At 41.5% G+C, this 60948-nt stretch overlaps 2 protein-coding genes across 4 annotated transcripts; one reads left to right on the top strand and one right to left on the bottom strand.

Annotated features, from left to right (window-relative positions):
* Window positions 1-21911: 21911 nt before the first annotated feature.
* znf281b (zinc finger protein 281b) lies at window positions 21912-28709 on the bottom strand. Of its 3 annotated transcripts, none has more exons than XM_026163054.2 (7): window positions 28564-28709; window positions 25983-26504; window positions 25560-25673; window positions 25276-25399; window positions 24371-24454; window positions 24139-24257; window positions 21912-23802 (listed from the first exon to the last, which is right to left on the bottom strand). In XM_026163054.2, exons 2-7 carry the CDS (start codon window positions 26433-26435, stop codon window positions 22180-22182), a joined length of 2517 nt encoding a protein of 838 aa, XP_026018839.1. In that variant the 5' UTR covers window positions 26436-26504; window positions 28564-28709; the 3' UTR covers window positions 21912-22179. The 3 variants fall into 3 exon arrangements, with proteins under 3 accessions (XP_026018839.1, XP_080161614.1, XP_080161615.1); XM_080305488.1 differs by having other exon boundaries at window positions 24371-24464; window positions 25277-25399; XM_080305489.1 differs by lacking the exon at window positions 28564-28709 and adding an exon at window positions 28247-28420 and having other exon boundaries at window positions 24371-24464; window positions 25277-25399.
* Window positions 28710-42480: 13771 nt separating this feature from the next.
* Window positions 42481-59947, top strand: LOC113019376 (G protein-activated inward rectifier potassium channel 1-like). Its single transcript, XM_026163055.2, has 3 exons — window positions 42481-43376; window positions 58556-58772; window positions 59182-59947. The coding sequence occupies exons 1-3, from the start codon at window positions 42708-42710 to the stop codon at window positions 59853-59855; spliced, it is 1560 nt and encodes a 519-aa protein (XP_026018840.2). The 5' UTR covers window positions 42481-42707; the 3' UTR covers window positions 59856-59947.
* The last annotated feature ends 1001 nt before the right edge of the window (window positions 59948-60948 follow it).

Genomic DNA, 60948 nt, shown 5'->3' with positions numbered 1-60948 from the left:
ATTAACCACTCTTTTCTTGTTTAGCCGCACATTTTTACATGTTGATTTTTTTAAGTCTCTTTACTTTGCATAGTTCTCTGAAGTAAGAGTGTGTTTAAGTAATGTTCTTTAAATCTAAGGCTTACTTGAAATTGCATGGTTCCTTCTATGGTTAGGCCATATATAACTATAAATTAAACCTTTCCTCATTCTAACTTAAAAATCCCTTTTCAAAACTATACATGATCTAGATTCATTAATCACTAGTCGGGTAAGGAATATGTGTATATCAAATTATATCGAAACTCTAATCCCAGAACTGAAATGTGGAAAATCTACTTAATAAATAAAGAGGGAGCTTTAGAAGTTATTACAATTGTACACGGTAAAACACATCACACTAACTATAAGGGATGTCACATTGTTCAACTGTACATGGCCAATAAAACAGGGTGGGGAGAAAGATAACATGAACTTTGATTTGTAGACATCACAAGATATGTGATAAGATGATCTATGTGCAAACAGCTGAGAAAATAGAAAAAACTATTTTAAAAAGACTTTTAAAAAGTTTTCCCATTAAGATCCAAAGTACCTTAAGTTGACCTTTATCACAACTGCAAATCTGAATCAAGTTGTGTACACCACTTCACCATTACCATGAATGTCAATGCTAAAACATAGCCTAAAGATAAAAATACATAGTACTGTGCAAAAATCTTGAGCCAGTCCTCATTTCGTTATATTAAAGAAAATTTGGAAATAGCTGCAGTCATTTTCTGAAACGTGCAAACATACATGGAAATTAAGCATAGAAGCCAAAAATAGCTTCAACAATACCTTCAAGCATGAAAGTCAATATTTGGCACAACCACCTTTATTCTTCTACAATACCTGTATTAGAACAACAAACAAAAACTATTATCAAAGTACATGAAACGCTTTCCCAAGATTAGCAACAGATTGTGATTATGTGCTGGCTATAACAGCTCTGGATGGTGAGCAGTTAGAGCCTGTGGTGAGACTCGATGCGCTTGGTACTCCTGATACTAGTGGTGTGCGATACTGCATATTTTGGTATCGATCCGATACCAAGTAAATTCGGGCCAGTATCGCCAATACCAATACTGATACGATGATTTTCAGTAAATAAGGTGGATGCCTCATTGAATTGCTAAATCGCAATTAATTTTCATGACCTTAAGTGTCTTTTGTGATGTTTCCTTTGGTATTATTAATTAGTTAAAACCCAGGACATAATTAGGAGAAATAATTTATTTATAATTAAATAAAAAAATGTTTTATTATTGTGGTGGCTCCTGGTCTGCGATGCCGCTGCAGGTGAGATGGACTCACCTTCACTGCATCTACAATGATGCCTCGCCGGCTTAAAACCTGTGCGCTGCTTGTGCTGTTGTTATTTTTGGTGTTGATGTGTACAGCTGGCAGCAGGAGGGCTGCAGCCATTGAATGTAGGCTACTGTTACAGCAACCGTGTGGACAGTGCGCGGCTCGGGGTGAGCCGGAGGCTGGCGCGCCAGCGGGACCTGTCAAGCTGGAGACGAAGGTCGAGGTGCGCGGGGGTCCTGTCACACCTGAGGGCGGCGCGCTGTCCACTTCGGCACGCAGGCTGCATGGTCCTGCGTGCCGGCCGTCTGCCCAGCTGCCTATGAGCCCCAGCTCACTTCCACGCCTGCTGCGTCGCCGCTGCTGCTTGCCATACGGGTGGCCATCAGGCCAGCTCCTGGGCTTCCGCTGGAGGCGCGGGCGACCGCCAGAGTGGACACTTCCCCGTCGCTGGGCTGGGGCATGGGGTGCCGATGGTCCAGGCCGATTCCCTCGCCTGCTCGCGGGGTGAGGTGAAGCGAGCGATGGGGGTATGTGGTAGGGCATGTTCTGCGATGCCGCTGCAGGTTTGGTGGTGGTGATGTGTACGGCTGCCAGCGGGAGAGCTGAAGCCATTGAATGTACTGTTACAGCAACCGTGTGATTATTGTAAGAATAAATGATGCTGCAAAGCATGAAAATGCCATCGGGTCTGCTGTGGTGGCACTTTTTTTTTCTTTTTTAAATCTTAAGTGCACACAAACCAGTAAACAAATTAAAACAAATACTGTTGATAAACGAATACAAAAATTACAATTAAAATTCTCAACAACAAAAACAAAAAAATATAATAAACATGTAAACAACTTCACAACCCCCAAAGTGTCTAAATTACGTGACATGTCAGTGCAACACCGAAACATAAGAGTGGGGGAGATGGAGCAAAGTGTGCCTGCTCTCCGCTGACAAAGGAGCGGTGAGTCCAGCGACCTGGTTGTTTCGTTTTTGCCGAAAGCACAGCATTGTAAATGAGCAGAACTCAAAGTAAAGAATCGATCTAGCCAGGCTAGTATCAATCCGATATCGATTCCGACTTGGGATCGATCCGCCCACCACTACCTGATACGATATATGACACAGAGTCATTGTATTGCAAGGGAATCCGCACGTATGGCATGGAGAGCTATGTGGAAGTAAGATTTTTTCAGTGTAATTGCTGGAAATGGCTCCATCATCTGTAATTATTATTAAAGAAATCTTCAGGACTAGTCCTCTAATTTTCATGAATATCTTTTTTGGATGTTGGCTGACTTTTGCTTCATTCTCTGTCAGCATGATCCCACACTGCTTCAATAATGTTGAGCTTCAAACCATAGAGCCTTCTTTAATTCATTTTAGTGTCAGTTGATTTCCAGGGTTTATTTTTTTATTTCACTTTAGTTTTTACAATATATTTTTATTATATTGTATTGTTTTATTGTTGGATTGTTTTATTGTTTGCTACTCTCTGTTTCCATAAGGTTTAGTGTTAGGTTTGGTCTTTTTAATGAATATTTTAAACTGTTGTATTTCATGGCATCTGTCTGTATTTGGGAAAATCAGTAAAGATATTGCAATAAAAACACAGAACTTCTTGAAAACAGTTGACTACTGTTTTGTAGGCATCCAAAGTTTAAATAAACACATCTCCCAAAGCCTCGTCAGGTAAGTTGTAATACAGTTTTGTAGTAAAGATAAGGTAGATCTTTAGAGTTATAATACAATTTTAAAACTAAGGATATTTCATCTCTATTTTTTACATTTTAGTTAGTTTTCCAAGTTCACCAAAGTGTTTTAGTTTCTTTGTTTTTTCAAAAGTCTAATTTTTCTTTTTAATTCAGTTGATTAAAATGTTTTTTTTTTTACGTGTTATAATTATTGTAAACTAGAATGATCTTGGTAAATTCTAACTATTGCACATCAGTCCTGGCATCCTCTTTATGTGCAGAAGACCTTTTCAGTCCAGTTCTTTTGTAATTTGTCAAACAGTAAATGGATCAGCTGACGAGCCAGGTGAATCACTCAGATCTTGAGTAATGTCTTTCCTGGATTTTTTCCCTACTTCTTAAGGACATGACATTCAGGTACTATTCATCTGCAGTATTTTTTCTCTCTCGTTTATTATCCATGTGACCAGTTTCCTTAGATTTTTTTTAGAACATACTGTACACCATATTGAGATACAGTGGTGTGAAAAGTGTTTGCCTCATTTCCTAGTCTTCTGTATGTTCGTCACACTTAAATGTTTCAGATCATTAAGCAAATTAAAATATTAGACAAAGATAACACACATAAACACGAAATGCAGTTTTTCTAAATGAAGATCTTTATGATTAAGGGGAAAGAAAACCAAATCCAAACCTACAGTGCCTTGTATGAAAAAGTGATTGCCCCCTAAACATAATGACTGGTTACGCCATCCTTAGCAGCCACAACTGCAATCAAGCCTTTGCGATAACTGGCAATGAGTCTTTTACAGTGCTGTGGAGGAATTTTGGCCCACTTATCTTATCTTTGCAGAATTGTTGTAATTCAGCCACACCGGAGCGTTTTTGACCATGAATCGCCTTTTTAACGTCAGGCTACAACATCTCAATCAGATTCAGATTGAATCAGATCAGGTCAATTGAGCTATTTGTATATATTAGAGCTATTTCTTATATTTTGTGAACTTTCTAATTGTCAAGAGATGTATTCTAAAGACACTTCTTCAGCTGAGAGTCCGAGAGTGGAGACACACACACACTGCAGATTTTACTTGCAAGGGCGGTCACAGAGCGCTCACGCAAGAGTGGGGGCCCTGTGATGTGCGCTCTGAGATAGCTCCTGTCTTTATTATATATACAAGGGTAATACAATAGTGAATACGTCTGTTCGTAGACAGAGGAATGTTGATGCGTATGTAGGTGTATGTGTGAGATTCTGTAGGAAGCAGCCCCTCTTCTTGTTAGGGAGTGAAGATAAGAGTGTTCAGGTCTCCTCTTCCTGGTAGGGAGTGAAACTGCTTGTCCAGCTCTTATTATCGCTGTGGGAAGAAACTTATAAAAGAGAACAGAACAAGTCTTGTAGTGAACAACAGTCTAAGTCATCAAAAGGTCATCATGCAGTATTCTATCATATGTAAACGTATATCATTAAAAGTTTATACTCACTACTAAGTACAATTTTCTAATGACATTCCCTCCTGTTTGTCACGTATAACTTTTGAGTGAGATATCAGTATGTAACATCTTGTTGTACATTTTCTGTCACATCATCATTAATCACACAAAGTCTTCATGTTCCAACAGGTCGGGGTCATCGTCATCATCATCATTTTTCACGGCTATGTATGCAGCAACAGTGGAAATACAGTGGGGCAAAAAAGTATTTAGTCAGCCACCGATTGTGCAAGTTCCCCCACTTAAAATGATGACAGAGGTCAGTAATTTGCACCAGAGGTACACTGCAACTGTGAGAGACAGAATGTGAAAAAAAAATCCATGAATCCACATGGTATGATTTGTAAAGAATTTATTCGTAAATCAGGGTGGAAAATAAGTATTTGGTCAATAACAAAAATACAACTCAATACTTTGTAACATAACCTTTGTTGGCAATAACAGAGGTCAAACGTTTACTATAGGTCTTTATCAGGTTTGCACACACAGTAGCTGGTATTTTGGCCCATTCCTCCATGCAGATCTTCTCGAGAGCAGTGATGTTTTGGGGCTGTCGCCGAGCAACACGGACTTTCAACTCCCGCCACAGATTTTCTATGGGGTTGAGGTCTGGAGACTGGCTAGGCCACTCCAGGACTTTCAAATGCTTCTTACGGAGCCACTCCTTTGTTGCCCGGGCGGTGTGTTTTGGATCATTGTCATGTTGGAAGACCCAGCCTCGTTTCATCTTCAAAGTTCTCACTGATGGAAGGAGGTTTTGGCTCAAAATCTCACGATACATGGCCCCATTCATTCTGTCCTTAACACGGATCAGTCGTCCTGTCCCCTTGGCAGAAAAACAGCCCCATAGCAATATGTTTCCACCCCCATGCTTCACAGTAGGTATGGTGTTCTTGGGATGCAACTCAGTATTCTTCTTCCTCCAAACACGACGAGTTGAGTTTATACCAAAAAGTTCTACTTTGGTTTCATCTGACCACATGACATTCTCCCAATCCTCTGCTGTATCATCCATGTGCTCTCTGGCAAACTTCAGATGGGCCTGGACATGCACTGGCTTCAGCAGCGGAACACGTCTGGCACTGCGGGATTTGATTCCCTGCCGTTGTAGTGTGTTACTGATGGTGACCTTTGTTACTTTGGTCCCAGCTCTCTGCAGGTCATTCACCAGGTCCCCCCGTGTGGTTCTGGGATCTTTGCTCACCGTTCTCATGATCATTTTGACCCCACGGGATGAGATCTTGCGTGGAGCCCCAGATCGAGGGAGATTATCAGTGGTCTTGTATGTCTTCCATTTTCTGATGATTGCTCCCACAGTTGATTTTTTCACACCAAGCTCCTAGCCTATTGTAGATTCACTCTTCCCAGTCTGGTGCAAGTCTACAATACTTTTCCTGGTGTCCTTCGAAAGCTCTTTGGTCTTGGCCATGGCGGAGTTTGGAGTCTGACTGTTTGAGGCTGTGGACAGGTGTCTTTTATACAGATGATGAGTTCAAACAGGTGCCATTCATACAGGTAACAAGTGGGGGACAGAAAAGCTTCTTACAGAAGACGTTACAGGTCTGTGAGAGCCAGAGATTTTCCTTGTTTGAGGTGACCAAATACTTATTTTCCACCCTAATTTACGAATAAATTCTTTACAAATCCTACCATGTGAATTCATGGATTTTCTTTTCACATTCTGTCTCTCACAGTTGCAGTGTACCTCTGGTGCAAATTACTGACCTCTGTCATCATTTTAAGTGGGGGAACTTGCACAATCGGTGGCTGACTAAATACTTTTTTGCCCCACTGTAATTATGCGGTTAATCATGAGTTTTAGACATGGCAGTATACATGTTACAAAAACACAAAATAAAAGTAAAAATACTCCAACTCCAATGAGTAGTCTTAGCACCTGTAGCCAGGAACCAGTGTAAAGCCAAGAAAACCGGTCACTTGTATCGCTTACATAGTCCTGATTTTGGGCCTGTTGGATCTGTCTCAAGGCGTTCAGGGCGTCAGTCATGTTTGATGAGTGTACATTGTCTGGTATGTAAGTGCAGCAGATGTTGTTGAAGAGGACGCAAAGTCCCCCTTTCTCTGCTAGTATCATGTCCAGAGCTACTGCGATCCGTAATGGATCAATTTCCTGGTTCTGTTGTTTGTTGATCTTGCACGAAGCATCCAGGAAAAGTCCAAAACGGTAGTCCAGAGTTTCAATCCTCAGCATGTTTTATCCGGTTCCCACCCAGGGGAACAATGTATGGAGTACTTTCTGTCCGGTAGTCCACATTTTGAATTCCTTGGGTACATCGCTCCCCCATATTGGGTCATGTGGCTGAATTTTGGGGATCTTCTTTTCCAGCGTACTGTAGAAGTGGTGTTTACTGCGTTCATCCTGAAAGTGTGGTCTGACAGGAATATGGGAGCACATGTTCCTGTCCAGCCTGGGGGCAGTATGAAATACGCCCGTTGTCCACATAGCCAGGCCATTCCTTGCACCCAGTACGTGCCATTAGATGGTCCAGTCGTGTTCACAGGGGCACCTTCTCCTCCTCCAGCGGTCCGGTTGCAGTTAGTGGTGTTTCCAAGCAGCCTGTTACCTTTGTTTTGTTTATAGCACATGGAGTGGTTCTTCCCTGGGGTTTGGTCCAAGAACACTGGGAAATGGATGGATGTATACCGGTTTGTCACATTGAAGTTGATCCAGAAAAGTTGATCACATGCTCCTTTATCAAGTCCAACGTCTTCAGTGGTGATTTTCTTGTATTGTAACCCTCCTAGAAGGTTGACGTGAAGTGTGTAAATAATAGATGGGTTTGTCGCGTCGATGGTGATTTGGCTGTGTTGGAATCCAACCTGCACCCCCACCTTTGTTGGAAGCAGAAAAACAGGGAGCCAAGGTCATAAGTCAGGCTCACTGAGAGTTAGAAAGAATGTGAATGCTTAGTTTGTGGCTGTGGCACATTTTGTATGGCTTCTTTTCTCTTGTTTAGTAGCTTTCTGCCTTCACCTGAGAGGGTGTGCCCTAAGTGTGTGACTTCAGGTCTCCATAATTGGAGTTTATTTAAAGATACCTTGTGGCCTTGCTCAGCCAAGTGACGTAACACAGCCATAGTATTTTGCTTACACCCTTCCTCTGTGTGGCCAGTCACTAAAATGTCATCTACGTAGAGTAGAAACTGTCTCTGTCTCTCAAAAGTGAAGCCAAACAGGTGTTGTGAATCGGGGTGTAAAGGCACTGAGAAAAAAAGCGTCTATCACTGAGAACCATTGTTCTTTTGGAGTGACTTGATTCAGTATAGTGCGGGGATTTGCAACTACTGGTGGCATCATTTCAGTGATTTCATTTACTGCTATCAGATCATGCATTAGATGGTATTTTGCAGTATTAGCTTTCTTCACCACTTAAACAAAACATCACTCTTTGTTTGTTTTATTATTTTTTAAATTCTCCTTTCTCAAAAACAGAAAATGAAATTGTAGTTGTTGGCTGAGAAAAACAAAACCCATTCTCTCTTTTTTTTTCAAGACAAGAAAGTAAGTTTTAACTTTTCTGCCTTATCGCCTAAAACAAAGCAGACAACCCAGCTCTCAGCTGGCTCTAAACTTATCATCATCAAGGTCGCATGATGAGAGCCACTTCAGAAGTCACAGTACTCCTCACTCAAGCAACATTTTAAAAAACAAAAAGCAAAAACTCAGCACACTACACAGAGAACAACAGCCAAGACACAACTGAAGATGCTGTTCTTCTTTGTTTTCCTTGAACTTTAGAATAAACTTCATCTGTATTAGTAAATCATATGCCTAATCATTATATGTCACTGTTATCCACAAGTGTGATCACAAATTTATTTATTTTTCAACCCAACAAAACAAAAAAAACAAAACAAAAAACAAGTTGCTGATGGCATGAACGCTTTACACACATGAGTCAGGATGCAAAAAAGGCATGCAGCTCCTGCTCTAAAAAACATGTTACTTGCTCATCAGCTTAGCAGTGACCACATATTTAATTCAGCTTCTCAATTTTGTAGCTTTAGCCGTTGTATACAGGGTTTAGCTTATTAGTTGTTAGTATAGGTGTGCTCTATATTTCAGTAATGTCTCATCTAGGATGACAGGTTTTCAAGCAGGTCAAATTCGTCTATGCACTTAATTATTTTAGATATTTTCTTTATTTTCTTCATCTCATATGTAATTGTACTGAATTTGAGCAAACCTTAAGCTTGATGCAGACTACTTTTAGCAATTATCCACCTCACATCATAACTGACTAAGGTGCCCCTTCATATTAATATTATTTCATTATTAATGCTATTATCTTTTATATAACAGCAATAGTATATTACAATATTTTATTTATATTTTATTTTGTATCCACCAAGGGCTGCAGGTGATCTGCAGTTCCACCCTTTCTCAAGCTGGAGACATTTTCCTTTTCACACAGTTTCCTTGGCTGAACGATGACACAACCTTAATATAACGTATGCATCTCTCGATTTCATTTAATATGTGTTTGTGTGAATTATGTATTTTCTTTCATTCTATTTATTCTGGGCATGGTCCTCATCCCAACTATGTTTCATTGTTAATACCAGTTTACAGGTTGCCATCCTTGCTGTTATCAGTTTGAATACATTACAGTTAAGCTCTAATTTAATTTAGCCTTTTGTTTATTTTACTTTATTCCTCTTGTATTTATATTTATTCAGTCGGGTCTGTTTCCAACCCTTTTTAAACTTCAGTCGGCTGATAATACAACCCAGTTTCTGTGATCTCTACTTTGATCTCTTATTTTTCAGTTCTCCCTTCAGTTTCGATTTCCCATGCTTGGAAAAGTCTATACTCTTCCTTACGTTTTAATTTTTTTTCTTTGGGTCTTTTGTTAATGTAATTTCTTGTTTCAGGGCAGCTCTCAGCTGAGTAATGGCTGAGGGATTGCACTTCCCTTTACAGCTGCGGTTTTTAGCTTTCTTTTAGCTTTTCTTCACCTAGTTGCACTTATTATTCCCCATTTTCAAAGATTTTGCTGGGCTGTCTCTGGCACGCCAGACTCCGGAATGGTTTGCTGATACGCCCTTCTACTCCACTCTAAAAAGTGAAGCGGTATCAGTTTTATGAGACTAAACTCAACCGTTCTCCTTTGTCACCAGTACGTGAGCCTCAAGCAAAGAAAACAAAGCAGCGTATTGTGCTGTAAAATCAACTTACTTCTGGACACATACACACTAGGGCTGGGTATCGTCACTGATTTCTAGAATCGATTCAATTCCGATTCACAAGGTCCCGAATCGATTCGATCCACGATTCGATTTAATTCGATTTAATTCGATTTAATTCAATTCGATTCGATTTAAATCTGGGAAATTTTGACAGTCAGAAATGTTATAATTCAGATCAGTACATTTACATATTTTTGTATCAATAAAAAGGAAGCTGACACTCGCAAGACTTTATCAAAGGTGTGAGCGTCACAGCAGATGCTTTTGTGTCAAAGTAGCTGAAGATAAAACACAGAAAAACATGAAGGTGATTTTCCTGGCCTGGGATTTTATAAAAATATTCTGCAGTACATCAAAAACGAAAGAAAACCATTAATCAACATATGAACATTACCTCTGAAGTTACAGCGGTTTTATTAGAGACACGGTTAAGCGTTTTGCATTTTGAATAATTTTAAAAAGTTTAAATTTATTCAGTATTGAACAGCAGAAATGAGGTTTTCTTTTCGGAAGAATGTAAAAGGGAAAAAAACAGCGGCTGACAGCGCTGTAAACAACAGTAGACTTGTGCGTAACAAGCAAGCGAATAATGAAGAAAGGGAAACTGTTCTTGAAGTACAGAGAGAGAGAGGGAGAGAGAGAGAGAGAGAGAGAGAGAGGGAGAGAGAGAGAGCTGTGCATCGCGGTGGAGGCAAAACAGTAAAAGTCAGAGTGAATTCATGACGATGTTTATGTGAAGCGTTTGGATCTTCTTTTGCTGCTGGTTCGGTCAATATTGTTTGGAGAGAGATCAAACTAACAGCTTTAGAATCGGCTCATAAAGGGCGTGAACACAAAGCGCGGACCCGCCGACAGATCAGAATCAGCGAGCTGTCGGCTTTCAGCCCCGACCGTGAGAAAGGCGACAGCTCACTGATTCTGATCCGCGGGTCGCGCTGTGTGTTTAAGTCTATGTGCAGAATCCGTGTACCTGCTCTCATTTACTGTCTTAACTGTTTGGTGGTTCTTGAAATTTTGTGAGATGTCACCAGAGATTCTGGCATTTCGGGCAAAATAAATTTATATTAAAAAAATCGATTCAGGATTTTAATGAATCGATTTTACGTTATCCAAGCCAGAATCGATTTTAATCGATGAATCAATTATAAAAACCCACCCCTAATACACACATAGACATTTGCAGGCTAATTTGTCACGAAGTACTTTCGGCTACCTCTAAAAGCAGTCTAAACACAGTTCCTTTTGGCGAACTTAAACCTTTTTTACTTTGTCTAAACGTATTTTAATTTGTCACGAAGTAATTTTGGCTACTTCTAAAATATTTTACGTTTCTTTAAACCTTTGCGGCGGTTTTATATATCAAAATAGTGTTTCTCACCCTCAGATGTCTCACTGGTGGTTCGGATCGTCAGACTGAATCCCACCACCATGGACCAGACTATAGACACCGGCCCGGACCCAAATTCACGTCCCGGGGCTTTCTTCCTCGTCTAAGAGGGCTGTCGACAGACTTTGGCACGGCATCAGGAATCAGTGCACCAGATCCTGGATCAGAGTCACAGATAACAGTTCTGATATTTCTGATCCGGCTCGGAGGACCAAACTAAATGTCAAGAAATGTATTCTAAAGACACTTCTTCAGCTGAGAGTCCGAGAGTGGAGACACACACACACTGCAGATTTTGCTTGCAAGGGCGGCCACAGAGCGCTCACACGAGAGTGGGGGGCCCTGTGATGTGCGCTCTGAGATGGCTCCTGTCTTTATTTATATACAAGGGTAATACAATAGTGAATACGTCTGTTCGTAGACAGAGGAATGTTAATGCGTATGTAGGTGTATGTGTGTGAGATTCTGAAGGAAGCGGCCCCTCTTCTTGTTAGGGAGTGAAGATAAGAGTGTTCAGGTCTCCTCTTCCTGGTAGGGAGTGAAACTGCTTGTTCAGCTCTTATTATTGCTGTGGGAAGAAACTTATAAAAGAGAACAGAACAAGTCTTGTAGTAAACAACAGTCTAAGTCAGGGGTGGGCAATCTCAGTCCATGAGGGCCGGTGTCCCTGCAGGTTTTAGATGTGTCCTCGAACCAACACAGCTGATTTAAATGGCTAAATTAGCTCCTCAACATGTCTTGAAGTTCTCCAGAGGCCTGGTAACAAACTAATCATGTGATTCAGGTGTGTTGACCCAAGGTGAGATCTAAAACCTGCAGGGACACCGGCCAAGTCGTGGACTGAGATTGCCCACCCTGGTCTAAGTCATCAAAGGGTCATCATGCAGTATTCTATCATATGCAAACTTATATCATTATAAGTTTATACTGACTACAAAGTACAATTTTCTAATGACACTAATATATTGTATAATTTAATTAGTTCAGTCTGTTACTCTTATTAGTCCCCTTCAGCTTGAGGTCATAAAGAGATGGCTGGACATTCTCCATCAGGAAGAATTTATCATTGCATTTACCACAGCAAGCCTTCCAGGTCCTGAGGCAGCAAAACAGCCCCAACCATCACACTACCACCAGGGGCGTCACTAGGTTTTAAGGACAGGGGGGGCTTAACCCCCAAGAGATGTACACGACATGAACGAACGTAGTGAATGAGCACAAAATTTCACAAACAGAAAACAAAGACTGAGTAATTGTTTTCCTACTTTTTTGGACAGATTAAACATCCTAGGCCACCAATAGATCTATTGTTTTATTTCAGTCTGCTTTATAATACAGTACAACAAAAAAACAGAGGAAATGTGTTTGCCGCATCAATAACAAGAAAAAAAACTGAAAATAAAAAAGTACATTTTTCTGGCTGCAATCACCAGTTACTTGGTGGGTGGAAGCATCAAAGAATGACGTCTGTTTTTAAGAGTGGCAAATCGGTCAATCACTCTGTTGTGACTCAGATGCTGAATCGTGTCTTTTTCAATAGACATGACTGCAAGACTGTGAAGTCTTTTCTGACCCATTGTTTGACGCAGCCAGGAGTGCAGCCGACGCAGTGCACTAAAGGACCGTTCGCACGAGCAGCTGCTGACAGGCACTGTTAGGGCAACTTGGATGGTTGCCTTCAGAGAGGGAAACATGTCTGAATCAAGGAGGTTGTACACAGACAACATATTTTTGGGTGGACATCCAGCCTCTGTTTTCCGGGTAAGAAAGTTTCTGGCCACCAGAACCTCCTCTTTTTTCAGGTCAAGTCTGTAGTGCTTTGCAAGTTCATTCAAGTGTGGTTCACTCAAGAAGTTCTCAGATTCAGGACTACATGCCTGGACACCTTTTAGCAGCCCTGCATCTACACTGCAAAATCTTTGATCAAGCTCGCCAACGATCCGATCCACACAAGGGAAAAGTAACTCTCTTTTCAATGTGTCTGAGTTGTTCAATTCAGTGCGTGAACCCACAGTTGCCTCCAGGACAAAATCCTCCATTTTCCTCTGTTTGTGCCTTGTCTTGGCACCTGGTTCAGGGATACTGTGGGTGTTACACAGGGCCTTGGTTTTCTCATACAGCTCTGTAGCAAATGCATCTGAGTGTTTTCCCTTAATTGTGTCACACACAGCTTGTTTGCAGATAAACGCTTCTGCCAGGTCTAAAGTCTCTTTCTGCAGGAATTTGTGGAGTCCTTCGATTACAGACAGAATCGACTAAAACATCAGTAGTGCATAGACTGCTGAGAACTTGTAGAGCTTTGCTCTGAGACCAACAGCTATGGGGGATCCAATTGCAGATAGGCACTCCAAAATGGCAGGCAATGTCTCAAGAACTGCACTGATTGATCGCAACTGACATGCCCAGCGAGTGTTTGAAAGTTGCACAAGCTCAGTTTTTGTCAATCCAAGCTTTGCCTGAGTCTCCATGAACTTATGATGATTGACTAGGGAGGTGCTGAAGAAAGAATACACACACTCCAACAAGCTGAAAAGCTCCACAGCCTCTGGGACAGCCTTGCAAGTATTGCACAAAACCAGGTTGAGTTGATGAGCATAACAATGCACATAGATAGCCTCAGGATGAAGCCTTCTAAAATGTGCTTGTACACCTCCAATCATGTCATTCTGGGATGTTGGTGAGATATACTGTGCATTTGATGGGGGATTATGTTTTTGAAGAAAAGCATCAAACTCCTTCAAAAGCTCCATGCACGCAAGAAAATTCCCTCTGTTTGGGCTGTCTTCACCTTCATCATGGCCACAAAAAGGGAGTCCCTGTCTCCCTAACATAGAGGTGACTGCAACAATTCGTCTGAGATACTCTCTTCTTTCGACTATCTCACTCACATTTGCAGTTGCTATCACCTGTGCAACGTTTCCCTGTTTGCTAGTTCCCTGGTAGCTTTTCCATGTAACAACACTGTCCTTATGTGTTTGTGCCATCTCATGCTTGCCAAAGATGACTAAAGCTTTCTTCCAGTTCTTGCAACCGTTACTGACCAAACTATCATGTTTGATGTTTTTGCCAAACACTCTACATGGGAAGCAGAAAGCTGCATTCTGGTTGACTGAATATTCTAACCAGTTGTGCTTTTCAAACCAGCTGTGGTTAAATGCCCGCTTCTGTGTACCAAAAGTATCAGCTGGATAGCTCTTCAGCTTCACCTGTCTGGGCCTTGTGTCTTTGTCACCTAAATCAAACCCTGTAGTAGAATGAGTTGCTGCAGCTGCTTCATCATTTTCCCTCTCTTGGCCTGTTTGCTCTCCTCTCTCTGTAATAACTTGATCTTCCTCTGCCTCTCGATCCATTTGCTGCAGCTCCTCTGTCTCTCCTTGCTCTCTCTGACTTGAACTTGCCTGTTGACCTTTTTCTCCCTCAGCCTCCCCTTCTGCCTCACCCTTCAAGATACATTAAAACATACTGAATTGTAATGTAAATTGCTAATATCATGACTTCTGTTGCTTCCAAATATTTTGAAGTTACAAACATTATATTTTGAGCACGCATGTGACTAAAATGGTTGCAATTTAAAGCCCTGAAAAATATTACTAAATTACTTGAATTGAAGTAATATTAAAATAGAACTCTCAAAAATATGTGAGTCAGGCTAATTTGACTTATATATATATATATCTCTTTGCTCTCTCCACTTTCTAACCTTGACTCTCCTAAATAAAAGCTCAAGTTAAACAGGTCTTATATGTTGTACCGTGACTGAAATGTTTCATATTTCATATCCATATTGAGTCCCATAAAATTCTAATCAGACTGTCTGCATCACAAATGACTCCATCCTTTGACTCACCTCTCCAGCAGACGTCTCTCCCCTCTGCCTCTCTGTGCTCCTCTGCCCTGACTCCTACAGGTTAATGGGGATGGAGTGATTATTATTATTTCCACTGATGATAACCATACCACAGCTCGATTTTTCAGAGCTAAAACGAGTGACAGAAATTAACATTATGCTAAGAATTTAACTTAGTGCGCTAGCCAGGTTTTTATTTATCAAAATGGGGAGCACCTGGTTCATTATTTACATGGGACTCCGCTGTTAGCTGGAGCTAACTAATTGTTACTACCAGCCAGTGATGAAGACTTACTTTCTTGAAAAACTTGCGTATATCCATGATTTCTTGCCGTTTGCCACATGTACGCTAGTGTGTCCGCAGGTGTATACGAGCGGAGTGTAAAGTAGCAGTGAAAACGAGGACTGGATTTTCAGTCATGTGGATGTCCCCTGTGAACAACTGGAACGGATTGGATAACGAAGCACTGACGCTACCTTAACAATGTAAAGCGAAAGGGACCAACCGAGTTATGATCATATTTGTGTGAATAGCGACAGGTTTATATTATTATTTCTTTAGACTCATATTCCTGCATCTTTATATTGAATTTGTCTGCAAGTTCTGTAAAAAAACAAAAATCGAATAAGTTTTTAAAAAAAAACAAAAAAACCCGCGCCAAATTATTTAGGGGGGCTTAAGAATATTTTAGGGAGGCTTCAGCACCCCTAAAATAGGCCTAACGACGCCACTGACTACCACCATTGTATTTTACTGTTGGTATGAAATTCCTTTTCTGAAATGCTGTGTTAATTTTACACCAGATGCAATGGGACACAAACCTTTCAAAACATTTAACTTGTGTCTCATCAATCCACAGGTATTTTTTGAGTATTTTCCCAAAAGTCTTGGATATCATAAAGACCGCTTTTTTCACACAGGGCCATGTAGGTTAGGATTTTTTATTTTATTTTTTTACCTTTAATAATTAATACCTTTTGTGTTTACTTGTGTTCTCATTGTCAAATATTTTGAATTAATTGATGATCTGAAACACTTTAGTGTGAAAAACATACAAAACAATAACAACTCAGGAAACACTTTTTCACACCGCTGTATTTTGGACTCACCTTGTTGGTACAAAAAAACTAAGTGGAGTTTATGGGAATAAATGTTTTGTTTTTAAGACAGGCTGAAACACCTAATGAATCCAAGGTCCACTACTGATGATGTGTCCTAAAGTTTTAATATTAAAATCTAGATCAGTTTTCTAATCCCAAAACCTAACCAGGGAAGTTAAAAAGAAACTAAAAATGGCATTATAGCTTGTGATACAAGACCGAAACACCCTGTGGAGTTGAGGCACACAGCGATGTGTCCCATTGGTAAAGTTTCCAGGCTGCCTTTTCTCATAGTAGCCATTCCTCAAGACCATTTTTTTAAATGTATTTATTTCTGCAAGTTTCAAAATTTTTACACATTCACAAACAGCGGGACAGAGGAACACAGACAATAAAGACAACAACAAAAAAAAATCAAAAACAAAAAAAAGGAACAAACAAACAAACAAAACAAAAACAACAACAAAAAAAACAGAGCAACAAACCCCACAACAGGGTACACGGCCAGCACTTATTAAGAACAGCAGAGAAGAAAAAAAGCAACTGGTATACATGTCAAACAACTCACAATCCAGTGAGTCCAATCCACAAGATCAAATCCACAAGATCAAATCCAAAGATTGATAGGAGGAGCCGATAACAATTATGCAATATGTCTGTTTTGCAATAACAGTTATGGGCAACAGCTCAGAATGAAAGCAGTTAAAACAACGTGGTCAGGACCCAGGGCGTGAACTGTCCTTCTTAATGTGGTCTATAAAGGGCCCCCATATCTTCCTGAACTTCTCCATGGAATCAGATGTAGAGAACCGAATTTCTTCCAAGTATAAACAGGAGACCATCTCCTCGAGCCACCTCTTGAAGCAGGGAGGGGAGGCAGATTTCCACTCCCCCAGAATCAGACGTTTGGCAATCACAATACCAAACACGAGGGCCTGTTGAACAGCAAAGGGAAGTGCCAAGGAGTCACTGGGGCAGCCCAGGATCACCATAAGACAGTCAGGATACAGTTGCCTGTTGTAAACAATGCTATAGAAACTAAAAATACTAGTCCAAAAGGCTGTAAGCGTAGAACAGGACCAAAAAAGATGGCCAAGAGTACCGTCCACAAGTTTACATTCATCACATTAGGGGGAAGACTTTCTCCATTTGAAGCGATGCATTATCAGGGATTGTAACATCTAGTCCTTTTGTTGAATAAAAAATATAGTGGCTAAAGACATAATTTAAAATGGGTTCTTTGCTAAGTTGTCTGTTATGTGTAGACACAACACTTGCTTTTTTGATGTTTAAATAATCCATAAATTAGTTTTAAGTGACAAAACAAACAAAAAGATTCCTCTGAAATGTTCGGATACAACAACTGGAAATGAGTGAAAAATCAGCCAACGTCCAAATGAATCAAGAGGTGGCTCGAGACTTTTGCATGTTACTGAATGTGTCCATTTGCAAAATCTTTACTACAAACATAGATAAATCTGACTAATGCAAACAGAAATGTTATATTAATGAATAATGTTACTACTTGTTTCTTGAGTGAGTCTTTAGTCATGAACTACAGAATTATATGAACTGTTTATTGTCTCTTTATTGTCTGATTAGTGTGCGTGCAAATGCAGATATCTACCTGCATTTGCACGCTACGTAGGTGCGTGTTTTGCCAGCTACGTGTTTTGCCAGAATGTTTTGTAGACATGCCATGACTACGCGGCAATAACAGCAAAACCTCTTGCAAAATCTAAGTCCAAAGTCACCTATAACTCTGCGCATCTGTATCCCCACCCAAGGTGTTTCTCCTGACAGTGACACATATCCCACCTATGATGACTGTGATTAAGAACATGATTTTCATGAAAGGGAAGGAGGGTGATAACAGCTTGGCACAAAAAGACAGCGCTAATCATTATCTTGAAGAACCCTTGTCCTTGAAGGCTCCTCAACTGATTGGTTTGATTTTTTTTTCCGCCAGCCAATAATGCAGCATCACAGTTCATGGCTCAAATAATATCACATAAGTCACCATTAAAATAGCTTTACTGCTTCTTGACGTAGGCTTGCAAATCTGGAAGTATGATGTGTCAAAGATCATTCTTCCAAACATCCATTGACACAGAGTATAGCTCCAAACATGAGTCAGTCACTGCACACGTCCTGTGTTAAAATTTACCCTTCATTTGAACAGGTGTTCAGTCTATTTCAGTCTCAGGAGTGTGTTGAATCTCTTGACCATGTTAGTGTTTTATGCACTGATATGATAAATGGGTTGGGTTGCTATGCAGTTAATTCTGGTAGCTGATTGATCAACAAATCAGTGCTCAGGTTTTGGTTACTGAAATTCTAGTATTTTGTTTCCATATAAGGACTAATTGGCAGGCATTTGTGTCTGTGCAATGTGTCAATGCCGTCTACACATAACTGTATTCTGACCTCTAAACACCAATGTAGCAGAAACTGTGAACTTAAACCTGAGGCTTTAAAACTGGAGGCCACAAACCTGTGTGCTGCATCGTATCTTATGTCATATCTGGTTCCAACATTTGGAGAGCCATGATGTGTTAGTCCAGAGTCCTCTGTGATTGTAATTAGGTGATGAGCTTGACATAATTTTCACACTATAAGTGATCCTCCATCATTCGCTTACAAGCTTTTTGACAACTCCCCATTCATCATTCAGGTATTTACATAATACTGGCCTTTTGAGACTGAAAGCCATTATTTTCCATCAATTATCATTGGGTATATTTATGACAACTCTTTGCAACCTATTACCAGGCAAGAACATAGCTCTGAAAAATTTTGGATTGCATGTCAGAAAATTATTTACTTTATATTTCTCACCACCGCTCACTATTCAGAGAAGTGGCGAGACCTAGAATCACCTGGTAATGCTCATACATCCGATACAGATAACAGTTTACGGGCATGGGAATTAGCATATGTGGCACGAAGGCTATATGGAAGCAAACATGGGAATATATCAACGAGATTATAACTCGCCCCCATCGTCTGGCAGCAGAGCCTCTTGTCAAATAATACTGTAATAAAAAATTTAATCGTATCCGGGAGGGATCGCATCAGAGACTGTAAACTGTATTTACAAACCCAGTTCCTTGTTTGCCGAAATGGAAGCTTCTAGTGCGTTATTTAATGTCGGTAAGTGCTAATATATTTGCTCCTATTTAAATTCAGTAGACATGGACTACATAAGAAGGCCAATAGCTGTTATTATGCCACCAGAATCTGAATAGTTAAAAGCACCCAGTTATATTTATGTGAATACAGTAGCCTGCTTTGATATAGTACTGATATCTGAAGTTAAATTCTTCTAGTCCATGTACTGATCCATATCAATAAGCATTTCTAATCAACAGTATTGAGGAATCTTTTGGATTTTGATACTTCTGGGAGACATAACGACAAATGCGCTATTTTTTGTAACAAAAAGTTTTTATTGGCTTCTCTAATCCGTTCATCATCTCAATAACAGGTACAGCCTGGGAAATCGTATCACATGGGGTCTAGAACAAATAAGACAAAGGAACGGGGAGGCCTCTGCTACAAAATTTGGTATTGAGGTGACAGTCAGAAAAAAAGCCATACAAAAAAAAATGTCTTTATCATGCATACTGATTAAAAAAAAAAAAAAAAAAATGAACACACGTTTTTAGTGTTTTTGTACATTTTTGTAAACAATATCCTTCTAGAGATCATATCAAAACACATTATGGCAAGTAGCAAAAATAAGGGATATAACATGAGAAAAATGAATGTCCTATGAGGCATCTATAATGCAACACTGCTTGGCGTGGATGTTTTTTTACAGAAAAAAAGAAGAAAGAAATACATTTGCATTTTGATGAGTCATTTGCTCTATTATTGTAAACACAGGCAGTGTTAAATGATTATACAATATGTCGAAACTATACTACAAATATTCCCACTACATACATGAAACGCGTGTCCCTGCTTTTTTTTTTCTTTTTTTATGCTTTAGTGATATGAGGTATATTTAGGTCAATCTTTTTGTCTTTTTCCCCCCCTCCATTTCACCCACTCTTTTTTTCTTTTATTCCCCTCTACTTTAAAAGCATAGTGTGTGTTTGGAGTGAAGTGGCTGGTCAGTCAGTCTTTGTTCCCTGTGATCTGAGCAGCTTCAAAGTCTCTTGGCTGTGGAGCTCACAGACATAGGAAAAGGAAAGAGGAGTGGGGGCTACAGCTCACAGGAAATCAACTAAATTAAATATCAACCCTGGCTGCCGGGACAAAATGGCTTTAGCCACGGAAGACAAAGAAGGCCATTGTTTATTCTTGCGAGTGCAGGGCTGCATTTATGGGGAAGGGAGGTGGACATAACTTTTTCTCTTTCTTAACTGTATAACCGAACAGATTCCTTGGAGTTACTACATCAGTGTGTTTTAAGCAAATCATAACAAATGAGAGGGATTGGCTGTAGGTCCGGTGATTACTTGCCTTAAAGAAAAAAAAGAAAGAAAACAAAACAAAAAACAAGAAATCTGCAAAGTCAGTTGTGACTAGCGAAAAATAAATAAGATGGTAAAAGTATGCTGTCAACATACTCATACGTTTAAAGATATAGGGGTTCCAGCATGTCAGCCCATCTCTCGAAAACACTTAAATACAAAGAGGTACTCTCAAAATATTGTATAACAAAAATTATGGCAAATCTTTTTTTTTTTTAACATCACCCGAAAAACCGTAACAAAATAAAAAAAAGGAAAAAAAAAAACAACCCAACCCGCCCACCCAAAATCTTCTAGCCTTGAGAAAGGCATCACATCAAAATACATTTAAATGCCCACAGTCATGCCTAGTCAAACCCTATCAAAGCCCATCAAATAACCCACCCTCACCTCCCTCCCTCCCCATTACCCACCCTTCTATCCCTCCCTCCCCAAATCCCATTCACAGTTTTCTCCTCTTAAAATAATATTAATGATCATTAGCATAATAATGACGTATCACATATGCAAATTGAATGGGTTATTGTTGTTTCCAATGATGATTTGTTTTGTTTTTTTAAAAAGTGCTTGTTTCATTCCACTGACACAAATGAACAGCAAGGAGTGGAGTAGAAAAGTGGTGAAAATAACCCAAAAATAAAAGAAAAGGAAAAAACGGAGTTAAAATCACTTCTCCAACAGCACGTTGAAAAGATCACAGAGATTGGCGTTCACTCTCAAAACAGATGGCTGTAACGGTGGTGCAGAGTTACTTCGACAACCAAGCTGCTGCGCAGAAGCAGAGAGTGTTTGCACAGACTTCATCAACTGACACTGACCAATCAGTGATGTTCAAACATCCTCTTCACTTCAGAGCGGTGTGAAAACAATGCACTAGACTTTGCTACAAATCATCCTAACTGATGTACATGTGGCGCTCAACTAAAAAATAATAATAATAATGTGAATGTCTTCACATTTACAAAACAGTACCATAATCTCGACAAAGCTATACGCAGTAGAAACCATAGATGATCACCTATTGTAATTCGTTGTTCTGACAAGTTAAATAAACCCACCCCTCCCAAAAAAAACGAAGAAAAAAAATCAAAGCTTTGAAGTATCAAGAATACCTGTAAAACTGTGCTAATTGCATCTCATAATACAAAGTCTTATTACACAATTTTGCCTATTTTCCTGAGTTAATACGTTTCTTGTAACAGACAATATATACTTTTTTTGCCATTTGAATTCTGGGCCTTTCCCTGACACAAATGTTATTATTACTGAAATCATCAACACTATTATTACTTTACAATTGTATGATGATTGGTAAAACAAGGGTACAGAAGATGAAGAAAACAAAAAAACAACAGCAAGTTCATAGCTACCATCTAAATGTTTTAAATTACATTTATATCTACGGTACGTTCATATCAAAAATCACTACTCTTGAACAGAAAATTAAGCGACTACATAATAAAAATGATTTTTTTTTTAAAAATTGCATTTGAGGCCATGGAAGACCCTCCCTGGTCATTTCTGTATTAACATTTAATGGCAGTGTTAAAAAAAAAAAAGTTTGCTACAAGAACAAAATTAGGATGGTGGAGGGGGGCTTTTATGTAACAGAACAGCCCCCCCTTACTGGATACACCTCGTTTGACCCTTATCTGAAACTTTGGCTTGTCGGGGTTTTTGATCCTGTACTCACTGGCTCACTGATGTCAGCTAACAAACTGGTATACCCTGAGAATTCTGACACTGGAGTCCGTATTCGATGGTCGACCTCTGTCCCAGGATCACTGCCGTAGCTCAGAGGGGTCCGACGTCCTGACTTGAATTGGGAGCCAAAGGCTTGAGCGAAGTTCTCAATCTGGTATGTGGTTTCTTTCGGGGGGTTCAGTGGGGACAGGTCTGGGTAGGTGGAGCCATTTGTGGGTGCTGGAGCGCTTCCTCCAGCCTTGGATTGCTGCCCCTTGGAGCTCTCTGCCGGGGCAGTGAGGTCCTGGGGAGGTAGGTTGAAGGTGCCAGGTGAGTGCTGCTTCTCCAACTGCTCAGTGAGCTCCTGAGATGGAGTCAGCTGCTGGTGGCTAGCAGATTCCAAGCTTAGGTGGTAGCCTGTCTGGGAGGGGGATCCAACGAGCATACCATAGTGGGATTTTGAGGAGGACGAGGAGGAGGTTGATGAAGGAGCAGCGATGGGCAGCGGGGAGGGGACAGCAGGCGGGTAGCCACAGTCCAGTGGGGATGTGGTGTACACGTGTTTGTCAGAGAACAGGGGCCCTGTGGGACTGGAGCTGCTCGAGAGGAGCGGGAAGGGCCCTGTTGCACCGAGGCTGGGGAAGGGTCCGCTATGGCTGGTGCGTTCCAGAGCCTGCAGGAGGAACTTTGAGTACTCGCTCATCACTGCCGTTTTGTCACCACCATTCGGCGAGTCATCCTCCAACTCCGGAGTAACAGGAGCTGCTGGCTGAAGGTCCACATGGTGTGGGTGGTCTGACAGGTCAAAAGTCACATCATGGTGGTGTGTTCCCTCTGGTTTATGGCTATAATGGTCTAGCAGGCTTTGCAATACCTCATCTGGAATGCCCGACTTGTCGTGCTTCAGTTCCAGCGGCGAGGAGTCTAGCATGGCCAGGGTGGGCTCAGGTCCCAGGGAGCCCTGTATTACGCTACTGCCCTGGGATGCCATGTGCAGGGAGCCAGCTCCAAAGTCATTGTTAACTGCATGGAGGTAGCGCCGCTTTTTCACAAACTGCATTGCATCGTCATAGTTGCTGCTGGTGGTGGGCCCCTGCTTGTTGCCCCCGGGTCCCTGAAGCAGACCCATGTTATCTAGGCCAGAAGCCTCCACGTGATCCATGGAGCTGGGCTTCTGACCCAACAGTTTTTGTCCATCAGAACCATCTTCCAGAGAAAGGAGGCCCTTATCAAGTCCCTTACGGCCAGCCTTTTTAAACACCAATTTGGGAGTACGTCCCGGCATGACCTGGTCAGAGCCCGAGGGGTCCATGCTGAAATCTTGCAGGCCCAAGTCACGGGCCATCCCCCCAGAAGATGAGGCCGCTGCCGCCGAGGCATTCTTCTTTCTCTTGCGTTCGCTGCCCTCCCCATTTTTGGACTTTGCTCTCCTGCGTCCAGAGGTGGTAGAGTTTCCCTGAGTGAGTGAATAGCTGCCCTGGCCTAGCTCTGCTTCGCTGAGCTCCAGCATGCTTGGGTCTAGGCCCTTCTTTATGGCTTCTCCACAAGTCCGTTTGTGCTTCAGTAACCGGTCTGTTCTTGAGAAAAACTAAAAGAGAGAAATGTGGGTTTAGTCTCCGCTGATGGACATTAGTATCTCTAAAATCCCCTTTTTGAAATTTTAACAGAAAATACACTGCAGTGATAAGCAGCTGGGAACATAACCACTGAATTTGAACAACAGAACTTTATATTCGCTGACCTCTTGTGTGATACAGCTAATCCCATTAAGACCAGGGCTTAAGAGTGGCTTAGATATAAATGCTCAGATGCAAATTATGATAATATATGCACAACTGAAAGAAAAAGGATTTCAAACATATTTAAAAGCTCAAGGAAATGTACACAAACCTAAACAGAGACAGAGAGACTACAAAGTGCCTACTTGTTGGCAGGTGTCGCAGCGATATGGCTTCTCGCCACTGTGTGTCCTTTTGTGCCTCTCCATGTGGTACTTCTGGATAAAGCGCATGTTACACTGGTCACAGCTGAAAGGTTTTTCCCCTGAAAAATACAGCAGTGACAGCATCAGGGCCTGTGCAACTCCCAACAAGTTTACAAAATAAACACCCTGTTCTGGTAGAGCCATTTATTTGAGTTACTGTGTCGGGACTCACCACTGTGAATCTTCTCGTGCCGCTGGAGCAGGTACTTCTGAATGAAGCTCATGTTACACTGACTGCACCGGAAAGGCCTCTCACCTGTGCAGTCAAGAGTACAACCATCCGCTCACCACATTAATTAAATCCCAGCCCGCGCCATAACTGAAGTCACAATAAAATCTATGCTATTCTGGTCGGGTTGCGCAAATATAAAGAAACCTGTGAGAGAGGTGCAGTAACCAGTAGATATAACAACATATTAGCATGTTTGAGAAACTGCACTGCATTACAGATTGCAGATTGCATTACATTGCAAAGATGCTATTACAAATCAATGTCTGTAATAATGGAAAAACAAGGAAATGGTTTCAAAATAAAACTCATATTGGATGGATTTTCCATTAAATGGTTTATGAGTTCTACTTCAATGAGCTAAGTAAGGAATTCCCAGCACAGAGAATGATTAAGATTTCCAGATAGACATGAGTAATCCGTGACTCAACGCTGGCTTTAGTGACTGTCTGGTTTCAAAAGAGGCCCCAGGTGCTTGTGGTGAAGAGCACAACGCCACATGTGTAGATCCATCACATCACAAATCCAAATTTCATTTTCATTCCTCAAATTCTGGTAACAGATCTTTACCCCTAATGGTAGATTCCAGCTACCTTGAAATGAATCTGGAGCTATGTGATTTATACAAACTTCAGATGTGTTATAAAGCAAACAGACACAAGAAACAGGCACTTGTAGCTTTCTCTGTTCTGTTACTGATTTAACGCATCCTTTTTGCATCTCTCATCACTTCATATCCCCCCAACTTAAAGCATTGCAAAGCAACTTCAACAAAAAAAAAATCATTTGAATGTATTTATTGTCTAAATGCATGAAAACAGTGTCAAGAAGCACTGAAAGTCTCTCACCTGTGTGTATGAGCACGTGTCTACGCAAGTGGTAGGAGCTGCGGAAGGCAGCATTACAGTGCTCACAGATATGTGGTTTAGAGTTGGGGGATAGGCAGGCTCCATCTGCATCCAGCATCAAGTTCTAGAAGGGGAAAAAAACAGAAACAAAATACAAAAAACATGAGTATAAGCTCATAATAATAATAATAATAATTTGCTGATTTGAATCAACACTGTAGGATACCTTTCAACTAACAATGCACATCATTTTCTTGTATAATGAGTCTAGAAAAGTCACCGACCTTTGCAGCATCACTGCGTTTCCTTCGAGCTTTGCCTCCCTGTCCATCTCCATTGCTCTTCCGTCCTCTTCTACCTGACGACTCTTTTGGCTCTTTAACTTGTCTCCCAGACATCTAAAGGCAAACACAACAAGCATTGGATTATTTAATTTAGTTCAGTTCATTGTGGTTCTTATTATCTTTGAGCAACTGTAACCACATAATTTCCTTAGGGACTAATAAAGTATTCTGATTCTGATACACGCAGTTAACAGATGGCTGTTATCACTGCTGTCACAGCCAACCAGGCACCATTATATGAAAATTTCCACCCTGAAAGTAAAGGGAAGAAACCAAGCAGAAACAAGGAAACTGGAAAATTTTACACTAAACTAAACAACAATAAATCTGAAATAATATCTAAAAAAAGCAACCCCATCTCACCGGTTCTCCAAGGGTGCGGACATTGCTGAGGCTGAGGTCATGCAGGAGCATGTTCTGGTGATTTTGGTGGTGGGTTCCAAAAGACATATCTGCCATGTCAGTACCACTCTTCCCCGCGCCCCCTCCACCACAATTCACCCCCTGTGCTCCACCCACGCCGTAGAGGGGCATACGGTAATCCAGCTCACTTGGCCGCTCCTGCTTAATGCCCATGCTGTGAAGGAAGCCCCCTGTGTTTGCAGCGGTGCCGCCCTGGTGTTCTGGAGGCGAGTCACGTTCTTTCTTCAGGATCATCTCCTGGGGCAACTCGCCCATGACGGACTGCGAGGCCAGCCGTGTAAAGCTGGTGACTGGCGGTAAGTGGCTGAACATAAGCATACCTGGTGCAAAATTGGGGTCCATGCCTCCGTTTCGCAAAAACTCATTGCCTATCTTGTCCTGAATAATACTCATGGTGGTAGGTTTCCTTTGTGCAGGGGAGGAGGGTAATTAATCTAAAAAGGAATGCAGGAGGAGAATATCCTGAAAGGGAGAACAGATAAAAAGCCGTGTTCATGATAACAGGCACGAGAGTTCACAGATCCAAACAAACCACTTCATTTTGATGTGTGTCCTTATCACAGCATCACTTCCTCAATCTATAACAGCTACAAAGCAGAGCTACAACAAATTAAACCATTATTGATTAAATAATTCCTACATATTGGCTAATTACCAAATTATACAAAAGCCTTTGTGCCCTACAATAACCTCTAAATTTTTAAACTTTTTATTTATTACATAATTTTCTAGGACTGACCAAAACACTGGGTTTGATACCTGAAAACCTCAGGGTATGATTTGCACAAATATATTCAGTTTCCAAATGGAAAAAAAATTAAATTGTGCGATATGTCCAACTTAAAACAAATACCTCACTTTATAATTTACAACCAAGCATAATAAAACATCTATTACAACAATAGACTGAATTACTCTATAATAACTTGCATCAACACACTCAATATACCACAGAATTTGACAGGTTTCATCAAGAAATTTAAGTTTGAAAATTGTGTGAATGAAGATTTTTGATTTTACATAAAGGAATACAGGTATTTTCTGAATATACCAGAAAAGACATGGTAAGGATTAATATAAATGCATGTGAGCTTAGTGAAGTAAAGTCATAGAAACCCCAAAACTGTTAAGCTTTTTTGAGGGGGCACTAAAACCACACCATTTCTATTCAATACCAGCAGGAGGAGGTGAAAAAAATTCAAAGATTGTATCTGAAATATTTAATCCTCCTCACGTATTGTTCTACATCTGACTCCACATGTGACTTGGACGGCAGCCAAAATAAAATCGGCGTAGTAGCTTGATCGCTTAGACGTGCATCCCTATTGTTTTGCACTTTGATGCATGCTGGACCACACCGCTTGCATCTCTGACTAATAAACCCAGCATGAGCGCAAAAGCTGGAGGCACTGGGCTGCAGTACTGGCAATTTAATCGGCTGAGTACACTTGCCTAAAACAAACGATATTTAGGTCAAATCGTGCCAGACAGGAGTGATTTTACGCAGACACAGTCGGGGGACTGTAAGCGCGGTGTTTGTGGAGAACAAGCAGAATTTATTGTTTGGTCTGCACCAGCTGACCATTTGGCTACGTGACACTGCTGTTCAACAGAAAGCGGATGAGCTTTTGTGATGCATAGTAGTTAGCCAGCTAGTTAGCATAGTTAGCTACTCGACTAACCACAATGAGACAACGCATCTCTGCGACCTCAATCAAAACAATCGCCTAAAAATGCCCCAGAAACGAAAACTCAGCCCCTCAAATAAAAGTCACAGCAATACCCAGAGTTACAGGACTCCAAATAACCGTGTGTGTGGTCAGCAATTCATAATTTGATAAGAAATATAATCTTTTAGCATGTTACCTATAGTTGCTATCAAGCTAGCTCACGCTAAAACAGCACCGCTGATTCAATGGTATCAAGGTGAATATTTATGAAATTAACCAGTTTCATTATTTGTAGGGAGCTTTTTAAAAAGTGAACTGGCACGTTTTGGGCAGGAAAATACAAGAAATGGCTAATAACGTGAAGTTAAAACGGACGCTGGCTTTGAAGTGAGCTCAGCGAAACGAAACGCTCATTCTCCAATTCCCCAGCTTTGATGACGCTCGTGAAATCAAATCTGTCTGGCTGCGAGCGACGCTGGCGCTCCGTTTATTGATAGCTAACTTTAGCTGCAATTAAAACCACACAATGCTCACCGGGACAGTCGGATATCAAATAATTCCTCCCCGTTTCCCCTCGTACATGCGGACTTCCGACCTAATAAGCGAGCTACATGAAAACTGCGTGCTTTGCAGCAGCTGTGTTTATAACAATCAACTTGCCACGAGCTAGCTCGTTAGCCGTTAGCTGCCCCGACTGAAAACCCGCATTACGGCCCGTGGAAGAGAAACAATGATGCTGGCTCTCCGTGCATCCCCCGTTTGCGCCGAGCCAGACAATCGTTCGCACGAATCTCTACAAAGTCCTAAGAGAAAATCGCTCCGATTAAAAACCAATTTAATTTCCCACTCACCTACACATGACCGCAGCTGGTTTCAAACGTGCCCGTATTCTCTCTGTAATCGCCGCTTTGGGGTTTTATTGCCAAAACATTGTTCTCCGGCGGTCGCTGTTTTCTTCCATCTTGTCCTGGCGCGGGGAATTATGGGTGTCGCGGACGGGTCGTGAGAGGAGACAGGCGAAGTGCTGCTGAGGTTTCAGAGGTGCTCAACTATGCTGCTTTAGAAACTCCGTGCATTACAGAAGCGTATAACGATACTGCCTCACTATAATGAGAGTTTAAGTGTAGATCTGCGACCGTTCTAATTGGGTTAATGCTTATGTTAAAGGATACTTTCAACTCCTTTGACACACATTTTAATATACATGGTTTGATGTGCACTTTGTGGCACTTCACAACATAAGCTATCTGCTGCAACAAAAGAAAACACGTTTTTCAGCATAACTCTGACACAGCATGTTTAGAATTTTAGAGTTATTGCGCAAATGCAAGAAAGCAGCCCCATAGATGATGATCAGCATGACTCCAGCCTGAGGACATGGTATTTGTCCTTTGGCTCTTGAGCTGTTCCTGATTAGAGTTTGGAGTGTGGCGGTTTATGTCGTCGACATGTGGCAGGCTGCTACGGTTTGGGAGTGCTGTTTACATACTGTGTGGGCTTGGTCTTCAGCTGTGTTTAGTATGATATTTAAAGTAACATATGCCTAAATTCTTGGACCCAAGGTTTCCCAACTTATTATTGCTTTGTAATGAGAGAACAGTATAACTTCAGTAGCAACTTAATTAATTTCATTTGCCAGTCATTGTGTTAATTCTTGTCATTTATCTCAGGTTTGGCAACAGAAAGCATAGAAATCATAGAAATCACAAAACGTTTTTATGGTGTAAGAGTTTGTACAGTCCTAACAAGCTTGAAAGTCAATATTTAGTATGACCACCAGAGATGGGCAGTAACGCGTTACAAGACCGATTAGGTCTGCAAATATTCTTCTTTTGCCTTCTACTTCTCAAATTGTCTTTTTTTTTTTTTTTTTTTGCCTGTCCCGTTTGGCTCTTTTGCCATCAGAATTGTTGTCTAAAGGCAAAGAAAGATGCCCAACGGATTTACTTTACCAAACTGACCATCCCAGCCTTGCCGTAATGGTCCATTTGATTCACCTTTTATTGTTTATTTTATTTTCACTTACTGAATACGGGACAGACTTGACTGGGGGAAAGAAGGGGAGAAAGAAAGAGGGAAAGAGAAACAGCTGAGAAGAGGGACGGGGGAGAAGGGCAAAAGACAAAAACCAACAGAACGGGCAGAGAAAAAAAATGTATATATCAATCACCTGGATCACCTGCTGAGAAAGAAAAAAGAAAGCAAGCAGAAGAGAACAAGAGTAATAGAATAAACAACATCACAATGATATATGGGAATATGACAGTAAATACTAAATGTTAAACATTATTGTGCAGCACATAAGATCAACAGAACACAGTGTGCTTTGAGGTAGGAGCCAAAAAGGGTGTAGTTTGTGGGTGTGATCACCCGTGTGTACACCTGTGAGCATGGACGCGCTTGTTTTTTGTTTTTTAAAAGGTTCCTTCATGTAATAATCTGCTAGAGGGTGTGGGGGGGCCACAGCCCCGTCCTCCAGGGCGTGAAGCAGGTGTGGAGGAGATCAAAACTCCAGACATCCAGAGGCCCCCAGAACACAAGAGACCAAGGAAGACCAACAGAGGGGCAGCTGCGCCACTGTCCCGGAAAGAGCTGAGGAGAGTCCCAGATGAGGGCTCACTCAGCAGCCGCGGAGAAGAAGCCAGGGGGAGTTGCAGTGACGCGCCCGTGAGCTCCGCCGGCAGCCAGCTGCGCCTGAGTGACCGAGCCCCAGGCCGAGAGGCCGGGGGCACCCCACCTCCGAAGTGGCCCGAGCGAGCCCCAGGCTCCAGGCCCCAATAAGCGGCCGCCAAGGAGTGAGCCGGTGTGTACCTGGACGCCCATCCCCGGACACAAAGAACCACCAACGCACCGATGTCTGAGGGGGTCCGCCACTGGCAGGGGAAGTGGTGGTAGGGGGAGATAGGCCTCCAAACCTTGGAGGGCCTGAGATGTCCCCAGAGAGGTGGCGCCTGACACCCAACCTGACATATAGACACAGACATACAGGCACACACAGATACAAACATCCATTCCCACCCTCATGCTCTCATATGCACTTACTCCACACTCAACCAACGTGGAGACAGACATAAAGAGACGTTGTACACACGATCACACTCCCCAAGCGTACTCTACAAACCGGGTCTAGGTGCCCCCGCCCCTGGAGGGGGGAACTGCACCCAGACCCAGGTGGTGTTTCCCTTTTCCCTGCGGTGGGGGGTGGCAGACCGCCCCGACTCCGCAGCAGCAGGAAGGCTCCACACTCCAGACCGCAGTCGGACGGCCAACTCCTCCTCCTAGTCCTAGCCCCCCTGCTCCAGCAGGTCGCAGAGAATAGGGGTGAGAGAAGACTCCAAACCTCCCTCCACCCGCTCATTGTAATGTTGATGCATGTGTGTTCTAAGGTGCATTTAAAACCCAGGAGGGCTTGGAGCTACCTGCCAGAGAGCAGCAGGTAAGCGCATGGTCCCTCCTGCTAGCCCTCAATGTCTATGTGTATTTAAAATTGAGAGGTGGGCAACGATGCCAGGGGTGAGGTGTACACCCTGATGGTACTTTGGACTCCGTGTATCGTGCCCACCCCCAAGATCCTATATGTATGTGTAATGAGAGTGTGAGTAATGTGAATGTCTAAGTTGTGGGATAAAATTGAGGCAGAGGCAGCCAGAAGGGGACAGAGGGGGGGGGGTAGCCTCCTCTGCACCCTGGTGACATACCCCTACTCCAAGGCCCTGCATATGTGGGTGGTTGTGGTGGAGCGGGAAGAGGGAGGCAGCTGGAGATGGGGAGGGAAGGAAGGGAGGGGCAAGTGACCCCTCCCTGGGGCCAGCTCCCCCGCTGACCCCAGTAGGCACCCCCATACTCCGCGACCCGCCAGGGAAAGGGGGCCCAGGCCCATCCAGACCGGGCCCAGTGCAGCAGCGCCGCCCGGTCCCACAGAGCCCGGGACAGTCCACCCAACCCCACCACAGAGAAAACTGCACCCACCCCACCATCCACTCATCTTCCAGACTACATAAGACAATAAACACCCAGGCTGAGATCTTCCTCCACCTCTCCTGTATCTCCCCCTCCTGCAGAGGGAGTTCCTGAGGAGAGGAAAGCTCCTGCAAGATGTGACAATCTCCCCCACCAGTTGAAGAGCCCCCCAGGTGGCTCGACGCACCGGCGGCACCCTGCTCCAGGGCTGGGCCCCCATGCACCCACCCGCCCACAACCCCGGCAACACACCAACCAGGACCCAAGCCCCCGAGGCCCGGTCCGGGTCCCAGCCCAGAGACGGAGCGCCCCCAGAACCTCACGCCCATCCCGGACCCACCCAGGGGCAGCCAGGCTACCAGGTCAGTAACCCACGTCCGTCAGCACAGACCCTCCCCTAGCCCCGCTGCACGCAGCCGCGAGGAAACAGTCACCTGAGAGCCAACAGAGCCCCTAACCGGACATGACCGCTACCCCGGGTTGAGCCCCCCAAGGAAGATGCCTCCGGGGAACCCCCCGACGCCCTAAGCCTGTCCCTACCCCCACACCAATCACAACAGTGAAGGCGGGACCAAACTATGACCCCCCCACCCCCACTAGGTGATGGAGCTGATCAAAGGAGCCCAGAGCAATTGATCTGATGTGGTGGCAGAGGCTGTATCAAGACTAATGTAATCTAATAGATAATTTCTATATTGGTTAGAATTAAGATTATTTTTATTTTTCCAGTTCATGAGGACTGTTTTCTTGGCTATGCATAGGGCAGTGAAAACCATATGGGCGATATTCTTTTCTGAAGTGACATTATCTAAGCTGCCCAACAAACACACTAAAGGGAAGTTGGAATGTTACATTTCAGACACTTCGATAGGTCTTCACATATCTCACGCCAAAACTTCTGAACTGGTGGACAGAACCAAAGAGCGTGGATATAATTGTCCGGTGAATTGGTTTGGCAGTGTGAGCAGTTGTTGGTAGACGTAAAGCCCATCTTGAACATCCGATGACCTGTATAGTGCACTCTATGTAATATTTTGTATTGAATTAATTGAAGACTGGGATTTCTAATTAGATGAAAGGTTTTTAAGCAAATCTGAGACCAGAAGTTTAGGTCTAAGTTAACTGATAAATCCGCTTCCCATTTTGCAATAGGAAGTGATATTGATTCATCTGTTTTAGAAAGCATTCTGTATATTTTGGATAGTAATTTGGGGGGTTTAAGAGTAAGAAATTGAACCACACTTGGTGGTGTTTGTAGTTCAACTTGACCCGGTTTAAATTTCTTTTTTACTATGGATTTAATTTGTTGATATTCTAAAAATCTTTTCTTGTTGATCCCATATTGTGTAACTAGTCCGTCAAATGAAATAAATTCTGTTCCTTCTAGTATATGTTCTAAATATTTGATTCCTTTATCACTCCAATCTGAAAAGTTTATCATATTATTGTTTTGTAATATGTCAGGGTTGTTCCAGATAGGTGTACGTTTGCATGGGATTAATGAAGACGCCGTCAATTTTAGAAACTCCCACCATGCTGTCAGAGAAGAGCTGATGTTGATGCTTTTAAAGCATTCATGTCGTTGGATGTTTGAGCTGATAAATGGTAGGTCTGAGATCTCTAGATTATTGCAGAGTGCTTGTTCTACATCTAGCCAAGGTTCATCTAAGAGGGTGTATTTTAGCCATCCTGAGATAAACTGAAGCCTGTTGGCTAAGAAGTAGTGCTGAAAGTTAGGCAGTTCTAGTCCTCCTTTATCCTTGGTCTTTTGTAGTGTTTTTAAGCTTATACGTGGGGGTTTATTTTTCCAAAGGAATTTGGACATACATGAATCTAGAGATCTGAACCAATCTTGTGGCGGTTTAGTTGGGATCATTGAGAATAAATAATTTATTTTTGGTAAGACCATCATTTTTATAGCGGCAACCCTTCCCATGAGTGATATGGGTAGACATTTCCATCTAGCCAGATCATCTTCTACCTTCTTTAAAAGTGGGATATGGTTTAATTTAGTTAGATCTGCAAGCTTGGGAGAAACATTAATACCTAAATATTTTATATTTCCCGATTGCAGTGGTGTAGAAGAGGAATTATGGAAGGAGCAATTAATCGGTAAGACTGTAGATTTTGACCAGTTAATTGAGTAATCTGATATTCTTGCAAAAGAGTTTATCAATTCAATCACCCCAGAGATATTGGTTTGTGAATTTTGGAGAAAGAGTAACACATCATCCGCATAAAGGCTGATTTTATGTTCCACGTTCTTGCATTTTATGCCCTTAATTACTGAATTCTGTCTAATTGCTGCTGCTAGTGGTTCAATAAAAATTGCAAATAGTGAAGGGGAGAGTGGGCATCCCTGCCTGGTGCCCCTCAAGAGACAGAAGCTGGAGGATGTCTGGTCATTTGTTCTAACACAAGCTGTTGGGGAATTATATAATATTTTTAACCAGTTTATGAAAGAGGATCCAAAACCAAATTTGTGTAAAGTTGCAAATAGAAATTTCCAGTTAACTCTGTCAAATGCTTTTTCTGCGTCTAAAGAGAATATTGTAGTTTCTAGGTTTTTACTGTATGAGTAGTCTATCAAATTAAGTAATCTACGTGTATTTGTTGATGAGTGCCTACCTTTTATGAAACCAGTTTGGTCAGGATGAATTAAGAGGGGGGTTATTTTCTCCAGTCTCTTTGAGAGAGCTTTGCAGATTATTTTAAGGTCTACATTTATAAGGGATATTGGATGATAGCTTGAGGGATATACAGGGTCTTTGCCTGGTTTTAGCAGGAGATTAATGTTTGCAGAATTCATATTTGATGGAAGTCTGCCCTTTTCTTTAATTTCCAACAACGTTCTGTAGAAAACTGGTGCTAGAATCGACCAGAATTCTTTGTAGAATTCTGCAGGGAAGCCATCTGGACCTGGAGCCTTATTATTGTGCATACTTATCAGGGCTTCCTGGAGTTCACCTGGTGTCAGTGGTGAATCCAGTGCCATTGCTTGAGTGTCCAATAATTTTGGAAGAGTTATGTTGTCCAAAAACTGATCAATTTCTTTTTTAGATGGGTTTATTTGTGGTGAATACAACGTTTTATAGAAATCCCTGAAAATGTTGTTTATTTGTATCGGTTCATATAATGTGTTCCCAGATGAATCTTGAACAGCACATATAGTTGTTTTTTCTTTATTTATTTTTAGCTGGTTTGCTAGAAATTGACCGGATTTATTACCATGTTCATAATTTTGTAGGCGTAGTCTTTGTACTAAGAATTTTGTTTTTTTATCAATTATCTCATTTAATTCTAGTTTTGTTTTGCGTATTTTGTTCAATGTTTCCTGATCTTGGTGGGACGCGTAGGCTTCTTCTAGTGATTTGATGTTTTTTTCTAATTCCTGAATATTTTTGTTTTCTTTTTTCTTTTTATGTGATGAGAAAGAAATTATTTTACCTCTCATCACAGCTTTCCCTGCTTCCCATAGAACAGAAGCTGATGTTTCGGGAGTGTCATTATAGTCCAAATATGAAGTCCACTCTTTTTTAAAATATTTAATAAAGTCTTCATCTTTAAGTAGTGATATATTAAATCTCCAGTTTTTTCTTGGCGTAGTATTATTCTTGTGCATTAGTGTTAAAGATACAGGACCATGATCGCTGACAGCTATAGGGTGAATCTCAGTGTCTGAAATGTCGTTCAGCAGTGAGCTGCTGACCAAAAAATAATCCAGACGAGAGTAGGAGTGATGGACATGTGAGAAAAAAGTATATTCCTTACTGGTGGGGTGAAGGGAGCGCCATGCATCGCAAAGACCAAAGTCGCTCATATACTGTTTGATTATATTTGTGGACTGCCAATTACGCTGAGTTCCCGCTGTATTGAGCCTATCCATGTCTTCATTTAGTCCAAGGTTGAGGTCACCTCCAAGAACAAGTGTGCCATCTAAGTGTTCAGAGAGTGCACTGAAAAAACCGTGAAAGAATGAGGGATCATCAACATTTGGACCATATACACTTGCAATACATAGCTTTTTATCACGTATAGATAGTTTAATGATTAAGAATCTGCCCTCTGGATCTATAACTGTATCGAGTACTGTGAAATTAATATTTTTATGTATTAAAATTGCTGCTCCCCTTTGTCTAGAATTATAACAAGCTGAGAACACATTGGGAAACTCAGGTGTTTTAAGTTCATTCGAACCTCTAAGAGGTCTGTGGGTCTCTTGTAATAGGACAACATCCGCCTGTAGTTTTTTGAGTTGGTTAAATATTTTTAACCTCTTTTCTCTGGAGCCAGCTCCATTTATATTCCATGTAATGAACCTCAGTGCCCCCATAGATGTCTGTGTATAACTAGGGATGTATGCTGTGTGCGTCGCTTAGACAGGTGGAGAGAATACGTCACTTGTTCATAAATAAAGAGAAGGAGAGAGAGAAAAAATGTGTGGCGAGATGCTCCCTGAGTCTGACTTTGTGTATGCATAGTTACTAATATGAGTAGGCTTGGCTTAAGTGTGTGTGTATCTTATATGACTGTGTGCGCTGTCTGACTGATGTAAATGTGCTGCCGTTGAGCGCATGGTGCGTATGTGTCGAAATAAAGGATGTTTGTGGATGAGTGTCGAAGCAGGTGATCGAGGCAGTGAAAGGAATAAAGAAAGAAACCAAAGACAGGGGTGAGCAGCATAAAACCAAGAGGGGGAAAAGAGAGGAGAAAAAAAAAAAAAAAAAACGAGAAGAAAAAAACAAACAAAACATAAACATTGATATTGACATATGATATTTAAAGTAACATATGCCTAAATTCTTGGACCCAAGGTTTCCCAACTTATTATTGCTTTGTAATGAGAGAACAGTATAACTTCAGTAGCAACTTAATTAATTTCATTTGCCAGTCATTGTGTTAATTCTTGTCATTTATCTCAGGTTTGGCAACAGAAAGCATAGAAATCATAGAAATCACAAAACGTTTTTATGGTGTAAGAGTTTGTACAGTCCTAACAAGCTTGAAAGTCAATATTTAGTATGACCACCAGAGATGGGCAGTAACGCGTTACAAGACCGATTAGGTCTGCAAATATTCTTCTTTTGCGTTCTACTTTTCAAATTGTCTTTTAAGAACAGACCATACTGAGATATGGCAAGTTTTCAGCTAAATGATATGGTGGTGCAAAAATGATATTGTATGCCTGCCTGTACATTTGGCTAAAGAAAAGGGAACAAATTATGTGTTATCCTTGAGTTAGGTGAATGGTTTTATATACTTGAATGAGTCATAGGTGAGAGTGAAGTGGCTTGGCAAAACCAAACAAGAAAGAAAGAAAGAAAGAAAGAAAGAAAGAAAGAAAGAAAGAAAGAAAGAAAGAAAGAAAGAAAGAAAATTCCTCTAAAAATATTAAGGTACAAAGAGTGGACTGAAAATGAGTCACAGCCAATATCCAAAGAAAAACTTTCAAGGCCTTCAGAAATCCCATGGAAGTATTGATCAAGACACAGAAGCAAAATATAAAGAAATAAATACTTAAGAGGTTACAATGAATTCAAAATACTAAAACAAGAAACATGAATTAAGTCTAAAATTTCAACCCACTGCAGCTCGAGGGTCTGTAACGTGAAAAATATTCAGTGTAAAGGTTAAATTTTGCTTGACTTCAATAAATATTAGAGATGGACCGATCCGATATTACGTATCGGTATCGGCCTGATACTGACCTAAATTACTGGATCGGATATCGGAGAAAAATAAAAAATGTAATCCGATCCATTAAATATCACGAAAGCACCTCACAAAACTTGCAACACACCGTAACTCACCTCAGAACGTATGCATCACGTGATAGAGCGGCTGTGGCATGCGGGACCTGTCGGTGGTCTGGATAGCATTTGGAGCTTCGCTAGCAACCTGGCATTTCATCTCCGACAAAGTTATCCCCGAGAGAAGTAAAGCACGTGTGTAAGTCCATCTCTGAATGTTTGTAAAGCATTCCCACGTTAAGCTTAACGAGCGACTGCCTCTTGCTCTCCGGCTGCTACTTCAATCATGAAACTGCTTAATGATCAGCTGATCGGCTTTTCTGTCGCGAGTCTGTCTCTCTTGTTTGTTTTTGGCCCACTTTGCACCAGAAAGAGGAATCCAGCGGCTGAACAACAGCAGCACGTTTAAGCTTGATAAGCTGTTGTTAGAATTTATTTAATATTACTTTCTACTCGAGGATCTTTTTCTACGTAGCTGACGGCTGGTAACTGTGCAGGGGCGGATCTAGCAAAGTTTAGCCAGGGGGGCCGATAGGGCATTAACTGGGAAAAGGGGGCACAAAGACATACTTTTCTTTCTTATTCTCATTTAAAATGTCGAGCTTTTAATAAATAATTATCTGACACCCAAAGTTTTAATTCGATGTAAAATGAATAGAAGTCAATTACTGTATATAGTGACTATTAAGTCTAATATATATACCCTAGTAAGCTATAGTACTTTTTACTTTGGGAAGGTACCATCTGTGCAGTCTGCAATTTTGGTGAAGAAAGATGTTGAATCTATTTAATATTTCTTGAAAAATAATTGATTTCTGTGCATTTTTTTTTCACACTGCATCAAATTAAGGTTGATTACGTCGATTAAGCATCATGAAGTGGAGCGTGAGGGGTGGTTCCCTATTTTTTATTTATTTATTTTTGTTGTTGCTGGGAGTTGGAACCCTATTAGTTAGGTTGCTTAATATTTACGCTAAGTACTCTTTAAAATACCAGAATAGGGAGGATGGTGTAGGTCTAAGTTTATTAGATTGATCAGTATTGCTGAACTATGAAATATTTTTTTTGTATACAGGTATAACAGAATAGCTTTAGTGTAGTTGTTGTTTTAAACTTGAGTATGAACTTGCAGACTTGCAAAATGCAGCAAGATATTTTAAAAAACAGTTTTGTTGATTAAAAAACACTATATCGGATTCATATCGGTATCGGCAGATATCCAAATTTATGATATCGGTATCGGTATCGGACATAAAAAAGTGGTATCGTGCCATCTCTAATAAATATACTTAGTTTAATTTATAATTTAAAAGTGATTTTCCAAAGGTTGGTTGACTGAATGACACTTTAGGGAGCCAGCATGTAACTGAAACCCGCCTAGAGACAATACACAATCACTACTTAATGTTTTTTATGAGCTTGTTCAAAGGTTAGTGGTTTATATATTTTAATCATTACTGAAGCAGCTGTACGTTGAGTTCCAAGAAAGGGAGAAATTGTTCTATTTTTGTCCCAGTCTTTCATGCTTTAACACGAACTGTTAAGGAATTCAATAGTAGTAGATTTTTTCCTTGTCTTGATTACACAAAATATCACCAAGGCCTGTTGTTGATCCATCAGCTGCACTTTGAGAACCAGTGCTTTAAAAAAAATTGAATTAAAGTCAAGATCACATCGTTCTTATTTTCTAAAGATAAGGTGCTGGTTAGCATTTCTTTGGAACAATCTAGAGCTATTGACTCAGCCTATTTTATCACCCGTGTAAATGTTATTGCAGTGGAATAGTGGTGGTAAACATTTCTTTATGGAACATTTTATTTTCTATTGAATAAAAAAGTAATAATAATAAAATGAATGTTTCTTCTGTTGTGTGATGAGTCTTTATTTAGGTTGTCGAAGCACTGCATTTGTCATTGAGTAGAAATGGTTATTCTGACTGATTGCACAGCAATTCTTGAGAGCTTTTTTCCTCCCACGTATGCATTTTCATTTGACAGCCAATATCATAAAGTATATATATATATATATGTATATATGAATAAAAAGGGACACTTTGTTTTTTTCATTGTGACCTTGGAGTGTTTTCTTGTTGACTGAGCCGACAAAAAACATCTCAGTCGTTAAGCAAATAAACTGATAACTATGTCTTAATCACAAAGTTTTTTATTATACTTTTATAATCCTCTGATAGGAATTTTCCGGAATACAAGTGCGATAGTGACGTAAGAGTTTTGCAGCAGAAAAGTTTAATAACTTAACAGTTACATCCGATAACTTGATATAGCGAATGCTTTTACTGTTTTTCATATAAACTGACTCATCAGAGCTCTGCCTGCTAATGTTACTAGATGGAAATTTGTTCTGAGTGTGTGTGGTTCAGGTAAATGATGGCTTCCTGTATTGCACAAATGTTTTCGTTTTTTTTTTAAGTCAAGTATCATTTACAGCTTAATTATTTTTTTTTTTAATAGCCAAAAATCCTTACACTCGGTGCACTCACACAAAGCTATCTTATCTTTGTATGTTGGCATAGTTTAAGAAATGCTTTGATATGATAGTTTGGGAATTAATTTAAATTTGTGGTCCACGGTAACTCAAAGATACGCGATCTAAAGAACACAAGCAGGGAGGAAAATCATCTCATGTGATCTAATCTTCTCATTCATAAGTTCAATATATATCCCACATTCTTACATTTGAATTCAAAAAGAGGAATATCATATCAAACTATTAGAGCAGGATCATGCTGTATGTTTGTGTGCGCTGGTATATATACAGCCCTGTTCCCAGAAGAGTTGTGACACTGTAAAACGTACATTAAACTGAATACAGGGATCTTATACTTCAAGGTATAATTTCAAATACTGAAACATAGTTTTTTTTATTAATCATTTTAAAAAATATCCACAGTTTGAATATGGTGCTTCTAAAAATACAGAACAGAAACAACGGGAGTCTGGAAATGTTGTGTGAAAAATCCTAGTAACTGGTTAACATGGTTGCTTTATAAATAGTATTGCAGAACAGTGCAGTCTTTCAGTAATAAAAATGGAGAGTGATTAACTACAGGTCATTGTGAAAGAAAGTCTGGGCAAATATACAAGACTCTATTGATCCTGAACAACATATACACCTTTCCGAGCAACTTTGATGTTGCTTATTTCAGCAAAACAAGGAAAAACTGCAAGGTGTTTCTAGTAACATGATTTGATTCAGTAATAAAAGGGTGTGTGGGTGCAAAGCCCTCCTGTCTGTAATTCCTGAATAATGAAACAGAAAGTACAACTCAAGACATCCCGGGCTTCTGAAGAACTGAAATCTTTTATCAAGACAGAACAATAAAACACTTAAACGTTTAAAAGTACTCCTCAGTTCCCAAACACTTCAGAGCATTGTTAAAGGAAGAGGTGAGAGAACGCACAATGTTGTGTTTGTAGAAATCTATATATAAAAAAAGAGTTTGAATTATTTGAGTGACATTGCCTTTTCTTGTTGTATGGAAACAGCAGAGTTTTCATTACTTACTAGTTTATGAAGCCCCCTTTCAATACATTGTGTAAACATGTATGTAATTGCACTTTATATATCAGTAATATACAATTGGTAATCCCCACAAAACCTGTATCTTCTGCAAACATCAACCAATATGTTTTAACTTAGTGTTCTGACTGACATTTTTCCATACACAATTATTATGATTTCATTGTAGAATACTTCATTTCCTGCTTTCTGGTGGTTGTTTTATTCTGTGTTTGATCCCGATGACCTGCATCATCCTAACCACTCAGCCAATTCAAATAGCTGTATATAAGCAATTTATTTTCTAAACAAAGTTACAAAGTGCTGAACAAAAATGATTAAAGCAACAAATATGAAAAGTTAAATTAAAAATAAATACCGTGGAGAAAAAAACAATTAAAAATTCAAAAATATTTGATAAAGGTGTTTGCAGCAATAGAAAGCCAAATTCTATTCAATTCAATTTGATTGCATTTATAAAGCAAAGTATAGATCCTTCAACAAAACCGAGAACCCCAACAATCAGAAGACTCCTTTTGAGGAAGCACTTGGCGACAGTGGGATGGAAAAAACTCCCTTTTAACAAAAAAAAAAAAAAAGGCTCAGTGAGGGGCAGCCATCTGCTGGTGCAAAAGACTTTAAAGCATGAAACGTCTTCAAAACGGTGTTTTAATCTATTTTCACGTTATAACGTGAAAATAGATTAAAACACCGTTTTGAGTCTATTAAAACACACACACACACACACACAGAATATATGCACATATAACATGTGCTGATGACATGACTCATCTCATTACTCCGAAAACATCAGTACCATAGATTATAATTCCATTTTCAATATCAACCGATGAATTTCATATTCTGAATAAACCCTTTTAAATAAACATTTCATCGCTCTCAAGCTGGAACTTTACAATGAACGACCACTGTCATCCGATTTCATTTACTTCCACTGTAGAAACACTAGGTGGAGATAAACATCCACCACCAGGCGCCATACTCGTAATGACACGATTTTATAGTACAGCACAATGTTCTCTGGTGATGGGCACCTCGATAATTTAGTAATAACAAACAGATTTCAAAGCATATAAAAAACAAGTCGAAAACACAGACTAAGGATAGTAATGCGGTCAATGGTGAATTTGAATGTTTATGCTTTCGAATTATTGGAAACAGGCAAAAAGGAAAAATGAAATAAAAAGAAAAAAGCACTCCCTGGTCTGTATCCCCACGTAAGCCCACCCCCCGTGAAAGTGAAATCTGCCATCCGTGCTGCAGTTCCTCTACAGTCTTTAATTTGAAGTCACTCCTACCAGGACGTATTTCCTCGGGCACAAGCGCGCGCTGGAGCCTGCCGTCTTATTAACGCACAGGTTTACTGACACAGCACTGGATCTACAAAGGACCCAAGGACACAGACTTTTGAATCTAGTTAGCCTGATTAAAAGCAGCTAACACTGACATCATTTTTTGTACGGCTCCCTAAACGGATGGTATCGTAATAAAAAAAAGAAAAAAAGTTATCACTTGGGACCGAAAAAGGGACCGAGTATGAATGATGTATTGCGCAGAATCTCGGCTTATTTAGCCTACGATTAATTTACCGGAGAGAAGCGCATCTCCATCTCGTGGGATGCGAGCGGGGCATGTCTTGGCTGAATGCTGTTGCACGGTTTTGGTTAGACGGTGCCAAACTTGCGCAAAGAGCCCGATTCTGCACAAGAACTGATCGTTGCCAGTAAGGTGACCGAAAGCACACAATGTCAGCCATACGGCGGAAATTTGGCGAGGACTACCAGGTTGTAAACACCAACCGGATCATGACTTTTTCCGCGCCGGTGAAGAAAAAGAGGCAGCGATTTGTAGAGAAGAACGGCCGCTGCAATGTCCAGCACGGTAACCTTGGGAGTGAAACCAGCAGGTACATCTCTGATCTATTCACCACGCTGGTGGATCTAAAGTGGCGCTGGAACCTGCTCATCTTCATCCTCACGTACACGGTGGCGTGGCTGGTCATGGCTTCGATGTGGTGGGTCATCGCTTACATCCGCGGAGACCTGAGCTACGGCGGCCACAACTCGTCCTACACCCCGTGCGTCGCCAACGTCTACAACTTTCCCTCTGCGTTCTTGTTCTTCATCGAGACCGAGGCGACCATCGGCTACGGCCACCGGTACATCACGGAAAAGTGTCCTGAGGGTATCATCCTCTTCCTCTTCCAGTCGCTGCTGGGCTCCATCGTGGACGCTTTCCTGATTGGCTGCATGTTCATCAAGATGTCGCAGCCCAAGAAGCGCGCGGAGACGCTGATGTTCAGCCAGGACGCGGTCATTTCGCAGCGGGACGGGAAGTTATGCCTCATGTTCCGAGTGGGAAACCTGCGAAACAGCCACATGGTGTCCGCTCAGATCAGGTGCAAACTCATAAAGGTAAGCACGCGCGTTACCTGGGTAATAGCCAGAGGATGTTTCTCCTGCGCCACCTCAACTCTGAACGTGTTGTGTCTGAATAAAATACACTCTCAAATTGTTAAGTGTGTGTTAAGTGTTGTGACCGTTTTTCAAGCCATGCACCGAATTTCTGTTAATTCCCAGATTTGACTATTTCAGGGCAAAGATTCCCACTGGATGGCCTGGAATATACGAAGGAAAGCATGGACTTAGAACTTTTAACTGTAACTCTCCAAGTGTTAGAGCTTTTCCTATATATATATATATATATATATATATATATATATATATATATATATATATATATATATATATATATATAAACAACAACTTCCATTCACACACTACACCAAAGTAATTAAGTAATAGATAAATTGTACGTTTTTTCTGACCTAATGGAAGATTTATATTTTATAGGTACAGAACAGTCTGGACAATGAACTACCAGAGGTTTAAGATCAGCCTGTACGTGATTTGAAATGAGTTTAGCATCCCTGCTGTAGGGGCTCTGCTTTTATAGCGAGGCTCCATCGTGAGTTGTGCTTTAATAAGTGGCCATTTACTCCCCGGAGCATCCTACTTACAGCTACAGGCTGTGTATTTCAGCTCTGTGTTTATCAGCTCTCCTCTCTTCATTTCTGAGATGCTGAGTGAGCCGCCTGCTTCAGCGAGGGTCATCACAAACTGCCCCCCACCCCTCCTTCAGTCAGCAGTATGGCTGTCAGTGGGTTGTATATTCAAATTCAGCCTCAACTTAAGCTGTCCACAGATGAGATGAATGCCTCCCCCAGGAAATAGTTTGTGGCCAACTACAGCACAAGCACTTGGTTAAAAGATCATTTCTAAAGTTAACCGGCTACAATGGCTGTAATTCCTGTGGCCACTCTTTCCTAAAGACAGGACAAAATGTAACTATTAAATACTGAGACGTGACAGTGATTTGGCATTTTACCAGAGCAACTGCTGCCTTTCAGTGCTGCAAAAAATAAAAATAAAAATCCGGAGGATGAAAGGAGAGCTGAGGCAGCTGCTGTCGGCTATGATAAAAGGGAAGAGGAAAACATTTTGTGTCATGCAATTTCACAACTGAAATAGACTGAAACTGCAGCTTCAAACAGCAGTCTCTCACCAGGGGAATGCTTTTCTCAAGTCCTCTAAGCAACATTTCTTTTTGGCCTGCAGACCTTATGACTGATGGACAGTGCTCAACAGTGTCTGTGTATCTCAGGTGCTGAAAAAAGTCCAAACACAACAATTCATCACAATTTGAGGACTTTGTATGAGCCCGCATAAGCTCCCTGTAGCAGTGTTCATCAGTTTAAACCTTAATAGCCGGCAGCGCTTTGTTGTGACAGTTATCTGTGCTTTTGTTACTCCTTTGGAGTTGTGAGGTGATCTTCAGTGACGGCTCACTTTTATGAACTCACACCAACGAGTTGATTGTACTTAGTTGTTTATTTTGTTTTCTTAACCAAGTCAACAGAAAAAAAATGTTTAAAGTCCTTTTAAAATGTTTTAATCCCTCTATTTTTCATTTGACTTCAATAAAAAGAAAGAAATAATAAATAAAAGTCACTCATTATTAAAAGCCTTATTACTGCCACTGTTTCAGCTCTTTCTCCCATTTTTCTTTCATTACTTTATCAATTGTCCTTTAATTAACAGCTGAGAAAGGCAAAGGAAAAATATAGTGTCTTGATTGCACTTAATCACCAGTCTCACAGATGAATAATCACACAGAATGCACCATCATCAACTTTCCTCCCTCTGCAGAGGAGAGCAGTTCATTTCAGGCCGTTTTACACTCTGCATAGTCACCTCTAATGCATTCTGTCCTGTTTGAAATAACAGAGTGAAAGCAGTAAAACAAACACCCACGGGACACGCTGTAAAATTTCAGCCTCAATCAGAGCCACTGTAGATTTATCATTAAAGAGGAATTGTTATGAAAGTTTAAGCTGTATTCGGTTCCTGATACTGGAACTGAATTCATCAGTCAGGTGTGATTTGTAGCATTCACAGCAGAACGTACTGGAACAAATGCTGCATTACTGTTGCTGATTAGATACATAATGGAGACCCAGTACTTTAGCTGTGCAGGTAGCTTTCTTGGTCTTGCCTCACGTCTCAAGTTTAAGTGAACGTGCCAGCCTGGAGTGCTGCTTAATTACTGCATGGTAAACATTTGCTGTTTAGAGTGCTTTCATCCATCAGCTTTTTTTTTTCAGACTTTATTTAAACAGTCCTTGGCTTCCTTTCTAAGATCAGTTGATTAAATTTATGTGATGATCCTGACCTGGGATTTCTGCCAGTGAGTAATGATCATTAAATGATATTTTTAAGCTACAATCATTTATGTGTTAATGGAAGGTCAGATGTCCAGGACACATGAATCACGTGTAAAATAAAAATAAAAATAAAAATATTCAATTAACCTGCAGTAAAGGGTCAAAACCTGTTTGATGAATTCATAAGTCTTGTCCACATTAGCTGATTGTGATATTTTAAGAAGAAGCCTTCATCATCTTTGGATCCTGGACTAATCGTGCTGTGAAATCTGTGTGCAGGGTATGATTGTAGCACTGCTGCATTGTTCCTTTTTTCCTGCCCATGTACGTCACTGTGTTGTCAGACTGCACAGCGGTGTATTGTAGAGTAGATTGATTCAACATAGCCCTCTAGTACTACAGCTGCACTGTGCAAACGATGCCATGGCTCATGTTCAGGTAGCACGCCACTCAAGGTCACTGTCAGATTTTTTGCCCACAAAGCTGGCTGAAGAAATGAGGCATGCTGCAGTAAATCCTAATGATGGAGCAGTGCAAACGTACGGTGGCACGGAGATACCTAGGCATGGGCCATAAATATGCTGTGGGACCTGGATACTCTGGACTTTTGGGAAAAAGTAAAGTTGGTGTGTGTGCAGTCTGTGAATTATTACAGAAAAGAATACTTGGTGGAGTATTTGGACTCTTCAGCTATGTATTTTCTGACTCTTTTACACAATGATGTAAGAAACTGTCACTGGAGTCCTAAATAATTCCCCCTTGCATGAACATTGCAAGGGGGAATTAATGAACATTAAAGCCAACACTGATCTCCTTGAGTTTGCCCTCTAACTGCTGGATGTGAATTTTACTGAGTTTCATCAGTAGAAGTTTAGAGGACTGAAGCACAAGTAGAAATGTAAAGTAGGAGGTGATGGTGGGCGTGCCTCTTTCCATTTCACATGTCTCTTTTATCGACAAGCTCAGTGACATGTGGGACTTGTCTAGAAGATGCGATAAGAATATAAAAAATTTACTTTAAACATTGTAGCCTTATTTCAATCTCCCACTCCCTTCTTCCGTGACTTGTGACCAAGACTCGGAGATACCTGAACTTCTGCACTCGGGCTAGCAACTTATTCCCAGGTCGGAGTGGGCACTCCATCCTTTCTGCCTGAAAACCATGGCCTTAAACTTGGAGGTGCTAATTTTGGTAAATGGACTGGTTCTTATATAGCGCTTTTCTACTCTTCTGAGCACTCAAAGCGCTTTACACATTTGCTGCACATTCTGAAGCAAACTAACCCATTGCAAACTGGAGGTCATGGCTTGAAGGAGCTATCAGAACTAAATCAGCTGGAAAAAGCAGATCCTGAGAACACCAAATGTGACACCCTCCACCCTTTGGCTGCCACAGCATTTGTGACGAAGAGCAGGAGTAGGGAAGTCCAGCAATGGAAAACATCAGACTTGCTGATAGCAATACAAATCAAATTCCAACTACAGTAATACCAGGATTACCATCCACAGGGCTGCAGTGAAATTCCCTCTCTAAGTCCACAAAACACATTTTAGAATGATTCAAAAATACTCACAAGAACGAAGAGTTAGTTATGGGTTATGGCACCAGGATAAAAACCGGGTTATTCGTCCTGAATGTAAGATTCAAGTAACCAGTTTGCAGTGCTAGATGTGAATTCATGAACCCATTCAACTGCATCCAGTTCAATACTGCTGTTAGACAAGTGTATTTCAAGGCATTTGTTGGCATAGTGTACATACATATAGCCACTTTTAAGAGAACTAGAAAGAATGCAGCTTTAGGCTGTATTATATTTCACCAGACACAAGTAATTAACTTGTGCCTGGTGAAATATAATAGTAGATCCCAATTTTATGGTTACACATAACAAACTTAATTATGAGCGGAAACACAGCTCTCTGGCAGTACTGCCCACCCTATATCCACAATGCATGTTAATGTAAAAACATAAAAGTCCTTGAAATTCCATTAATATTGATGCAGCATTAATTAATAAACCAGTGGAATGCAGAGGTGCTCTGACCCCTGCAGCACAAGTGAAATATAATATTAAAATGGAAACATGCAGGCATGTGGGTTGCCGTCAGAGCGCGGTCGTAACGAGCTTATCTTGGCAAGAAAAAAAATTGGTAGGACAAAGGAGATGGAAGCAGTAGACAGCAGCAAGTGTGGCAAACAAGACTGAACAAAAATGCAGCGGGGGAGAGTGACAGCTGGGCGGTGCTCGTCAGTGTCAACAGAAGCTTGTCTCAGTAGGTTGGTCCACAGCAGGAGATAAGTGATAAGGGCGAGAAGCAGAGAGACAGGCATGCATGCAGGAGCTTAGCGAGACAGGCCGGCAGATATGCCGGCATGACTCGCAACATCTGCCACCGTCTAACTCTGAAGGACAAGCAGGGAAAGCAGAAGAAAGAAGAGAAGAAGAGGCAAAAGCGATAATGTTGTGGCAGACAGATTGAGAGATAGAATGCAACGTCTGTGCGAGAATCACATTTTATCTCCCGCTCAAAGCCCAGTAGCTGGACACATGTCCACATTTGCATGTCAAACACAAAAGTAATACATTTGTGTTGCATTGTTGATGTCTGGGTTTAGTATCTTTCTCAAACACATGCATTTGCACACACAGTCCACACAAACTCTCACTGAAGGGGAAGTGAGTCACCAGGGAGAGGGCCTGCCTTCACTCAACTTGAATCTCAGGTGGCTTGGTAAATTAAGCACCCCCTCCATATCAGGACCTCTTCCAAAGGCCATTAATTTCCCCCCCTGTGGCGCTGACTGTTTAGCAGCACTAAGAGAACACACAAGGCTTTTACATTGTTAAAGCCATCCAGCAGCTTTCTGCGTCCTTGGCAGGGGTATAACTCTGTTGTAGCACTACAGCGCTAGTGAGGCAAGCAGTGAGGATTTATTAAAATCAGCAGTTTTACCTTTACACCCAGAAATAAATGACTTACCAGTACACTGGTTTCCAAATGGGAAAATCTAGTGCAGTAGCACCATTATTATATTTAAATAGAAGGAAATCTTGAGCTTTGCCTGTTTTTGATGTCATAAAGATTGCTGCTAAAAAGAAGGGCAGTTAGATGGATAATTAAGCTGGATAAAAAGGATTTAAGCAGCAATACCTATTACCACACTGGACTGCATTTTACTGTTCACTAAGTGTAAATATGAAAACATCAGAGGCATAATTGAAGAGCCTCAATGTTAGCATTTTCCCACCCTCTTATCTATACCATAGTTAGACAAGAGGGTTCAGTTCTCAATAATCAAGGCACTTGGTAATGTAAGGTAAAGCCTTAATAATAACAGAGAGAAAACCCTAACAATCAGAAGACCCATATGAGCAAAGACTTGGCAACAGCAGGAAGGAAAAACTCCTTTTTAACAGGAAACAACCATGTGCTGCAGCCAGTTTGGGAGTGAGGGGCTGGAGACAGGACAAGTTCTGTAGCATACAGTCTGTACCAAGCAGGAGGTCATATTTGTCAGATAATGACATCAACAATAAAAACAAACATAAAAAAAACCATAAAAATGGGTGTGCTCTAAAAGGAGCTACTGTAAAGTTTTTTTTATTAAAGGCTGTAAAAGTGTTAAATTCATTGCTGAAGTTGGGTATTTCCCCACAGGAGTCAGTGGGGACTGTCTTGCTTTTGAAGCCAGCCACAAGTAGCCAATGCAGGAACTACTGTTTTTGCTACTCATTTCTCAGCCCTGGAGGTTGCTGCTTTGAAATGATAGCTTTGTGCTGCTAAGCTAAGCAAACTGCCCGATGAATGCCACTTTATATTTATCATGCAGAGTGAGAGTAATATCTCCAAGCTCTCAGCAATAAAGTGAAAAGTATTTAATGTCAGACGATGTAATCCTATAAGCTGGGATTTAGACCAAAAGCAAAAGGAAGGGCTGCTTTTGTAAGGGTGTCTGTTATTTATAGTGGCTACCGGTAAGACAATCGATCCAGGAAGTCCAGCTGGAGTAAACAGGTTAATGCATTTAATGGCTTAACAGTTGCCAAAACACTTTACAGCGGACATGACCTGATTGTTTTAGGCATCAAAGATGGAATTACTTTATCTTTAATGGCAAAGGTAAACAGAAGCAGTTTGTTTGGTTTGGCAAAGCCACCCTATGCAGGCACCCCTCCATTCCAGGCATGATCAGACTCTGACTGAGGAGATTTTACATCTCTTCCTTGATGAAATCCCCAAATCGAGTAACATTATTTTATTTGTTACGAGAATACACCCCGTAGACTGACAGATCAAAGGCGCGGTGGGTGGTGTAGCTTTTTACAGCTTTTTCTGCTTGTTTCCTTTTAAGTAGAGTTCTCACTGTTACATAAAAAACATCCGCATTTCTTGCTTTTTCGACTTAACTTCAGTGGACATGTTACATCGGCTCCCCGTCTGCGCGTTCAGTGAGCGGCAGCCACTGATGCAGCATGATGGGTGACACTTTCCCTCAAGAAGGCGAGCCGGGGATCTGTGGGCACAGACGTCTTCCTGTGAAATGTCACACCCTTCTGTCCTCAACATCACGGTGAATACAAATGACAGGCTGTTTGCCATCTGTGAACCGATTGGCTCCTTGCTCAAAGGGCCGGGGAGGCCACTCTTCATGAAAGTTAACAGTAGGCGACGGGAAGAAGATATAATCTATTTAATCTACTAATAAACATTAACAACGGGGAAAGATGATTTTCACCCTTTTGTTTATGTATGAAATGTTAGAACTCATATGGGTATTATCAGTATTTTTTCTTTTTGGCCTTTTCTTTGAGCTTCTTTCTTGATATTTTCATTTAACACATACTTTACTTATTTAGATTTGCCCTATTTGGTCTACATTTGGTCAACAATGTTGGTTTTTTTAAGGCCAGACTGTTGCTGAGAATTTCAATGGGGTCTAATCTGCTGGAAATTATGAGGTGTGTACACAGTGAATGAAAAAAAAAAATGAAATAAAGATTACTGGTGCTTGGGTTGTCAGAACGAGATGCTGGGAAGGTGAGAGACTATTGTTTTAACACCTTCATTCTCACTTTTACCCTGCATGTCTGCCAGTCAGTGTGACAAGTACATTTCAGTGCTATTGCCTCCTCAGGTCAGTTGTTCTTGCTTTTACCACTATACAGCAAAAATACACTTCATTAGGTCCACATCGCTTACATTGTGTTGGATCTCCTTTTGCATTCAGAACTGCTTTAATTCATCATAGATTTGGAACCATCAGAATTTTTGGTTCATATTGATATGACAGCTTCACACAGTTGCTGCAAATTTGTCGACGGCGCATCCATGATGCAAATCTCTTTTTCCACCACATGCCAAAGAGGCTGTGTTTGACTGAGATCTGTGACAGTGGAGGCCATTTGAGTACAGTGAACTCATTGTTGTGCTCAACAAACCACCCAGTAGAAATTTCAGTACTGAATAGCTGTTAGCTGGTGGTCTTTTCTTCCAATATAACAATTGAAAGACGTCACAGATGTTACTTTGGCATTGGTTTGAGGTACTTCTTAAACATTGCCTCGATATCTTGATTAGACTTTCTAGAGAAAGTTTGCATTTAAGGTTTTTTTCTTTGTTGTTGGTTTGTTAGTTAGAATAAATGAAATGAAATTAATTATAATTATTGAGAAAAGAATTATAAGAAGAAAAAAAAAACCCTAAATGGTGGATTGATGTAATCTATTTCACATGTTGTAAGAGATGTTCTGACATGAACTCTGTATAGGAGCATGGTCTGTCCGTCTATGGTTAAGTTGTACTGCAACCAGTTTTGATCAGCGTTAGGGGTTTAATTATGTTTGCTGGAAAGTTTAAGATGGTTTGAGCTTCATGACACGGTGCGTTAATGTTGCTGGAAGCAGCCATCAAATGATAGATACATTGTGGTAATAAAGGGACGGACATGGTCATCAACAATAATCAGCAAGGCTGTGGAGTTTAAATGATGCTCAGTTGGTGCTAAGAGGCGCAAAGTGTGCCAAGAAAATATCCTCCACACCAATGCACTACCACGACCAGCCTGACAAGCTGATACGAGGCAGGATGGATCCATGGGATTTATGTTGTTTATGTCAAATTCTGACCCTACCATCTGAGTGTTACAGCAGTTGGGGCTCGACAGATTGCTGCTGTAACATTAACAGATTTTTCCAAAGCTTTTTTTTTTTTGAAAATATTTTTATTGAAAAAAGAAAACAGTACTTGCAGTTACCGAAATACAATCAACCTTTCTTAATTTTCCTAATTAACACACACACACACACACACACACACATATACACACACACACACACACACACACACACATGAAAAGAAAAACAGAAAAAACAAAACACAACGCCCCCCCCCCCCCCCAGTCCCACACAGATCAACACAACCATCAAACATATTAGAGGAATATAACAGTAACAAAAGTAGATTTAAACAGGCAATACCTCTAGACTAGCAAAATAAGAGATAAAGGGTTGCCACTTGTGAAAAAAATTTGGCTGTGCAACCTCTCAAAGTATATTTAATTTTTTCAAGTTTTAAAAAAAACATGACATCTTTAAGCCACCGGGAAATAGTAGGACACTTAACAGACTTCCAATGCAACAATATTAGACGTCTCGCTAATAGGGATGTGAAGGCTATAATATCCCTTTGTGTGGAATCAAGTGTAAGTGAGCGAGCAGGAATCCCAAATACAGCAATCAAAGGACAAGGATGAAGAGTTACCCCAAGAACAGTAGACATAATAGCAAAATACCTTGTCCAGAAACCTTGTAGCTCAGGGCACAGAAAAAACATGTGGCTAAGGTGACAAGGAGAACCATGGCATTTATCACATTTATTTTCCACTTCTGAATACAATTCAGAAAGTCTAGACTTAGAGAAATGCACCCTGTGTATGACCTTAAATTGAATAAGTCCAAGACGAGCACAGGAGGTGGAAGATCGTACTCTCGCTATAGCCTGTTCCCAAGACTCCTCATGTATTCGAAATCCCAGTTCTTCTTCCCATGTACGCTTAAGCTTAACATTAGAGTGGTTACTAAAAGACAGAATAGCATCATAGAGTTTCGAAATGGTTCCTCTGTGATGAGGAATAAATGATAACGTAGTTTCCCACTGCTGTTCCAGAGGCAAAGAGGGGAAATTTGGGAAACACTTAGCAACAAAATTTCGAATTTGAAAATAGCGAAACAAATGGGTAACAGGGAGATTGTAACGAGAAGACAAGTTGGGAAAACTATCGAAAACACCATCCACATATAAATGTTTGAACTGTTTTATACCCTTGTCACACCACACTGAAAATGTCGAGTCCAAAAGTGAAGGGGGAAACAAATGGTTGTCGCTTAGAGGACCCGAGGAAGACGGCATTACAAAATTAAAGTGACGTCTAAACTGAAACCAGATTTTGAGTGTGTTAAGAACCACCTGATTATCAGTGTACAGAGAGGGTCTCACGGGTAAAGAGGAATAGAGCAAAGCCGGTAAAGAAGAGCCCTTACATGATGATAGCTCCAATTTACACCACGAGGAACCAGAAGATCTTAGCCAGTAGCAAAGTTTATGGGTGTGAGCGGCCCAGTAATAGACTAAAAAATTAGGTAATGCAAGTCCTCCACTAAATCTGCATTGCTGCAGCAAAGTTTTAGAGACCCTAGGTGGCTTCCCTCCCCAAATGAAAGAACCAATAATCTTGTCCAGTGAAACAAAAAAATGTTTCGGCAAAAATAAGGGAATTGACTGAAATAAAAATAAAAATTTTGGTAAGATGTTCATTTTAACAACGTTAATCTTACCGATTAAAGAAAGGGGGAGATTACCCCATCTTTGAATATCAGATGTGACCCTAGATATAAGAGGAGACAAATTTGCTGATTTAAGGCCAGCTAGAGAGCGAGTCACGTTAATCCCTAAGTACTTAAACCCAGACGGACTGAGACGAAAGGGTAGATCGGACTGTTGAAGTTGACGTGCTGCCGTATTAACAGGAAAACACTCACTTTTCCCCAAATTCAATTTATAACCTGAAAACGAACTGAAGTTCTCCAGAATACTTAAAACAGCAGGGATGGAGCATGCGGGGTCAGTCATATATAATAACAAGTCATCCGCATACAATGATACTTTATGTGTAAGTCCATTACGGATGATTCCCCTGAATACAGAAGAAGATCGCAATGTAATAGACAGAGGCTCGATGGCAATGGCAAAGAGTAAGGGAGACAAAGGGCAACCTTGACGACAACCACGACCCAAAGCTTTTCCAAAGCTTTTTGTCCCCATCTGACAAGACGTGTAGGTCTGTCGAAGCAGTTCTGGGAGCGCTTTGTATTTAGTTGCTGTTGTTTTGCAACAGTACTACCACAAGTGAGCCTGGGACCAAAGATAATGTCTACATCTTCTTCATTACGGTCCCGTTTTTCAATAAGTGTGGCTGATGGAAGCAATTCTCAGCGACCACTTCTAGTTTACAGGCTTCACCCTGTCTGCCTTTGAGCACCAAAAACAACTCATTCTCCCCACTTTAACTCTCTAAGTATCCAATTTCATATGGTACCATGTGAAATTCCAGAAGGAAATTGCCTTTTCAATGCTATTCCAGTGGACTTTAAACGCAGCTTCGGTTACCTTTTGATCAAGGTGTTACGTTCCCCTGAGGGGTCTAGGCGGTGAGGGGGAAGTAACAAAAGGTGTCCAGGTCAGAAGGAGTCAAGGAGGCAAAAGGGTTAAATTAAAGAGTTTTATTAAAGTAGCTCAACTAAGAGAGACGGACAAGCCGTTATCACCATAAAACACCAACAAAAACAAAACTCAGGCGTTGGTCAAATAAAGCAAAAAGTCAAAAGGAAAGCGCAGCTCACTAGCTGGACAACACACTACGCAGCTCACTAGCTGGACAACACACTACGCAGCTCACTAGCTGGACAACACACTACGCAGCTCACTAGCTGGACAACACACTACGCAGCTCACTAGCTGGACAACACACTACGCAGCTCACTAGCTGGACAACACACTACGCAGCTCACTAGCTGGACAACACACTACGCAGCTCACTAGCTGGACAACACACTACGCAGCTCACTAGCTGGACAACACACTACGCAGCTCACTAGCTGGACAACACACTACGCAGCTCACTAGCTGGACAACACACTACGCAGCTCACTAGCTGGACAACACACTACGCAGCTCACTAGCTGGACCCACACAAAATGGCACTCTGGCCCAGAGCTCACCCTGCTCTGGGCTTAAATACCCTTAATTGCTGATGGGAGTCAGCTGTACAGGAGGGAAAGGTGGCACCTCAGGCAGGAGGTAGTGGGACACTCCCACACAGGCACCCTCAGGAGAGAGAGAGAGGCCCTGCTAGGGCCGTAACACCCCCTCCCATAAATGCAAACCCATGGTTTGTCAAATTTACGATAACACAAAGTGAGTCCATAGCCGTTTCATGAAGAAATTGCAGGCTTTCCACCTACCAAACCCCATAGCACCGGTTAGGCATTGCCTGCGGAAACTGCCAATCCCATCTCAGTGGGTTCACAACATTCCCAGAGAGTGGCCCCAAACCCTCGAAACAGTGTCCCATGGGATAGCCAGGGCTTCGAACTATCACGTGTTGAGAACCCAGCAGGCAGCTAGCGGGCTTCACTGAAACACAGACAGACTTGTTAGCAAGGGGTGCAGATCTGAAGGGTGGTTTTGAACATGAACCGGGGAAAGGATCAACCAGCGGCAGCTCAGGGTTAGTTGGCCTCGTACACTGATTACGGGGTGCTACCGAGCAACTGTGCTCCAGGTTTAGACTTTCCGTAGGCCTGGCAAGCTTGTCAGTTTGAGAGCCACGACTGACTTTTCTCAAAACAGGCCCCTTTTGTGTTGAGTGGGCTTTCTGTTTGAGTGCCAGTTTGACACAATTGGCAACCACATGGCCAGGCTTGTGACAGAAAAAACAGTTTGGGCCTAGGTCTTAACACCATAACTGCGTTTTCCTTCTTAGCTGGCCCACTCTCACCTGTCCAGGATGCGCTATAGCGCAGAGGGATATCCTGTCCTACAGCACTTGCTTTGTGAGTCAGCCTAAACTCATCTGCCAGGGTGGCAGCTTGCTGTAGAGTTGTAGCCCTCTGTTCACTTAAATAAAGGGCCACAGACTTAGGAACAGAGTTTTTAAAATCCTCCACCAGCATAAGCTCACGTATGGACCCCACATCATTAACCTGGCTTGCCGCACACCACCTATCAAAGAGCCTCGCCTTCTCCCTGGCGAAGTCAAGATAGGACTGTCCCTGCGCCAAGTCCAACCCTCGAAAATGCTGCCTATAGGCCTCAGGTACCAGTTCATAGGCTTGGAGGACGGCACATTTGATCTTTCCATAAACCAGGCCGTCCTGCCTAGACAGACCAGAACACGCTGCTTGAGCCTTACCTGTCAACCGACACAGCAACATCACCCCCCACACATCTTGAGGCCACTGCAGTGCAGTTGCCAGGCGTTCGAACACACTGAAAAAGCTGTGAACACCGGATTCACAGAAGTCTGGAACCAGGTGAATGTTATTGCTCACAAACGAGCCTCTAGACACCTGTACACTAGCAGCTGTGTCAACCATTTTGGGGATGGTGAAGGGTTAGGAAAACACAACCTAATCAAGACAATTAACAGACAACTACACAACCTAATCAAGACAATTAACAGACAACTACACAATGTACTTTGGCTGACCAACTTACCTCTCGCCACACCCACCTTAACAAAAACTTACCCAGTTCCTAAACACGACAACCTTGCCCTACCTATCTTCCGGAGCGTGCTGGGCTCGAGGCAACTTTAAAGGCAGAACTTCAGCGACCGGAGCCCTGAATTGCCTACCCCCGACAGAGAATTAATCCCCACCCAGGATTACTCCAAAAACAACAAAGGCAAAATAACAAAAGAGTGCCTGAAGGAGGAACTTAAAGCTCAGCTGGACACTCACCTACCTTAACTGGGAAGTTATGGATCTCCAAAAGGTGACAAAGCGAGATAATCAAAAAACCAAATCCAACACAGAACTCCCTTTTCAAATATCCCGGACGAACCCCCACTTGTTACGTTCCCCTGAGGGGTCTAGGCGGTGAGGGGGAAGTAACAAAAGGTGTCCAGGTCAGAAAAAGGAGTCAAGGAGGCAAAAGGGTTAAATTAAAGAGTTTTATTAAAGTAGCTCAACTAAGAGAGACGGACAAGCCGTTATCACCATAAAACACCAACAAAAACAAAACTCAGGCGTTGGTCAAATAAAGCAAAAAGTCAAAAGGAAAGCGCAGCTCACTAGCTGGACAACACACTACACAGCTCACTAGCTGGACAACACACTACACAGCTCACTAGCTGGACAACACACTACACAGCTCACTAGCTGGACAACACACTACACAGCTCACTAGCTGGACAACACACTACACAGCTCACTAGCTGGACAACACACTACACAGCTCACTAGCTGGACAACACACTACACAGCTCACTAGCTGGACAACACACTACACAGCTCACTAGCTGGACAACACACTACACAGCTCACTAGCTGTACCCACACAAAATGGCACTCTGGCCCAGAGCTCACCCTGCTCTGGGCTTAAATACCCTTAATTGCTGATGGGAGTCAGCTGTACAGGAGGGAAAGGTGGCACCTCAGGCAGGAGGTAGTGGGACACGCCCACACAGGCACCCTCAGGAGAGAGAGAGAGGCCCTGCTAGGGCCGTAACACAAGGATAAAGAATATGTGCATATATATAGTAGCAGTAGTTGGGTTTCACATGAAAAGTACTCACCAAGTGGTAGGTACTGCAAAGGAGAGGTTAAACCTGACAGATTGACAATCTGTCCTCATCAACTCAACTATGGCCTGTAAAAAGCTATTTTTGTGCAGGAATATTAGCTTCAATCAAACACACTGACTTTGAACCAATGAGACTCCAGGCTAAAAACTGGTTAATGCTTCAGTGGCTTTGGACCCTTTCACTCTCACATGCACCTCTTTCGGGTGATGTGTAGGAAAGTTCAGGGCTCTAAAATGTGTGTTAAAATGGGTCATAAAACCTTTTAGCTGTGTAGGTAGAGTCATTTGCATGTTCTACATGAAAGCAAAACAGTACTTTGAAATTCAGAGGGTTTTTTTTTTAACATGACGACAATATGATTCAATTAATTCATTTTGTCAGATGTGTTTTCCTCAGCTGGAAATACACTTCCATAAACAGCAAACACCACACTGATAATGTCCTAAAGATAATTTAGGTGACAAGAAGATTCTCGACACTTTCATGTCTGCATGGCAGATATGACCGGTAACTTCTTTGAGTCTATGCTGGTTGCCTGGCAACTGGTCCCAGCATAGTCTGACCACAACCTAGTACAAAACTGTGAATTGGCATGAATTTTTTTACACTTTGCTTTCTGCTTTGTTTTTGTTTTAAATCAAATAAAATGTAACAATAATGTCAGGTTTTAAAGTGTCCACTTCATATCAGTGATTTTAAGACTCTCTTGCTAGTTTATGAAGTTGCTAAATGCCAATCACCAGCATTATCTCAGTCAGGCTTTCTAGTTTATGTAGCTAGGTCCCTCACGAGTCAAAATCTCAGGAGTTCTGACTTGAGGCTGCAGAGCAATCTGCCTCAGAGTCAGAAGGACTCCATCTTTGTAGAAACCCTCAAAACCCCTTTTATGAAAGATTAGAAAATCCATTTAATGTACATCTTTTCTTCCTTACACTGCCTTGGTGGGAGTGTTGGTATAAACTTCAATGTTTGTGCTAAAATGTCCTGTTCATTTGTGTCCACAGTCTCGGCAGACCCCAGAGGGCGAGTTCCTGCCTCTGGATCAGTGTGAACTGGATGTAGGTTTCGGGACGGGGGCGGATCAGCTCTTCCTAGTGTCACCTTTGACTATCTGCCATGAGATCAACAGCAACAGCCCGTTCTTCGACCTGTCACAGCGCTCGCTCATGAACGATCAGTTTGAGATTGTTGTCATTCTGGAGGGCATCGTGGAGACCACTGGTAAGAACGTATTCTTATTTCTGAGGTCCTTTTGCTGTCTTGTTTAAAAACAACTAACTTTGTGTAAGCATCGCTGTCCCTTATCATTTGTCTCATCATCATTTAGCAGGTGTTAGATGGAGCTTCTCAGTAATATAAAATGAAATATTTAACACAATGTTTAATTTCATGGTGTTTAATTATTCAAAGCACAAGGCTGCTTCCATCTCTGTTAGTTTTTCATGTTTCCCTCTCCCTTGTCCCTGAAGCAGTTCACCACTTTCATATCAGCTTCCTGTCTGGCTGTCAGTCCATTTTTATTTAATTCAGTTTTCCTCATAATGTTACAGTGCGTTAGTCATCTCCTCTTTGTCTTTTCCCTGTCTGTATTTGAAAAATTTTTCTACTCTGTCTTTTCTCTTCATCTCAGGTATGACATGCCAGGCAAGGACATCTTACACTGAAGATGAAGTCTTGTGGGGTCATCGCTTCCTCCCTGTCATGTCTCTTGAAGAGGGCTTCTTCAGAGTTGATTACTCCCAGTTCCACAACACCTTTGAAGTCCCCACACCTCCCTACAGTGTCAAAGAGCAGGAGGAGAAGTCCTCCCTGACGTCACCCAACCCCCTGCCTGTTGCGCCTACTCCCCCTTCGCCTCTGCTGAAGAACAGCAGCCGAGTAGGCCGCAGGGAGAGGCTCCTGTCAGCTGACAATGCAGACCATGTAGACGATCAAGTCTCCAGGCTGCCCAGCAAACTCCAGCGCATGAGCTCCAGCAGGGAGGAGCATCTCTGGAGGGGGCTGAAGACTGGGTCAGCCTTGCCTGGGGGGAAGGCCTCCAGCACAGGAGATCTGCCGCTTAGTATTCAGAGGCTGAGGTCCAGCTCCATCCCTGTAGTGAGGCAAGGACATCCGGAGGAGCAGGTCCAGCTGTTGTCTTTGGATGGAGAAGCTGAGGAGAGTGAGCTGGAGAAGCACAGATTGCCCACAGCCATTAGCACCATTGCTGCTCCAACCCCAGCACCAGTCCAGATCTCCTTGGTAGGGAGTCGGCCAGAGGACAACCTGCCTCCCAAACTGCGCAGAATGAATGCTGACCGCTGACATCTGCAAACTACCTTCAGGACTAAAACTAATTTGAAAAATTTATCAGGCTTGATGGGCATTGCATATAAGTAAAGTCTACTGTGATCTAATTTTGTTTGTTTTTTGTAATTTCTGCAGATTCTCTCCAGTTTTCAGTATTTCTTATCAGGCTCTTTACTAAGTTGTCCATTGCCACAAATAGAAGGACAACACCAATAAGCCATCCATCCGCTCATACTGTGACTCAGTTTTGATATATCACCATCTGTGCCCCCCACTGACTTTTAACATTTATGTCCTTGTGCTTGTTCCTTTCATTTCTTTTCCCAGAAGTTGCATCAAAGACTTTCTTATGCCCTCAAACTGCTGTATCCACTTTTTAAAATTGAACAAGCACCAAAGTGGCAGTTATAAATCAGACTGATCATTTGCTAAACCAGCTCCCTTAAAACAGTGACTGTCCAGTGGCTTCTTAGCAAAGATAACCAGGCACGGCAAGTCTGTCAAGCTTTGGATTCACTTATTATTCTTGATTTCTCATATAATAAGTGTGCAGTGGTGTTTAAATTAAACCTTTACCAAACATAAAACAATGTTCAAAAATATAAGAAAGTGTTTTAGAGGTTTGCTCATTTGTATCAATGTAAAATTTATCTGTAGCAGATGCTGTTTGCTACGGGACAACCTACTGTAGTAGTCAAATACTACCTAATCTCTAAAAACAGATTTTGCATATGAATATGTACAATCTGTAGGCAAGACACAACATTTCTGTACCAGGCACACTCTGGTTTCTTTTTGTAGTCTTTTTGTAGTCCAGGTGCACTTTACTAGCAATGCGCCGATATGATATTTGGATCAGATTTTGGTCCGAGCCTAATTGTAAAGGCTGGATTGGATATTGTTTAAAACGAGATGATCTATGACCAATCTATTCATTTTTACTGTATTTGATTCACTCAGCAGCAACAGTGGTTGCTATTGGCCAAGCTAACAAAGTACTAAGTAAGCTAACAGCAAAGCAGCAGTTGATGCTTTCTCTTTCTTGGTCCTTCATTTGTTTGGAAGCTTTTATTACTCTTTATTACACTCTTGGTTACATAATGTGCTT

This window comes from Astatotilapia calliptera, chromosome 8 (assembly GCF_964374335.1).
Source record: "Astatotilapia calliptera chromosome 8, fAstCal68.1, whole genome shotgun sequence".
NCBI classification, from domain to species: domain Eukaryota; kingdom Metazoa; phylum Chordata; class Actinopteri; order Cichliformes; family Cichlidae; genus Astatotilapia; species Astatotilapia calliptera.
This window is presented reverse-complemented; position numbering and strand designations above follow the sequence as displayed.

Bases quoted from the DNA above. Each gene is read 5' to 3' on its own strand.
- znf281b (XM_080305488.1), bottom strand. From the start codon at position 26,435: ATGAGTATTATTCAGGACAAGATAGGCAATGAGTTTTTGCGAAACGGA. The intron at 25,400-25,559 runs GTCGGTGACTTT...TTCCCCTTCTAG, and splicing joins AACGCAGTGATGCTGCAAAG to AACTTGATGCTGGATGCAGA. The intron at 24,258-24,370 runs GTGAGTCCCGAC...TGTATTTTTCAG, and splicing joins GCACGAGAAGATTCACAGTG to GGGAAAAACCTTTCAGCTGT.
- LOC113019376 (XM_026163055.2), top strand. From the start codon at position 42,708: ATGTCAGCCATACGGCGGAAATTTGGCGAGGACTACCAGGTTGTAAAC. The intron at 43,377-58,555 runs GTAAGCACGCGC...TTGTGTCCACAG, and splicing joins TCAGGTGCAAACTCATAAAG to TCTCGGCAGACCCCAGAGGG. The intron at 58,773-59,181 runs GTAAGAACGTAT...TCTTCATCTCAG, and splicing joins GGGCATCGTGGAGACCACTG to GTATGACATGCCAGGCAAGG.